Source organism: Zingiber officinale, chromosome 4A (assembly GCF_018446385.1).
Source record: "Zingiber officinale cultivar Zhangliang chromosome 4A, Zo_v1.1, whole genome shotgun sequence".
Taxonomy (NCBI): Eukaryota; Viridiplantae; Streptophyta; class Magnoliopsida; order Zingiberales; family Zingiberaceae; genus Zingiber; species Zingiber officinale.
Genome location: NC_055992.1, coordinates 114,223,304 through 114,295,392, shown reverse-complemented (window position 1 = coordinate 114,295,392; position 72,089 = coordinate 114,223,304).

Here is a 72,089-nt window from a genome sequence, read left to right as displayed (position 1 = left end):
GAGTGAAGCTAGGTGAAAGTCCTGGTGAGTGAAGCCAGGCAGTTGGAAAATCCTGGTGAGTGAAGCTAGGCAGATTGAAAATCCTAGTGAGTGAAGCTAGGTGAAAGTCCTGGTGAGTGAAGCCAGGCAAGGGAAAATCTAGATGGATCAAGGATGATCAGACATCTGGTGTTGGGAAGTCCAAGTAGGTCAAAGGATTGACTGGATACTTGGCATGAGGAAGTTCAGATGGGTCAAGGTTGACCAGACATCTGGTGGAAGTCCAAGTAGGTCAAGGGAGTGACCGGATACTTGGCACGAAGAGAAAAGTCCAAGTGGGTCAAAGGGATTGACGGGACACTTGGTGGGGAGTCCTAGCAGGTCAAGGGAGTGACCAGATGCTAGGCATGATGTACCAACAGGTCAAGGTTGACCGAAGGTTGGTTTGAGAGGATTGGGATTTGGTTTTGGGCAAAAACCAAGAGCTGGATCGATCAGTGGATCAATCCAAGAGCTGGATCGATCAGTGGATCGATCTAGACCTTTCCCAGCGAACAGAAAGCCTCTGGATCGATCGGTGGATCGATCCAGAAGTCCCAATCGATCAGCCGATCGATTGAGACGATGCTGGTTCGCGTGATAAGCGCTGGATCGATCCGTGGATCGATCCAGGCATTTTTCTCAGAGCACAGAGGCGCTCTGGATCGATCCGTGGATCGATCCAAAGCCTCCCCGATCGATTGGGAACTTTCTAATCGATCGGGATCCGACCGTTGCGTCGTATTTGAGCTGCAGGCGTGCGATGGCTGCAAAAATCACTTCACCGATTCATCTCAGATCTTCACCAGCTCCTCCATAGCTTTTCTCAAGCTCGAGATCGCCAATTCTTGAAGGTTCTTGGAGGTTCTTCCAAGTCAAGAGGCGGATCAAAGCAAGAAGAAGAAACTAGGGTTAGGGTTTTTGCACTCATTGTAAGCTTGTATTTCATTACCTTTCCCTTTCTTCTTGTATTGAGTCTTGTAGGGCTTCTCCACCCTTGGTAGTTACCATAAAGGAGAGTTTTATTAGTGGAGGGTGTGTGTGTAGGTGTGGATCCTTGGACTAGTCACCTCTTGTGAGGTGGATACCAAGTAAACCAACCGTGTTAGCGTTGTATGTTTTGTTTTTGTATTTTCCGCTGCACATCTTCGAAGAAACAAGCAACGACGAGAATCTAGCACACGACGAGCTATTCACCCCCCCCTCTAGCTACTTTTGGTCTTAACAAGTGGTATCAGAGCCAGGCCGTTCTTCACCGGAATCATCGCCGGAAGGGTCAAGCATAACAAGAAGAGCTAGAGGGTGAAGAAGTTGAAGCAAAATTGTCAAAGTCAAAGAAATTCAAAAGCTCAACTTCTACAATGGAATTCCGAGATGGACTCGGATTCGACACGAGGGTGGCTCCACCATACACTTCCACGAGCTTCGATTCTTGGAAATCAAGAATCGAAAATTTTCTTATGATGGAGATAGAGCAATAGTTTGCTCTTATGGAAGGCTTCAAGACTCCAACAAACTCAAAGGGCAAAGTTCTCAAGAGGAGCAAGTGGAGCCAAGAGCAAGTCCAAAGGTGCGAGGCAAATAACAAAGTGACCAAGCTTTTGGTCAATTTATTGCCAAGCACCATCCTTTGCAAAATTGGAGAATTTGAAGATGCAAAGGAATTGTGGAACAAATTGACCAAGCTCCATGAAGAGATCCCCTTCACTGTACAAGATCAAGAAAAATCCAAAGAGGGCGACTCATTGGAGCAAGATCAAGAGGAGGACTCCGAGGTTGAGAGATGCTCAACCTTCGAAGATGAAGTCCAAGAAGAAGCCTCATCTTCGAGGGAATGCAATGAAGAGAACAAGGAGGGAGCATACTCCTTGTTCCATGAACAAGAAGAAGAGGATGAAGAAGCCTCCACCTCTAGGATTGAGGGGGAGAGATCTTCTTTGACCCCGAAGCAAGAAGAAGCATCCACATCCGGGTCAAGAGAAGAAGAGGATGAAGAAGCTTCCACCTCCACAAGTCAAGCCAAATCAAATGGAGAAGCTTCTACATCCGGAGCTAGTGCCATCCCTACACAAGGAGGTAAAAATGTTTCAATTAAAAATAAAAATCATATAATATGTTTTGAGTGTAGGGAAAGTGGGCACTACAAGAGCAAGTGTCCAAACTTGGCCAAGAAGAAGGGTCAAGTGACACAAAAGGGCAAGATGAAGCCCAAGGAGACCATCCCCGGAACAAAGAAGAGCAAGGAGCACATTGTGTGCTTCTCTTGCAATCAAAAGGGGCATTACCGAAGTCAATGCCCTAAGGGGAAGAAGGTGGTCAAGGCTCATGGAGTAAGCTCTAGTCAAGGGGGAGCCTCTAAGGTAAAGAAGAAGGTAACATTTATTGAGCCTACCCCTTTACATTATGGTAAAAAGCATGATAGCTCTAAGCTTTATCATTTTAATGCTATTTACCATAAGAATAAGAAACATGAGAGCATTAAAGAAAAACATGTTGCTCTACATGCTAAGACTACCACACCTAAGGTTAGGAAGGTAGATAGACATCTAGGCAATAGCACTAAGGACCACAGGTATTTGCCTAAGAAAAATAAAAATGCTCAAGGACTTTATGAAAAACCAAAATCCAAGGATTTAATTAGGGAAAATCAAGTCTTGAGGTCAAGACTTGACAAATTGGAAAAGACCCTAAAAAGGATGGAAAATATCCTATTAGGGTAAAATGAGCATAACCTAGGTCTAGGGGTACAAAAGCCATCAAATGACCATAGAGGTTTGGGATACAAACCCAAAGCAAAAAAAGATGTGCTTAGTTATCATAGGGTTTCATATAGCTATGGAACCAACCCTAAGTCTAGAGGTCAAGTCAAAAATACTAGGGAGGTCATCCCTAAGAGTATTTTTGCCACCAATGTGACTAAGACTTCCAAGAAGTCCAAGAAAGTCACTAACAAGACCACGAGGGAAGATATCCCTAGAGTTGACCTAGAAATTGTGGCTAAGGCTTCTAAGAAGCCTAGCAAGGTCACTAAGAAGGTATCTAGGGAAGTTATCCCTAGTGAGTACCTAGAGCATCCAAGGAGCACCAATAGGTGTTGGGTTCCTAGGAGCATCTTCTCTACCCCATAGATGGGTTAGAGAGTGTCAACTCCGATTAGAAGGGTAGTTAACCCAACTTTGAGGAAATTGACACTCAAGGAGCATTTTCAAGGTTTTTGTTAACTTTTGAAAATGAAATGGAATTATTATTTACTCCTTGAAAGAGTAAAATGTGCCTAATGGTGGAAAAATTTATTTTATCTTAAAAACGGCATAAATTGGGAAAACCTAGAGAAATACCAAGTTGGGATTTTGGTATTCTCTTAGAAATTTAAGGCAATCCGTGCCTTGATTTATGTGATTACTCTTGAGGAAAAATGGGACATGCCAACATTTGAGGATATGCTTAATTTTAAGTAGCATAAACAAATCAAGAGAAATAGAAATATCAATTTAGGTTTTGGCATTTCTTTGAAACATTTAGGGCAATCTAGGTTTAACGTTTTAAGTTAACACAAGTGGTATATTTGGAGTTAGCTAAGTAGTTAAGGACACTTAGATAGGTAATCTAGGTATACTATTATTTATGCTAAATTTTGTCATGATTGTTTGCCCATCATATTTCATGACATCATATTTATCGTTGCATTCATGCCTTATCATGAAAATACCATGTCATGCCATACATACATCATGTAGTTATAAGAAAATTTTCTTTTGAAAATTACTTCCTTTTGATGTATGCCATAACATAATCATGCATTAAGTTTAATTCCTTGTAATTAAGGACAAATGGCATTTAACAACACTTATTAACAAGTGACATCCTAGGTGGATGTCTAGTATCTCTAAAATGCCTAGATAGATATGCATGATCCCTAGAATAGGGCAAAACCAAAATCTCACATCTCACAAAGACCTATAAGATGACTTGTATGTGTTTTGTCCACAATAGATACAAGTGAGATGTTAGGATGATGAACAAAACTCAACATGTTGATTTAGTACATTTCTTTGAGTTTTAAGTTCATCAAAACACATAGTTATGTGTCTTCCCATCATTGGGAAAGCTAATGTACAAGTCATGTGCATTAAGCCCAAGGAACATGGTGGGATATTGGTTTTGAAAATAATTTTAAAATAGTTTTGGAAAACCTTGGTGAAGGCTATCTTTTGATAGCAATTACCATTGAATAGTTAGACACAAACTTGAAGAAAACGTTAAAGTTTTAGCAAGTTTTCAAGCTTGTGTCAATCTTTGAAAATATGATGTATTTTCATAGAAAACTATTTTTCCATGATAAAGTATGCCCTAAATAATGTCTACACGAAATTTCATGATTTTTTAGATTTTTGTAGAATTTTCTAGAGGTTTCTGAAATTGCCTGAATTTGAAATTCAGCAACTATCAGAGCTCCGATCGATCCATGGATCGATTGGAGTGCCTGAATCGATCAGTGGATCGATTCAGAAAGCAATTCTCGCGAGCAGAAGCTCGCTGGATCGATCAACTGATCGATCCACACATCCTGAATCGATCAGTGGATCGATTCAAATAGGTTGAATCGATTGGAACCCAACTCCAATCGATCCAGGACGCTGATTTTTGCTGGGAAGGCCTGATTTCAGCATCTTTAAACCTGTTTTAGTCTAAATAACCATTCCAAACCCCTGAAAATACATTTATATACATAAAAAGGGTGTTTTCGTGTGAAAAACAAGGATGGATTAGTTAAGGAAGGCTAAGTTGAAGTTTAGGTTGAGGTTTGTTTCAAATTTTGAACATTTGAACCTCAAAACTTCTAAAATTTGGGTTTCCTAAAGTTTTAGGGATTCCAAGTCATTGTTGGTCAATGACAGAAGTTACCACCATGTCTTTAGGGGGAGGGACTCTTTAAAGACATGAAAATTATTTTTCATGAACCTTGGAAGGTGGTTAACCTTCCGTTAAGAACATGCTCAAGGTTGAGCGTTTGAACTTTAATGGGGAGTGGATATCCTCATTGTTCAAGTGGTTTCAAGTGGATAATGCTCAAGGATGGGCATTTGCCTACATTGGGGGAGAATGTAGGGTTAAGGATAATGAAGGGTATGAGACCTTCATTATCGTGTTGGTCACAATGAGTGAAGTTGTGAACAACAAAAAGTAACTCTTCAGGGGGAGAGTCATCGACAAAGATGGGTTGATGTGTGCCCAAAATTGGGGCAAGGGTTGATGTGTGCCCAAAATTGGGGCAAGGGTTGATGTGTGCCCAAAGATAGGTTGATGTGTGCCAATAGGGGGAGAATGAAAGGACTTGTAAAAGGGAGTAAGTTAGGCTTTCATTACCTAGAGGGAGTTTGCCCTCTTAGGGGGAGAATGAAGAGCTTAACTTATGTGTTCATTACCTACTGGCATGAAGAAGATTGAGGCTATGGGATTAGCCTAACTTACATGTGGTATTGTAAGTGAAATTATGGTATTGTCAAACATCAAAAAGGGGGAGATTGTTGGTGCAACATCCCTCAGGTCAAGGTTGACCTGGTTGACCAAGCTTGAGTCTTGGTTTGGGTTTCGATATTTGACAATGCAAGGTTGATTGAAGAAAAGTCAAGTAGGTCAAGGATGACCGGATACTTGACTGGAAAGTCCTGGTGAGTGAAGCCAGGCAGTTGGAAAGTCTTGGTGAGTGAAGCCAGGCAGTTGGAAAGTCCTGGTGAGTGAAGCCAGGCAGATGGAAAATCCTAGTGAGTGAAGCTAGGTGAAAGTCTTGGTGAGTGAAGCCAGGCAGATTGAAAATCCTAGTGAGTGAAGCTAGGTGAAAGTCCTGGTGAGTGAAGCCAGGCAAGGGAAAATCCAGATGGATCAAGGATGATCAGACATCTGGTGTTGGGAAGTCCAAGTAGGTCAAAGGATTGACTGGATACTTGGCATGAGGAAGTTCAGATGGGTCAAGGTTGACCAGACATCTGGTGGAAGTCCAAGTAGGTCAAGGGAGTGACCGGATACTTGGCACGAAGAGAAAAGTCCAAGTGGGTCAAAGGGATTGACTGGACACTTGGTGGGGAGTCCTAGCAGGTCAAGGGAGTGACCAGATGCTAGGCATGATGTACCAACAGGTCATGGTTGACCGAAGGTTGGTTTGAGAGGATTGGGATTTGGTTTTGGGCAACAACCAAGAGCTGGATCGATCAGTGGATCAATCCAAGAGCTGGATCGATCAATGGATCGATCTAGACCTTTCCCAGCGAACAGAAAGCCTCTGGATCGATCGGTGGATCGATCCAGAAGTCCCAATCGATCAGTCGATCGATTGAGACGATGCTGGTTCGCGCGATAAGCGCTGGATCGATCGTGGATCGATCCAGACGTTTTTCTCAGAGCACAGAGGCGCTCTGGATCGATTCGTGGATCGATCCAAAGCCTCCCCGATCGATTGGGAACTTTCTAATCGATCGGGATCCGACCGTTGCGTCGTATTTGAGCTGCAGGCTTGCGATGGCTGCAAAAATCACTTCACCGATTCATCTCAGATCTTCACCAGCTCCTCCACAGCTTTTTTCAAGCTCGAGATCGCCAGTTCTTGAAGGTTCTTGGAGGTTCTTCCAAGTCAAGAGGCGGATCAAAGCAAGAAGAAGAAACTAGGGTTAGGGTTTTTGCACTCATTGTAAGCTTGTAAGCTTGTATTTCATTACCTTTCCCTTTCTTCTTGTATTGAGTCTTGTAGGGCTTCTCCGCCCTTGGTAGTTACCATAAAGGAGAGTTTTATTAGTGGAGGGTGTGTGTGTAGGTGTAGATCCTTGGACTAGTCACCTCTTGTGAGGTGGATACCAAGTAAACCAACCGTGTTAGCGTTGTATGTTTTGTTTCTGTATTTTCCGCTGCACATCTTCGAAGAAACAAGCAACAACGAGCATCTAGCACACGACGAGCTATTCACCCCCCCTCTAGCTACTTTTGGTCCTAACAGTCTCCTCTATATCAGAGATCAAATTTACATCCAGAGTGGATTTGATGAGAATGTCATCTACATAGACCTCAACATTCCATCCTATATACTCTCGAAAGATCTTATCCATCATTCTTTGGTAAGTAGATCTTGCATTTCTCAATCCAAAAGGTATGACGGTGTAACAGAATATACCATCTGCCGTGATGAAGCTGACATTCTCCTGATCTTCCCGTGCCAGAGGGATCTGGTGGTATCCTTGGTAAGCATCGAGCATGTAAATCCTTTCGCAACCCGAGGTTGAGTCTACCATCTGATTAATTTAGGGCAGTGGGTAACAGTCTTTGGGGCTGACATGATTGAGGTCTTGAAAGTTGATGCAGGCTGTCCAATTATTATTAGGTTTGGACAACAGAACCACATTAAAGAGCCAGGATGGGAATTGCACTTCTCTAATGTTACCTTCTTTCCTGAGCTTGTCCACCTCAGCTCGGATGATCTTATTTTGCTCGGCCGAGAAGTTCCACTTCTTCTGCTTGACCTGTCGAGAATCAGGCAGAACATGTAGTTTGTGCTCAGCCACCTCGGGCTTGAATCCGGGTAGCTCTTCGGGGGACCAAGCGAAGGCATCCCTATTGCGAGTCAAACATTGGACCAGATCTTTCTTGACCTCAATAGGCAGGTTGCTTGATATACAAGTGAGTCTTTCCGGTCGTTCGGGATAGAGCTGGACCTCCTCCCAAAGGATGAGCTCCTCTGCTATAGGTAGAGACTTCTCTTGGATGACGTGGATACTGCCATCCTGGGTTCTCTGAACCTTGCGGGCCTCCACCTTCACCATGTCAATGTAATATCTGTGAGAGACCAATTGCTCACCTCTGACTTCCCCGACTTGGTCTCCCAGAGGGAACTTGATTTTTTGGTGAAAAGTGGAGACGTTCGCTCGGAACTCGTGCAGTGTCGGTCTCCCTAAGATGACGTTGTACGAGGATGGCTAATCCACCACTATGAAAGTACTCCTCCGTGTCCTCACCAGGGGCTCGCTACCCAAAGATATGACTAGCTTGATCTGGCCCATGGGTCTTACTTTATTTCCGGTGAAGCCGTATAATGAAGTGGCTATGGGTTGGAGTTTACTGACATCAATTTGCATACCCTTGAATGCATTCTTGAACAGCACGTTGACAGAGTTTCCGATATCAACGAAAACCCTAGCCACACGACTATTGGCTATGACGACTTTAATTATTAGGCATCATCATGAGGAAGCTCCAGCCCCTCCAGATCTTGTGGCACGAAATTGATTACGTGTTCGGCAGCTTGCTCTCAGCTACATCCTACAGCGTGTATTTCCAAGTGACGCTCGTGTGGTTTCCGAGCCCTAGCAGAATCTCCATCTATGGGTCGTTCAGAGATCATGTTTCCCGGGCTTCTCCTGGCTCCTGGTTGCGACCGGGCTGCTAACCTCCTTGTCCTACATTGTCGAGCAGGGGTTTACTTGACTGACCTGCCGCGGCCTGCTAGTCAGCCATCAACCTCTGAAGTTTAGGCATGAGCTCAAGTGGAGGTAGACCTAGCTCAACTGCACGCTTGTATGATCGTGAAGCAGTGGTCTATTTTTCGGAAGTCGTCGGTCTCTTGGCCTCCTTGAATAGTTTGTATTCCCTTGCCGTCATGGTCATGTTGATTTTTTCGGCGTCCTCCATTTTCACGCTCCAGAATAGGTGAAGGGAGTTCCCACAAATGGAACCAAATTGATCATGTCTAGAATCTGAGTCAGACGAATGTCGGATGAGTTGTTACTGTGTTGACAGAGAGGTGACGAAGACGCAGGCAGCACACGAACAACAGAAAAAGGACACCCCCCTCTTCATGCGACGAAAGGACGACGGTGGCGAAAACCGGTGATACTTGAGCTCTGCACACACTCAGACAAGTACACGGAACATTAGAAGTCAGAAACCAGGGAAAAAGTCCCCGAAGCATGCTCTCCGACGCTTAAGTCAGGTACTTTTCCCCAGAAGATCAGTGTACGAAGGAGAAAGAAAAATAGAAAATAAGTGTAAATGTACTAGAGAACATGCCTGCTAAAAGGAGAGGACCTCCTTTTTATATGACTGCGCGTACCTCTGGAGACTGACCAATGTCAGAGAATGTCGAGCATTAGGACTTATCTGGTGATAGAGGACGCGTGACACCTTTTTGTGGATTGGAAGAAAGTTCTATTCGCAGATGCCCGCAGACCATTGGAATATTTCCTGACATACAACAGTTATTCTTTGATAGACAATTATGATTTCCTGACCTTGTTGTCGTGTAGCATCTTCTGTCCCGCCCGAGTATGACTAGGGCAGCTCGGGATGATTTGTTGGGTATAACACCTGGCCTAAGTCTTGAGGGGTAGGGAGCTGTGGTGAGATCGTCCAAGAGCCGACCGGAAGTTGGCCGACCAAGAGTTGGCCTACTGAGAGGATCAGGTCTGGATATAACCGAGCCATGAGAACCCGACCAGTTAGATCCAGGTGGGCATTCCTCCAATTGCGCACCCTGATTCAAATCTGGGCTCCTGCTATGTAAGTACTCGATCTAGCATTATACGTCTGATGACACCGAACGATCCTATCCCTTCTTTCTCTAGCTGCTTACTGTCACGTCTCCTTGATTTCTAACGGTCATATCTCGTTGACTTCTGATTGTCCCGTCTTCTTAACTTTCGACGATCGGACATTATTATTATTATGCATTATATATATATATATATATATATATATATATATATATATATATATATATTATTAATTAAGTCAGGAATGACTTGTAAAGACATTAACGAATGTCTTGCGGTGAAAGTTTTAATTTGTCACGTGACATGTCAACTCGAGCATGAAGGTTGACCTACGCCTGCTGCAGGATTTGTAATTTTCTCCCCTCGCGTCACGCGTGACGCATCGAAACTTGTTCATGAGCTTGTCGACTAAGATTTGAACCCGTGGCATGACCAAATCAGTGGTTTCTAGAACGTTTTACTCGTGCTGTCATTAGTCAAAGAGAGGCCAACTTGAGTGAATTTTTGTGGTTTTGTTTATTCACTTATTTTAATTAATTGTTTAATTAATTAGTTTTAAACAATTAATTACTTAATTTTTCTCTTATTTTTTCAACCAATTCTCAAACAAAATATTTCATTTCCCAATTAATTTCTCACTCCAAACTTGATTAGTTCTTATGTGCTCATGTTCATGAATTTAACTCGCATCGTAGAGCCAATATTTTAGTTCCAACATCCAAGGTTGGTTAAAGATTTGTAAAATCAAAACATCTTTAAAAACAAGTTTGAATAATTATGAAGGTGAGATTTGGAGAGGTTTGAAAAATTAAATTAAATTAAAGATCATAATTAATTAAAATATTAAATAAAAATTATATAAAGATATTAAATGAAAAAAATAATAAATTAAAAATATGTAATTTATAATATAGAACTATAAAGTTGTATAGATATTTTTTTTTCTATTGTAGAGATAATATGTGGTATATTGGTAACTATAAAATTTTTTTTTGAGAGGTTTAACATATCCTAATTTTCCAACTAATTAATCTCAAGAGAGAATGTCCTTTTCCAAACCAATTCGATGACCATCTTACTTTTAATTATCTCATTGTAATTATAATTACAATCTCTCATGTGTTAGTTTGCTCGATTTCAATTTTAATCATAAGATATCCAGATTCCACGATTTATTTTTAAAGGAAAAAAATCTAATTGTAATTATGAAGTACAATTTGATGTGGGTTGGCGGCAAGCGGGATTCTCTAGTCCCGTTTGTCTTATTTTGTTCATAGGCGAGGGACAATGATAAGTAGATTTAATAATTCCCACCTGTTTAATAGGCAGAGTCTATTAAACTTCACTTATTACTACAGTAGATCAAGATCTTGATCTATTAAATACGGATCAGAAAATCTCTACTCGGTGGTGATTGACTTTCTATGTAAATTATATCCGTTAATGTGGGCATTCACATCTTAACTGACGTAGTTGTGTCTTTCCTTCTAGCCTGTGTCTTCCTCGATCGTACACTAAACCAGAAGCTAATGTCTCCACCGTGTTTGCGCCACTCGCAGTTCTCATCTTTTTAATCAATTAATTAATTTTAATTTATTAATTTGTTAATATCTTTTCATTATTTTAAGTTAATTTTTGAAAATTAATTTTTCATATGTACTGAACCAGACACTTTCATCTAATGATACGATCAACTTTGAATAATCTTGTATATTAATTTTTAATTCATTCAAAAAAATAATTTATGATGCTTTTATTCACAAAATAATTTTCCTTATCCTATTTCCCCTTATTGATTTCGGTGAAACTAATTGGATAAAAATCCAAAAGAACACCCATCATTTGATAAATAGTTAGATGGTGCTTCTTTTTGCAATTAATATCAAATGGACGTCCATTTAAGGTAAATTACCCAAAAAATTCTTTGAATTAAATTTTAAGGTTTATATTGTAACAAATTGATCTCGTCCGGAAGTTGAGTCGGATGAAGGTGGGTCGTGTTGTCGCTGGTGTTGATGGAAAGTCGCTGCGAAGCCTGGTCGATCTGGCACCCGCCGGGAGAGCTTACATGGGCGGATGACGGGGGATGATGACGGAGACGATGAAGTAAGGACCCTGTGCATACTCAGACGAGCCCACGGGTCGTTAGAGACAAAGAACCAGGGGAAAAGTTCCCGGGTCAGGCCCTCCGATGCTTAAGTCAGGTACTTTTTCCCCAGAAGCACAGAGAAAGGACGAAAAGTACAAGACGAGAGTGAAATGACGAGTGAGCGTACCTACGTAAGGACGAAGCCTCCCTTTTTATACTGCTGTGGATACTTCTGAAGTCTGACGAGTGTCAGGGAATGTCGGGTGTCAGACTTTGACGGTGATTGACACGGGGCATCCTCTTATAGGTCGAAGGAGGAATCTGGAGGTAATGAGCCTTAGACCGTTAGTATATTCCCTGACATGCTGTGATTATTCTCTGACGGGTGGTTATAATTCCCTGGCTTGCTTATCGTGTAGTGTATGCTTGCCTCGACCTGTTAACCCTGGACCGAGTCTTCGAACTTGTCGACCCCGACCTGTGGGCACCGACCTGTAGCTAACTTGTACTTGTCGTATCGCAAATCCAGATCTGCTCGTTCAACCTTGTCCTGCACACATTGTCTTATGAAATACTGACCTGCCTTGTGAACTACTTACCCACCTTACTTTGTATAGTGACCCGTACGCCTTAGTCTGGTTCTGATTATCCTGCCTCCATACCTGTACGCCTCAGTCCGATTCCACATATCCGGAATACCGCTCTGTATGTCTCCGTCCGATTTCGTCTGTCACGACCTGTATGCCTTGGACTATATTTCCCAACCTGTACATCCCGACCTGTGATTCTGACCCATACGCCTTAGTCTGGTTCCGATTATCCTGCCTCCAGACCTGTACGCCTTAGTCCGATTCCACATATCCAAAATCCTGCCCTGTATGTCTCCGTCTGATTTCGTTTGTCGCGCCTTGTATGTCTTGGATTGTATTTCCCGACCTGTACGCTTTGATCCAGATGTCCTGTGCCGTAAGACTATAAATCCTAACCTGTATCCTTGGCTAGCTCATCTCGACCTGTGCGCGTTGATCTAGATGTTCTGCGCCGCAAGGCTATAAAACCTGACCTATATCCTTGGTTTGCACATCTCGACCTGTACGCTTTGATCCAGATGTCCTGTGCCACAAGACTATAAATCCTGACATGTATCCTTGGCTAGCACATCTCGACCTGTGCACGTTGATCCATATATCCTGTGCCATAAGGCTATAAGTTCTGACCTGTATCGTTAGTTGACACTGTAAGACCGTTAGATTCGATAGAGGGGGGGGGGGGTGAATATCGATTCGAAAAAACAAGAGTTTAAACGCAGCGGAAAAGTAAACGAACACAGTTGTTTTTTACTTCGTTCGGAGCCTGTGACGACTCCTACTCGAAGGCCCGTGGTCCTTGACCACTTTCGTTGGGCAATCACTATCAATTCGAATATTTACAGAGTTAAGTACAAGAATTGACAGATAAAGAAAATACCGACAATAGAATTGAAACAAAACCAGCACTGAGTCGGAGAGCTTTTCGTAGCGTCGCAAGAGCACAGAGCAGCAGATCTTGGATTCTTAGTTGATATAAAGCTCCACCCTTGCCCCTTCTTTTATATGAAGCTCAGGGCGCCCCGGATCCCTTCCAGGCGCCCTGGTGAGACGTGGCAGGTCCAACCAATGAGCTCCACGTGGCGACCTAGATAAAATTTGCCTTCCGGGCGCCCGGACCTCCGGGCGCCCGGACCACCTTGTTCCAGAACTCCCTTTTCCTGCAAGACAAACGTTAGTCCGAGGCAAATATATATCCTGTAAAATGATTGTTAGCACAATTAAAACAGTAAGTAATAGCAAAGAGTATGACTTAGATTCCGTCTTTCCGAGAGGAATCTAGTCACGATCTCGACTTAGATATCCGAAATGGATCTAAGCCGGATCGACGCCTAATGTTCCCTTCCCGGAACGCGCCTCGATCACTACCCTCCAGGACTTACCTTACTTACCGCCAGACGTCCGGCCCCCTTCGACCCATCTCGACTTCTCGCCACTATCCGGCCACCGTCGACCTAGCTGGACTTCTCGCCAAGCGTCCGGTCAGCCTGTCGACCCGCTTGGACTTCTCGCCAGCTATCCGGTCAGCCCGTCGACCTAGCTGGACTTCTCGCCAAGCGTCCGGTCAGCCTGTCGACCCCCTTGGACTTCTCGCCAGCTATCCGGTCAGCCCGTCGACCTAGCTGGACTTCGTGCCAGACATTCTGGACTTTTCCTGCACACTTGATCAAAGTGTCAGACAACAACACAACTAACTTAACCTATTTGTCATTCATCAAAACCTGGGTTAGACCGTTAGTGCTACCCGCACCAACAATCTCCCCCTTTTTGATGGAATGACAACCTGGTTAAGTTAGTGAAAACATATGCAAGAAACAACATGCATTTATGTGGTTTTAAAGTTTGTTAGTTTGTATTTTCAAATTGGTTTAGCTAACTTAACCACCTAACCCTCCTCCCCTTTGGCATTCATCAAAAATGAACAAAGGTAAATAATCATAGTGCAGAGCTACTGTAACAGGTAATCAAATTTTGAAAGATAACTAAGTTTGGTTCAAAATTTGAAAGATAAAAGTGCAATTTTTAACACCAAGTTAAAAAATAGTCAAGTTGACTTGGGGTAGACAAGTTGAGTTTTGAAAAGTTAAAGTTAATCAAGTTTAACTTTTCAAGCGTGTAGAAATTTTCAAGACAGGTTTTTCAAATTTGCTTTTTATGTTTAAGTAACATTTAATTTTCAAAAAGGTAAATTTTTCAACTTCGATTTAAACTTTTCAAGAAATAAAATTTTTGCCAAAATTAATTTTTAAGGCTAATTTTGGAAATAGTTAATTTTTCAAATCAGGTTTGAAAATTAGGTGGGATTAAACTTAGTTAAATTTAACTTTTTTAAAACTGGTGTTTTAAAAATAAGTTAGTTTTAAAATAGATGTAAAAAGGTATTTTTCAAACACACAAAATTTTAATTAATTTCTCCCCCTTAACTTGATACTTAAGAGTTTGAAAATATTTGGTAAAAATATTCAAAGTAATTTTTTTTTTTTAAATGAGGTAGAATTTTCTAGAGAGATTTTAAAGAGAAGATTAAAAAAATAACGCTTAAGGAGATAATTAAAAAATAAATCCCCCCCTGAATTTGATATTCCTTTAATTTGATATTCCTTTAATTTATTAATCCTCCTTATTTATTAATTTTTCTAGGGGATTTAAAAGAAATTGAACCTCCCCCTGAATTGGTTACTCCCCTTAATTTAATATCTCCCCTTTAATACTAAGGTTTGGTTGTGTTAAATTTCAAAGCCCTAACACATTTGTCTAATTTAGTAATACATATATTATTATCTCTGTATCCTTGGTATAACTGTTTGTTTGAATTTGATTAATCAATTATTAATTAATTTTAGATTCAGGTGCTTAACTTTAGTTTAAGGTTAAATAAGATAAGATTTTATTAATTCATTATCAATAATTTATTGATTAGTTTTCACTTGATTTAATAATTTAATACTTAGTGAAATAATTTAAATTTCATATTACTTGATTGAGCTGGTCAATGAAAGTGTTAGTTATAATTATGATTATTAAAAAAAATTTTAAAGGGATTACTAAAACAGCATTTAAAAGGAATTTAAAATGATTTTTATAATATGTTTTATGTCAATTAACATATGTTTGATTCAGTTTTGATTTTAGATTTAAATTAATATTAGTGGTTAATTTAAATTTAAGTTTAATTTCAAGTTCTAAGTTAAAAATTTTAATTTTTATTTTAATTTCAATATTAAGTTTTAATTTAAGATTTAATTTTTAGTTAAGTCAAATTAAAAATTAATTTTAAGGTTAAAATGATGTTTAAGATTAAAAATGAGTTTAAAGTCAAAATAATAATTTTTAAAGTGAAAATAATCTATAGAAATAATTTATTATTACTATTTTTAAGTTAACAAAATTTCATTCAAAATGATACAAAATTTTTAGATAGTTTTAAAATGATTTTTAAAATATTTTTTAAATGATTTTTAAAAGTTTTTTTTTTAAATAATTTTTTAGTTAAAATAATTTTTAAGTTAAAATAACAATAATTTTTAAAAGGTTTTAAAAGAATTTTTTAAAAGAATTTTTAAAGTTTTTTTTTTAAATGATTTTTAAAAGAGTTTTTAAAATAATTTTAAAAAATGTTTTAAAATAATTAAAAAATTTTTTTTTTAAATGATTTTTTAAAAGAGTTTTTAAAATAATTTTTAAAATGTTTTAAAATAATTTTTTAAAAGAAATTTTTAAAGTTTAAAATGATTTTTAAAATAGTTTTTAAAATGTTTTAAAATAATTTTTAAAATAATTTTTTAAAGTTTAAAATGATTTTTAAAATAATTTTTAAAATAATTTTTTAAAGTTTAAAATGATTTTTAAAAGAGTTTTTAAAAAGTTTTAAAATAATTTTTTAAAGTTTAAAATGATTTTTAAAAGAGTTTTTAAAAAGTTTTAAAATAATTTTTTAAAGTTTAAAATGATTTTTAAAAGAGTTTTTAAAAAGTTTTAAAATAATTTTTTAAAGTTTAAAATGATTTTTAAAATAATTTTTAAAATAATTTTTTAAAGTTTAAAATGATTTTTAAAAGAGTTTTTAAAAAGTTTTAAAATAATTTTTTAAAGTTTAAAATGATTTTTAAAAGAGTTTTTAAAATGTTTTAAAATAATTTTTAAAATAATTTTTTAAAGTTTAAAATGATTTTTAAAAGAGTTTTTAAAATAATTTTTAAAATGTTTTAAAATAATTTTTAAAAGAATTTTTTAAAGACTTTTTAAAGAATTTTTAAAAAGTTTTTAAAGAATTTTAAAAAATAGTTTTTAAAGAATTTTAAAAATAGTTTTTTTTAAAGAAATTTAAAAATAGTTTTTAAAGAATTTTAAAAATAGTTTTTAAAGAATTTTACAAATAGTTTTTTAAAGAATTTTTCAAATAATTCTTAAAGAATTTTAAAAATAGTTTTTAAAGAATTTTTAAAATAGTTTTTAAAGAATTTTAAAAATAGTTTTTTTTAAGAATTTTTAAAATAGTTTTTAAAGAATTTTTAAAATAGTTTTTAAAGAATTTTTAAAATAATTTTTAAATATAGTTTTTAAAGAATTTTTAAAATAGTTTTTAAAGAATTTTTAAAATAGTTTTTAAAGAATTTTTAAAATAGTTTTTAAAGAATTTTTAAAATAGATTTTAAAGAATTTTGAAAATAATTTTTAAATATAGTTTTTAAAGAATTTTTAAAATAGTTTTTTAAAGAATTTTTAAAATAGATTTTAAAGAATTTTTAAAATAGTTTTTTAAAGAATTTTTAAAATAGTTTTTAAAAGAATTTTTAAAATAGTTTTTTGAAATAGTTTTTAAAGAATTTTTAAAATAGTTTTTTAAAGAATTTTTAAAAATAGTTTTTAAAGAATTTTTAAAATAGTTTTTAAAGAATTTTTAAAATTGATTTTAAAGAATTTTTAAAATCGTTTTAAAAGAATTTTTTAAAAATAGTTTTTAAAGAATTTTTAAAATAGTTGTTAAAGAATTTTTAAAATAGTTTAAAAAGAATTTTTAAAATAGTTTTTTAAGAATTTATAAAATGGTTTTTAAAGATAATTTAATTTGAATTTGAAATTCAATTTGAAATTTGAAATTTAATTTTAATTAATTTTAATTTAATTTGAAATTTGAAAATTAATTTTAATTTAAAAATTATTTAATTTAATCCTTATTCATCTCACCCGATCTAGATTATCAATCAGGGAATTCTATAATTTTGTGAGATGAATTAGATTTAATTACAGAGTTTGGTTTAACTTGTGTTAGATTCAGGTTTAGCTTTGGTCTCAACAAATAGGCATTCTTCGGATAAACTTCTAAGCTTGGTGAGTCACCTGGACATCATTAGAAGTAACCAACCCTTCGAGGTTTTCCGAATAGTCCTATCCACGGAGCTTAGTACCAAACCTTGGTCTACCTAGTTAGGATCCGTAAGGGGTAGCTTCGGTCAGTTCCACTTGGCCAAATGCACCAGATCGAAGCCATATCTTTCTAGACATGCGATGCCCAAGCTTCCCCAACGTACTATCATCCAAAACTTCACCAGTACTACTTGTCAAGTTAAACTTTTGTCCCTGTTTATTCTATTCCTAACTACCCTGCCAGGTAGGTTGGTTTTTGGGTACCCTACCGGGTAAGTTTGTTTCGGTTACCCTATTTTGGAGCCTTCTCCTAAATTGTTGATTTTTATTTTTAAGATTTCTTGTATAATTAGAGTTAGTTTTAGTTAAGTTTTAATGTTTAATTTGTAATTTAAATTTAAGTTTTTAATTTTGAATTAATTAAATTGGTCAAATTATCTTTCTTTAAAAGAGTATATTTAATATTTAAATTTTCTTTCAATTTTAATTTTATTGGGTTAATTGACTTATCTTTCTTTAGTAGCTTATTTTTAAAGTTTAGGTTTTTATTTAATTTTGAGTTAATTAAATTGTTTGAATTATATTTCTTTAAGGGTTTATCTTTTAACTTTTTATTAATTGTTAATTTTGAATTTTCTAGATTATTTTTGTTTAATATGTTATCTGTAACATTTAATTTTAAGTTTGTTAACTTCCGTTTTGATTTTATCAAAGTGTTTGATTTTATCCTTATATTTTCTTTACCTTTTAAGTTGATATAATTAGTGGAATTTATTAAATAAGTCTTATCATTAAAATTTAATTTTTTGTTAATTAAATTATCTTGGGTTTGGATAGAATTTTCTAGATTGATATTGTCTAGATTATTAAACAATTTATTAATTGTGTCTAGATTGATATTGACCTTGTCATCCTTTTTGTTTGAATTTTCAAATTTGTTTAGGTTTAAATTCGAATTTTTAGATTTATTAATTATTTTCAGATTTTCTGTATTTTCTAAATTAATTATTTTTGTTTTATCAGAAAATATCCTAGGGGTATTTTCTGTATTTTCTGAATTAATTATATTTATTTTATCAGAAAATGTCCTAGGGGTATTTTCGCAAGTATTGTCATGTACACTATTTTCACATATACTTTCAGATATATCTAAATTAACATGCACATATTTTAAACTACTACTAGCAAGGGTGTTTTGGTAAATATTACTAACCTTGAGCGCAACCCTTAATTCAGCAGGCTTCTCCGTTGGATCTGACTCGAGTCCGGATTCGACTTTAACTTGATCTTCTAGCTCCATTGGCGTCTCGTGAAGCTTGATCAACTGGGTCCACAGCTCATATGCATTCTTGTATTTTTCTAGTCTGCATATGATATTGTTAGGTAAAATATTACAAATAATTTTACTTACGTTTTTATTCAGTTCCGAGTTCTGAGAAGGTTTTTTCAATATTAGCATATACTCGATATATACGCTTCCTAAGAAGCATTCCATTCTTCGCCTCCAGTAGTTGAAATCTTCATCGTACGGTGGTGGTTCATTGGGGTTCCATCCTTCTTGAAAAGACATTGTTCTTGCACACAATGAAACAAAGACAAAATCCCAAGACTTGGTCTTGGATTAACAGTGCTGGAAAAAATAATATTTCACTATTTTTTTTTAAAAAAAATAATAAAATATTATTAAAATATTAATAAAAAATATTATCTCAAATTTTTGAAAATGTAATATTTTGTCGATACTAAATAATAGTGAAAAGATGACGATGTATTTTTCAAAAATAGTTTTGGAGGGAAAAAACGAAAGGCGTAAGGTTTTATTTTAAAGACAAACGATATTTAATTTTTCTTTCAAAAAGTCCCCCCTTTGCCTGATTGGTGGTTGCACCAAATCAGAGCGGTACCTGCTCTGATACCACTTGTAAGACCGTTAGATTCGATAGAGGGGGGGTGAATATCGATTCGAAAAAACAAGAGTTTAAACGCAGCGGAAAAGTAAACGAACACAGTTGTTTTTTACTTCGTTCGGAGCCTGTGACGACTCCTACTCGAAGGCCCGTGGTCCTTGACCACTTTCGTTGGACAATCACTATCAATTCGAATATTTACAGAGTTAAGTACAAGAATTGACAGATAAAGAAAATACCGACAATAGAATTGAAACAAAACCAGCACTGAGTCGGATAGCTTTTCGTAGCGTCGCAAGAGCACAGAGCAGCAGATCTTGGATTCTTAGTTGATAAAGCTCCACCCTTGCCCCTTCTTTTATATGAAGCTCAAGGCGCCCCGGATCCCTTCCAGGCGCCCTGGTGAGACGTGGCAGGTCCAACCAGTGAGCTCCACGTGGCGACGCGCAATCAGGATAAAGTTTGCCTCCGGGTGCCTGGATTCCTTCCGGGCGCCCGGACCCTGTTTTCCCGCAGAATCCGTCCTGCAAGACAAACGTTAGTCCAGAGGCAAATATATATCCTGTAAAACAGATTGTTAGCACAATTAAAGTTCAACAAAGTAATAGCAAAGAGTATGACTTAGATTCCGTCTTTCCGAGACCGGAATCTAGTCACGATCTCGACTTAGATATCCGAAATGGATCTAAGCCAGATCGACGCCTAATGTTCCCTTCCCGGGAACGCGTCCTCGCAGTCACTCCCCTCCAGTGACTTACCTTACTTACCTGCCAGACGTCCGGTCAGCCCTTCGACCCGTCTGGACTTCTCACCAGCTATCCGGTCAGCCCGTCGACCTAGCTGGACTTCTCGCCAAGCGTCCGGTCAGCCCGTCGACCCGCTTGGACTTCTCGCCAGCTATCCGGTCAACCCGTCGACCTAGCTGGACTTCTCGCCAAGCGTCCGGTCAGCCCGTCGACCCGCTTGGACTTCTTGCCAGCTATCCGGTCAGCCCGTCGACCTAGCTGGACTTCGTGCCAGACATCCGGTCAGCCCGTCGACCTGTCTGGACTTTTCCTGCACACTTGATCAAAGTGTCAAACAACAACACAACTAACTTAACCTATTTGTCATTCATCAAAACCTGGGTTAGACCGTTAGTGCTACCCGCACCAACAGACACATCTCGACCTGTACGCTTTGATCCAAATGTCCTGTGCCCCAAGGCTATAAATCCTAACTTGTATCCTTGGCTAGAACATCTCAACCTGTGCGCGTTGATCCAGATATCTTGTGCCATAAGGCTATATGTCCTGACCTGTCTCCTTGGCTGGCACATCCTGACCTGTACGCTTTTGCCCATGTGCTTTATACCACAAGGCTATAAATCCTGACCTGTGTCCTTGATTGACACATCCCGACTTGTACGCTTTGATCCAGATGACCTGTGTCACAAGGCTATAAATCCTGACCTGTATCCTTGGCTAGCACATCTTGACCTGTGCACATTGATCCAGATATCCTGTGCCATAAGACTATAAGTCCTGACCTATATCCTTGGTTGGCACATCTCGACCTGTGCGCATTGATCCAGATATCCTGTGCCATAAGGCTATAAGTCCTGACCTATATCCTTAGTTGGCACATCTCGACCTGTACGCTTTGATCCGATTATCCCGTGCCACAAGGCTAAAAGTACTGACCTGTATCCTGGCTTCCGAGTTCCTACTTGCCCTGTAGTCCTAACCCCAGAACGCCCCCTGTGTCTAACTTAGACCATCTTGTGACCAGGCCCTTTGAGCTCCATGTAGGTCGGACTTTTAACCACCATGTAGGCCTGACTTCTGACCGTCATGTGAGCTTGACTTCTGACTGTCGCGTAAGCTTGACTTTTGACCGCCGCGTAAGCTTGAATTTTGACTATCCCATGGACTTGACTTCTGACCACATCACATTCCTGACCCCACGATCGTGCACCGTATCACAAGTCTCCCCCTCAAATCTAGTCGAAGGAGGCTCCAAGTTTGATTAACTAGACCTACTCCGATCTCCTTGTTCTTCCCCCTTTCTGTACTAAATGCGGCACATTCCTTTATGCCTTGCCTCTTGGGGTTCCTTACCCCCTTTATTGCTCCATTAGCCTGGGGAATTGCATTTCCTTAATTACAATATCATTAATTCCCACTATTCCACTCCTTTAAATTGATGTAAGATTAGCACTCCCGGGTCATAGCCCCTTTGGCCAATACTATGAGTTTGTCTTCTTCTGACGAGGCTAAGCAATCACACCTTCTCTTTTGGTTAAATCAACTTACTCAACAACTTGCTCAGAAAGAAGCAGAGCTGACGGAGATGACCCAAGACAGGGACCTTCAAAGAATGCTTCGCTGGGATATTGAGACTCTCTTTTTATCAACCAACTCCCGGGTCAGGGCTGAGTTCCTGAAACGGAAGGCTCAATCAGACCTGGAACGTCGAAAACATTTCCGAATGTATCTGGAAGGTAAGCATGCTGATTCGATATCTCTTCTCTAGGAGGAAATCCGTATCAAGGATGACACTATCGGCGAACTGAAACGCACCCTCGAACTTATCAAAGAAGATCTAGCTTGAGCTTAAGCCCATCTAGCCAGGAAGGATTAGGCCTCTGGATCTGGATCTCGCAATGATAATGTGAACTGAACAAATGTTCTTTAATCTTTATTATATAATAATCCTTGCATTATCTGTTCTTCACGGTTGTGTGTCTATATTTCCTTGTTTCTCATAGTATAATGTTTCCTAAACACATCCTAAACGCATATCGCCCAGAAAATATTCTGCCTGTTGGCATCTCGTATTGACAATAGAGGTACGGCAAGGAAGTCGTTAGCTCAAGTCTAGTCGGAGGAGGCTCCAAGTCCAACTAACTAGACCCAATCCGCTCTCCTTGCTCTTCCATCTTGTTGAACTAAATGCGGCACAGTCCTCTATGCCTTGCCTCTTGGGGTTCCTTACCCACTTAATTACTCCATTAGCCTGGGGAATTATATCTCCTTAATTACAGTAGCATTAATTCTCCACTATTCTACTCCTTTAAAAGGCACCCGATTAACACGCCTTGATCATAGACCCTTTCTACCAATGTTATGAGTTCGTCTTCTTCTAACGAGACTGATCAGTCACCCCTTCACTCTCAATTAAATCAGCTTGCTCATCAGCTGGCTCAAAAAGAAGCAGAGCTAACTGAAATGACTCAAGACAGGGATCTTTAAATAATGCTTCACTGGGATACTGAAGCTTTCTTATCATCCGCTAAATCTCGAGTCAAGGCTGAAGTAGCCCTGAAACGGAAAGCTTACGCAAACTTGGAACGTTAACAACATTTCCTAATTCGTCTAGAAAATAGGCATGCTAATTCGATTTCTCGCATCCAGGAGGAAATCCATATTAAAGATGACATGATCACCCAACAACAGGACGTCATTAATCTTCTCAAGGCGGAATTAGAAAGAGTCCAAGCTTCTTCTGGACCCTCCCCTTTGGGAAGAACCCCTGAATGGAGGAATGACCCTTCTACCAGCAATGTCGGGCCCTCCGAGATATCAGCTATTGTTGGAGTGTATACTGAAAGCCTAAGCTTTGTAAACATTCATTATGAATAAAGAATCACATTTGGTCAAATTGTCTACATTTAGTTGTAGTTGTTCAATTAATTTATATTGTAGATAACATAGTATGTGGTGCCACATGCAGAAGATGATGTTATCAGTGCCTTATAAATTATAAACAGTAGCTCACGACCAAAATGGAAAGGAACAAACCATTAGAAGGTCGTAGTGTAATTAGGTATCAGTTTATCTTGACTGTATAATTACACTAGTACACTTAGAGTGTATTGAGTAGGACCATTTGAGGTCGTTTCTTTTATACTGACTTTATAAAGGAACAAAGACCTCAGTTATTATGGAAGTGTGTGCTCTTAATCCTAATATAATAACAAGCACATATATTTGATATTTATTTCTTTAATTTATCAATGGGTGAGATTTAGTTCGATGAATCAATAAGGCCGATAAGTTGGGAAATGATATCACTTATAGTGTGTGTTGTTGATTATAGAAGGAAACTGTGTCCTAGAGATACTAGGATGATAATCTCCTCAAGAGGAGCTTATAAAGATTGTCATGTTAAACCCTGCAGGTGGACTCAGTCCGACATGACGATAAGGTTGAGTGGTACTACTCTTGGACTAAGATATTAATTAAATGAGTTGTCAGTAACTCACTTAATTAGTGGACATTCGATATCTTAAACATAGAGAGACTAACACACTCATAATAAGAAGGAGCCCAAAAATGTAATTTGGGATTGGTGCGGTAGTTCAATAATAGTTCTCTAGTGGAATGAATTATTATTGATAAAATTAAGTTGTGTGTTCAGGGCGAATACGAGATGCTTAATTTTATCGGAAGACCAAAACCAATTCCTCCGCTCGGTCCCTATCGTAGCCTCTTATTTATAGAGTACTATACCCACCTATACCCACCTTCTATACCCACCTAAAGGTGGCCGGCCAAGCTAGCTTGGAATCAAGCTAGGGCCGGCCTAAGCATGGTGTAGGGTGGCCGGCCCTAGCTTGAACCCAAGCTAGAGGGGGTCAGTCATAATTAAATTAAAAAGAATTTTTATTATGTGGAAGATATAATTTATTAAAGAAAATAAAAATAAAAATATCTCTTTTAAAAAGGATCTACAAAAGATTAAAAAAGAAATTAGATCTCTTTCCTTATTTGTAGATTGGAGAGATATTTTATTTTCTCTTTGAAAATTATTCACATGTTGAAAAATTAAAATTATAGAAATTTCTTTTTATCAACCATAAAGGGATTTTTGAAGAGAAATTTTATTTTTAAAATTTCCGGAAACAAATTAGGAAGTTTTAATTTGTTGATCGAAACTTATCTAATTTGTTTTTTTGATGTGGCCGACTATTAAGATTTTAATTGAGAAATTGTATTTTATTTTTCTCAATTAAATCATGTCAAGGAAATTAAGAAAATTTTATTGTAATTAAATTTCCTAATTTACCAAGGCTAAGGAATATAAAAGAAGGGGTGAGGGTGCCTTCATGAGTTACAACCTCTATTATTTTTCTCCTTCTCTTATTCCTTGGTGTGGCCGGCCATCATCCTCTCCCTCTCTTCCTCTTTGTGGTGGCCGAAACTCTCTAAGGCTTGGAGCTCTTGTGGTGGCCGGATACTACTTGGAGAAGAAGAAGAAGAAGGAGAGAAAGCTTGCATCCCTTGGAGCTTGGTTGGTGTTTTTCTCCTTCCTTGGTGAAGCTTTCTTGTTTTGGCCGAACCTAGCTAGGAGGAGAAGAAGGTGCTTGGTGGTTTCTCATCTCGGAAGATCGTTGCCCACACAATGTCCGAGGTTAGAAGAGAAATACCGTAGAAGATCAAGAGGTCTTTCTTGAAGGTATAACTAGTAATTTTTCTTTCCGCATCATGCTAGTTATTTATGGAAATAATACCAAATACAAGAGGCTTACGGTTCTAGTATTTCGAATATATTTTTCGATGTTGTGTTCTTTTGTTTTATTTTTCCTTGTGATTTGATTGTTCTTTTCGGTTAACCTAAAGTTATTTTAGGAAATTAAATATTAACTTTCTATAAAAGGTTTTGTCTAGTCGGTGGTGGTTGCTCCCATATCCAAGAAGGTCATGTGCCTCGCCACGTCAGTACTGGGAACCAATTATGGAAATTAATATTTAATGGAATTAATAACTTAAGGTGATTTGGGTCGAACGTGTTAAGTTCCGCAGGAGATCCAAGTCAAAAGCTAAAAGAACAAATAGATTAAGTTTTGGATCAAACGTGTTAAGTTCCGCAGGCGATCCAAAATTTAATTTAAAAGAACACATGGTAGCTAGGAAAAGGTTCAGACCTTTGTATAAAATTTTTATACAGTGGAACCTCTAGGTTTTCCGAGTAGCAACCAACAATTAGTATCAGAGCTAGGGTTTTGCCTCTGTGTATTAGGTATTAGGTTAATTATGCACATGTCATACATAATTTAGGCAGGTTAATAGTAGGATGTGCTAACTTTGTGTACGTAGGATCCAACTATTATGGCTTTTAGTTATTATGTGTGTGATTGGACCCTTGGACATGTCAAGGGCATTTATATGTGTGTGCATGATTGTATTATAAAATACAGCAGGAGCTGTATTTAGTTTTATTAGGATTTTATTTTTGATCTAGATACATGTACATTCCTTTTATGGAATATAGGATCAAAAATGTAAAATTCTATTTATGTCGCGGATCGAATCTTGCAAAGCGTGGAACCTTCTAAGGACCAGAGGCACAGCGGAACTAGGGGCAAGATGGATGCGACAGCTAGACCCGGTGGCGGTGGCCAAATATGGCAGCAGCTTGGGATGACAACACACGGAGGACAACTATAGATAAAAGTCATAATAGTTAAAATTTAGATTTTCTATTTATTGCTTTTATATTGTGCTGTGTGTGCATGTTAGTATACATGTTTAGTAGGCTAGCCTAGTTAAAATTCCTCATTTATAAATAACTAAGTGGAAGAGGGATTTTTAAGTAAATCTCATGGTCTCCATTACTGGTTTGTAAGTGATGCAAACAAGCTTGCGCGTTGGCTCTGAGTGCCTTCCTCCATATCGGATGAGCTAGTTTGTGGATCACTAGATCAGACTTCCATTTTGGATGACTATAGGAAGTTAATTAAGAGCGTGTGATCTTCCCCATCGGAAGGGGCATAATCTTATTAATGGACTTAGTGTCAAGTAATGGTATACACTTAGACACATCTAATAGTATCCTCCCCATCAGAGTCACTGCTATTATTTGTGTGACTAAAGGATACCAACTATTAATTTTATTTGTCAAAAAGTTAGGTTGACAAGATAATAAAATTAATGGGTTAAAATCCTCCTTTTACAAATGCTGAATTTGTATACGACCACACTATCGTGGCATACAATATTCACAGTGTTTTGAGGTGTTGGTTAATTTAAAATAGTATTGTTTGAGGAATCAATATTATTCTAAATTTAGAGTTCTGACCAAAAGTTATTTGTGATTCTTAGGATGACTTTCAACCCACTGTCCATCATACTTCAACAGAATAGACTTACTGGACCTAATTACATAGATTGGAAAAGGAACCTGGACATTGTTCTTACTGCTGAAAGCTATAAATTTGTACTGACTGAGCCTTGCCCTGAAGCACCTATTGGTGAATCTACCCAAGAGGAGATTGAATATCATAGGAAATGGGTAAAAGCTGATGAGATGGCGCGGTGTTACATTTTGGCTTCAATGTCAAATGTATTGCAACATCAGCATCAAGATTTACCAATAGCTTATGATATTATGAATAATCTCAAGGAACTCTTTGGTCATCAGGATAGGGCTTCTAGGCAAGAAGCCATGAGAAAGATAATGACAGCCACCATGCAAGAGGGTACTCTTGTGAGGGATCATATCCTAAAGATGATGGCTTATCTGAACGAGATACAGATCCTTGGAGGAGAAATTGATGGGGAAACCCAGATCGATATGATCCGCCAAACGCTACCTAGAAGTTTTGTGCAGTTCCGCTTGAATTATAATATGAATAAAAGGATTTATTCATTAGCGGAACTACTGACAGAACTTCAAGCAGCAGAAGGATTATTTCGTCACAATTCTCAAATTCACTATGCTGAAAATGGTTCTACTTCTAAACCGAGAGGAAAGAAGAAGAAGAAACAAGCTGGCTCAGCAAAGAAAGTGAATAAATCTCAGAGTACAAGATTTAAAGCTGGAGTGAAGAAGCCGAAGGGCAAGTGCTTCATCTGCAAGCAGTCAGGACATTGGAAGGCGGATTGTCCTCGTAGGAACCAAAACAAAGGTATATCTCATTCTCTAGTTGTTGAAACATGTTTAGCGGTGTTATCTACCAGCACCTGGTGTGTAGATACGGAAGCCACTGATCATGTCTGCAATTCCTTGCAGGGGTTCCAGGAAACCCGACGACTATCTGAAGGAGAGATTACCGTCTACATGGGCAATGCTACTAAGGTGGCGGCTGTTGCAGTGGGAGATGTCTACTTAACTTTTAGTAGAAATAGAAATTTGGTTTTAAGAAATTGTCTTTATGTACCCAGTTTTAGAAAGAATTTAATTTCAGTTTCTAAACTGTTTTTAGATGGATATTCAGTTTCTTTCAGTAACGATGTAGTTATTAAAAGAAATAAAGTGATTATCTGTTCTGGTGCATTAGTTGGCAATTTGTATACTTTAAATCCAATTTCTTCCACAAAGCAATACATGGAAATTTATAACTCATCTTCTAACTCTAATAAAATAAAAGAACCTTCAGAAATGAACCAAGCATATCTTTGGCATCTAAGGCTTGGTTATATTAACTTAAGTAAGATTCAGAGGCTTATAGCCGATGGACTTTTGAGTTCATTAGAGTTGGAAAACTTTCCAACTTGTGAATCTTGGTTGGAAGGTAAAATGACTAAGAGGCTGTTCAAGGCCAAGGGGTATAGAGCCAAAAAAGTGTTAGAATTGGTTCATTCTGATTTGTGTGGTCCTATGTGTGTCCAGGCAAGAGGAGGTTTTGAATATTTTGTCTCTTTTATAGACGATTATTCAAGATACGGATACATTTACCTAATGCGCCGCAAGTCCGAGTGCTTTGATAAGTTCAAAGAATACAAGGCTGATGTGGAGAAACGATTAGGTAAAAGTATCAAGACACTACGGTCTGATCGTCGTGGCGAATACCTCTTAGAAGAGTTTAGGAATTACTTATCAGAGGTCGGGATTCAATCCCAATTGTCTGCACCTGGTACACCCCAACAGAATGGTGTCGCAGAATGAAGGAATAGGATTCTTATGGAGATGGTTAGATCGATGATGAGTTATTCAGAATTACCAAATTCGTTTTGGGGATATGCTCTGGAAACAATAGTGTACGTTTTGAACTTAGTACCTTCTAAATCAGTTTCTTCTACTCCCACAGAATTGTGGAATGGGAGAAAACCCAGTCTAAGACATATTCGTATTTGGGGTAGTCCAACACATGTGCTGAAACCAGATGCTGATAAGTTAGAATCTCGTACAGAAGTTCGCGTGTTTGTGGGATATCCCAAAGGAACGAAAGGAGGTTTATTTTATAGTCCTAAAGACCAGAAGGTCATTGTTAGCACCAATGCCCAGTTTTTAGAAGAAGACTATATAATGGATCACAAGCCCAGTAGTAAAGTTGTTTTAGAAGAACTAAGAGAGGACACGTCTACTTTAGTACCAACAGTACAAGATGAAGTACCACAAGAGACTGCAACACGTGTCACACAAGATACACAACCACAGACAGTGCCTCGTCGTAGTGGGAGGGTTGTGAGGCAACCTGAGAGATTCATGTTTTTGGGAGAGTCTTTGGACTTGATTCCGGGTAAACATGAACCTGATCCCCGAACATATGACGAATCACTCCAAGATATAGATGCAGCATCTTGGCAAAAGGCGATGAATTCTGAAATAGAGTCTATGTTCTCTAATAAGGTCTGGTTGCTTGTAAAACACCTGATGGTGTAAAAGTCATTGGATGCAAGTGGATCTACAAAAGGAAAAGAGGGACAGACGGGAAGGTAGAAACCTTCAAAGCTAGGCTTGTTGCGAAAGGGTACACTCAGAAAGAGGGAATCGATTATGAGGAAACTTTTTCACCGGTAGCCATGCTTAAGTCTATCCGGATATTTTTATCTATTGCTGCTCATATGGATTATGAGATTTGGCAAATGGATGTCAAGACAACTTTCCTTAATGGAAGTCTTGAAGAGAACATCCATATGAAGCAACCAGAAGGGTTCATTGAAAAAGGCAAAGAGCATCTACTGTGTAAGCTCAATCGGTCCATTTATGGACTGAAACAAGCTTCAAGGTCTTGGAACATCCGGTTTAATGAAGTAATCCAGTCATATGGATTTATTCAGAGTCCGGATGAGTCTTGTGTATACAAGAAGTGTAACGGAAACGTGGTAGTATTTCTTGTTCTATACGTAGATGATATTTTGTTAATTGGCAACAATGTCAAGTTATTATCAGACGTAAGGGTATGGTTGTCCAAACAATTTGATATGAAGGACTTAGGAGAGTGTGAACACATTCTTGGGATCAAAGTGATAAGGGATCGCAAGAAAAGAACGTTGTGTCTGTCCCAAGCTTCATATATAGATACAATCCTTGCTCGTTTTAGCATGCTGGATTCCAAGAAAGGTTTCTTACCTTTTAGGCTTGGAATAGCTCTATCAAAAGAGATGTCTCCAAAGACATCAAAGGAGATAGAAGACATGAAAGCAGTTCCTTATGCTTCGGCTATAGGAAGCCTTATGTATGCAATGCTATGTACAAGACCTGATATCTGCTTTGCCGTAGGCATGGTTAGTAGATATCAGAGTAACCCTGGACAAGGACATTGGACTGCGGTAAAGCATATATTAAAGTACCTGAGAAGGACTAGAGATTATATGCCAGTTTACCAAGCAGACGATTTACTCCCTGTGGGTTACACGGATTTAGATTTCCAATCAAATAGGGACAGTAGTAAGTCTACATCAGGTTATGTGTTTACTTTAGGAGGTGGAGCCATTTCATGGAGGAGAGTTAAGCAGAAATGCGTTTCGGACTCAACCATGGAAGCTGAGTATGTAGCAGCCTATGAGGCAGCTAAAGAATCAGTATGGCTTAGGAACTTTCTAATGGACTTAGATGTGATTCCTGGTTTGCCTAAAATCATCACAATTTATTGTGATAATAGCGGTGCAGTTGCAAACTAGAAGGAACCACGAGCTCATAAGACAAGTAAACATATAGAGCGCAAGTGCCACCTGATACGAGATATCGTGAAGCGAGGAGAAGTTGTCATCGCCAAGATTGCATCAGTGGATAACCTGGCAGATCCTTTCACTAAGGCCCTTCCGGCGAAAGTTTTCGATCGACATGTGGAGGGAATGGGAATCAGATGTATGGTAGAAGATATGGCAGCTTAGTCATTAGTATAAGTGGGAGATTGTTGGAGTGTATACTGAAAGCCTAAGCTTTGTAAACATTCATTATGAATAAAGAATCACATTTGGTCAAATTGTCTACATTTAGTTGTAGTTGTTCAATTAATTTATATTGTAGATAACATAGTATGTGGTGTCACATGCAGAAGATGATGTTATCAGTGCCTTATAAATTATAAATAGTAGCTCACGACCAAAATGGAAAGGAACAAACCATTAGAAGGTCGTTGTGTAATTAGGTATCAGTTTATCTTGATTGTATAATTACACTAGTACACTTAGAGTGTATTGAGTAGGACCATTTGAGGTCGTTTCTTTTATACTGACTTTATAAAAGAACAAAGACCTCAGTTATTATGGAAGTGTGTGCTCTTAATCCTAATATAATAACAAGCACATATATTTGATATTTATTTCTTTAATTTATCAATGGGTGAGATTTAGTTCGATGAATCAATAAGCCCGATTAGTTGGGAAATGATATCACTTATAGTGTGTGTTGTTGATTATAGAAGGAAACTGTGTCCTAGAGATACTAGGTTGATAATGTCCTCAAGAGGAGCTCATAAGGATTGTCATGTTAAACCCTGCAGGTGGACTCAGTCCGACATGACGATAAGGTTGAGTGGTACTACTCTTGGACTAAGATATTAATTAAATGAGTTGTCAGTAACTCACTTAATTAGTGGACATTCGATATCTTAAACATAGAGAGACTAACACACTCATAATAAGAAGGAGCCCAAAAATGTAATTTGGGATTGGTGCGGTAGTTCAATAATAGTTCTCTAGTGGAATGAATTATTATTGATAAAATTAAGTTGTGTGTGCGGGGCGAACACGGGATGCTTAATTTTATCGGGAGACCAAAACCAATTCCTCCTCTCGGTCCCTATCGTAGCCTCTTATTTATAGAGTACTATACCCACCTATACCCACCTTCTATACCCACCTAAGGTGGCCGGCCAAGCTAGCTTGGAATCAAGCTAGGGTCGACCTAAGCATGGTTTAGGGCGGTCGGCCCTAGCTTGAACCCAAGCTAGAGGGGGTCGGCCATAATTAAATTAAAAAGAATTTTAATTTTAATTTTTATTATGTGGAAGATATAATTTATTAAAGAGAATTAAAATTATAATATCTCTTTTAAGAAGGATCTACAAAAGATTAAAGAAAGAAATTAGATCTCTTTCCTTATTTGTAGATTGGAGAGATATTTTATTTTCTCTTTGAAAATTATTCACATGTTGAAAAATTAAAATTATAGAAATTTCTTTTTATTAACCATGAAGGGATTTTTGAAGAGAAATTTTATTTTTAAAATTTCCGGAAACAAATTAGGAAGTTTTAATTTGTTGATTGAAACTTATCTAATTTATTTTTTTGATGTGTCCGGCCATTAAGATTTTAATTGGGAAATTTTATTTTATTTTTCTCAATTAAATCATGTCAAGGAAATTAAGAAAATTTTATTGTAATTAAATTTCCTAATTTACCAAGGCTAAGGAATATAAAAGAAGGGGTGAGGGTGCCTTCATGAGTTACAACCTCTATTATTTTTCTCCTTCTCTTATTCCTTGGTGTGGCCGGCCATCATCCTCTCCCTCTCTTCCTCTTGGTGGTGGCCGAAACTCTCTAAGGCTTGGAGCTCTTGTGGCGGCCGGATACTACTTGGAGAAGAAGAAGAAGAAGGAGAGAAAGCTTGCATCCCTTGGAGCTTGGTTGGTGTTTTTCTTCTTCCTTGGTGAAGCTTTCTTGTTTTGGCCGAACCTAGCTAGGAGGAGAAGAAGGTGCTTGGTGGTTTCTCATCTCGGAAGATCGTTGCCCACACAACGTCCGAGGTTAGAAGAGGAATACGGTAGAAGATCAAGAGGTCTTTCTTGTAGGTTTAACTAGTAATTTTTCTTTCCGCGTCATGCTAGTTATTTATGGAAACAATACCAAATACAAGAGGCTTACGGTTCTAGTTTTCGAATATATTTTTCGATGTTGTGTTCTTTTGTTTTATTTTTCCTTGTGATTTGATTGTTCTTTTCGGTTAACTTAAAGTTATTTTCGAAAATTAAATATTAACTTTCTATAAAAGGTTTTGTCTAGTCGGTGGTGGTTGCTCCCATATCCAAGAAGGCCATGTGCCTCGCCACGTCAGTACTGGGAACCAATTATGGAAATTAATATTTAATGGAATTAATAACTTAAGGTGATTTGGGTCGAACGTGTTAAGTTCCGCAGGAGATCCAAGTCAAAACCTAAAAGAACAAATAGATTAAATTTTAGATCAAACGTGTTAAGTTCCGCAGGTGATCCAACATTTAATTTAAAAGAACACATGGTAGCTAGGAAAAGGTTCAGACCTTTGTACATGTTGGATCGAGATCACGCTAGAGGGGGGGTGAATAGCGTGCGTGGCTATTTCTTTCGATTCGTAAAACAAACGAGTAAAAACGCAGCGGAAATGAAAGAAACACAAGCAGATGAACACAGTGGATTTACTTGGTTGGAGCTTTGATCGACTCCTACTCGCAGGCCCGCGATCCTTGATCGCTTCCGGTGGGCAACAACTATAATTCGTAAAAGTTACAATCTGAATTACAATTAAAGCAGTAAGTAAACTAATACCGACAACAACAGATCGAAGAGTCTGAGCTTTGGGTTGTCGACGTCGAGTAGTAGCACTTCAAGGTCGTCTCGTATGCAGTACTTCACAAAAGAAAGCTTAGAAGATTGTTATATTCGAAGCTGCACCTCGACCCTTCTTTTATATGAAGTTCCGGGCGCCTGGATCCCTTCCGGGCGCCTGGAGTGTGACGTGGCCAACCAACCAGGATGCTCCACGTGGCGAGTCGCTAGGATAAAATTTGGTCCCGGCGCTGGACTGCTCGGCGCCGACCTCAGCGCCGGATCCATCTCGGCGCCTGACTTTTTCCAGCAGTTCCTCACCGCAAACAAAGGTTAGTCCGAGCAAAATCCCTGCAAGACAGTGTTAGAATTAGATAAAACATTGTAAAGAAGAATTGACAGTCTTGACTGTCTAATCCGACTTCCAAAATCCTAGGTCGACCCGACGCCTACTGTTCCCTCTACGGGGATCGCGTCCTCACCTACTCCACTCAGGAGATTTACCTGTTGCCAGTGCGATCCTCCAGATCGACTGGACTTTTGCTCAGTACTTGATGCTTCCGGACTTTCTGCTGGACATCCGCTTCCCGGCTAGTCCAGACTTTCACCTGGTTCGCGACACCAGGACTTTCCACCTAGGGTTACCACCCCCTAGGACTTTTGCCTGAAGCCATCGACCTGCCAAGACTTTCCGCATAGGGTTACCATCCCCTATGACCTAGGGTTACCACCCCCTAGGGTTTTTCCCTTTGCCTAACCGCAGCTAGGACTTTTCTCCACCTAGGGTTGCCGCCCCCTAGGACCTAGGGTTACCACCCCCTAGGGTTTTCACCTGCCTAACCGCAGTTAGGACTTTCCTGAAACACTCATTCAACATGTTAGAAAACAACAACCCTTAACTTTGAATCCTTTGCCATTATCAAAACTCAGGTTCGATCGTCGGATGCTTCCCGCACCAACAATCTCCCCCTTTTTGATTATGGCAACCCAAATTCAAAGTTAAGTAAAAACAAATGCATAAGTATGTTAAAAAGTTTTAAGTGAGCAAGCTTAAGTATATAAATTCAAATGAACGCCTAACTTAAGCTGACACTTACTTTTGTGAAGCTCCCCCTTAACACAGGGTTTCCTTTTTGAATAAAGTTTTACTTTTGAATTACCTACTCTCCCCCTTAATAAAACACTTTTTACTTTTGATTTTTACTTTTGATTTTGAATTAATGATTTTGAATTTCCTACTCTCCCCCTTTGCCATATATCAAAAAATAAGCTAGTTGGAAAGCATGTTTTAAGTTTTTTAGAAAAAGTAGTTTTAGACTTTGGAAAAATGCTTGTGAAACACTTAGCTATTAACTGAAAAATTTGTTAGTTATTTTTCTCCTAAGTTAAAAAGGCTAATTTATGGATGACTTGAAGGATGGCTTTAGCCTCTTTGTAAACTTAGTTGGTTTTAGAGGAAAAGAGAAAACAATATGTAACTAAGTTTGAAAGTTGCTATATAAGTCACTTAGCTAAGCCTTTTGCAAACATTAAATTTTGAAAATGTAGCTTAAGTGAAAAAGGGACTTAGCTTAATAATACTTATTTTTGAAAAAGAACTTGTTAATTTTTAAGTTGAAGAGAGAGAGTGGCTAAAATTTAAATTTAGGTTATTTATTCAATTGGTCCTTAAGTCCAAGCATAAGTCAAGTTATATAGCAATTAAATTATTTAATTGGTGTTGATCAGGTATCAGAGCCCTAAAGATCAAACATGCTTAACCTGAATATTTGCATTTCCTTTAGTTTGAGAGATACTTTTAGCTGAGATAATTTTAACTTTAAAGTTAAGTTAAAAATAACCTGAATTTTTGAAGATAAGTAAAAATTAGTTTTTAATTTTGAGGTCAAGTTAAAATTTTATTTTAAAGAAAAATTAATTTTAAAACCGACTCAAAATCACTCCCCCTTAATTAATGTCTTAATAAATTTTTGAGTTCAGGAGTCCAAGCTTGAGAGGTTAAAAAATTATTTTCCTAATTTTCCATCTCACTCATTCTAGATTAACAAGCATGTTTAGCATATGAGTGAGTGTGAGATGGAGTTTACTTTAATTTACAACATTGAAAATATCAGTTAGAATTTCAAATAAGTGACCATTATTTTGAAGATTTAAAACTTAATTAAGTTTAGAATTTCAAAGAATTTAATAACTTCTGAAAAGGGTTTTGAAATTAATTTTTCAGAGGAAATTTCAAATGATTTTTCAAATAGTTTTTTAAGCAGTTTTGAAATAATTTTGAAATTAATTTTTCAAATGATTTTTTAAAAGATTTTGAAATGATCATTTTTCAAATTAAGTTTTAAAGATTTTGAAAAGGTTTTTCAAATAATTTAAAAAAATTTTGAAATTAAGTTTTAAAGATTTTGAAATGATTTTGAAAAGATTTTTCAAATAATTTTTAAAAGAATTTTGAAATTAAGTTTTAAAATGATTTTGAAATGATTTTTCAAATAATTTTTAAAAGAATTTTGAAATTAAGTTTTAAAAATGATTTTGAAAAGATTTTGAAAAGATTTTTAAAATAATTTTGAAATAAGTTTTAAAATGATTTTGAAAAGATTTTTCAAATAATTTTTAAAAGAATTTTGAAATTAAGTTTTTCAAATATTTTTCAAAGGATTTTGAAAAGATTTTTAAAAGAATTTTGAAATAAGTTTTTCAAATATTTTTCAAAGGATTTTGAAATAAGTTTTTCAAATATTTTTCAAAGGATTTTGAAAAGATTTTTCAAATAATTTTTAAAAGAATTTTGAAATTAAGTTTTTCAAATATTTTTCAAAGGATTTTGAAAAGATTTTTAAAAGAATTTTGAAATAAGTTTTTCAAATATTTTTCAAAGGATTTTGAAATTAATTTTTGAATTTGGATTAATTATCAGTTTGTTTTTAATTACTTAGTCATCTCACCCGATCTGAATTTTTAATCAAGGAATCCTATAATTTTTGTGAGATGAATTGAGGTTCAATTTAAGGGTTTGGTTTAACTTTGTGTTAGATTCAGATTTAGTTTTGGGTTCAACAAGTAAGCATTCTTTGGATAAACTTCTGGGCTATGGTGAGTCACAAGGAACTCATTAAAGTAACCATGCATTCGAGGTTTTCCAAATAGTCCTACCCACTGAACTTAATACTAAACATTGATCTAACTAGTTAGGATCCATTTAAGGGTAGCTTCGGTCAGTTCCACTTGGCCAAATGCACCAGGTCGAAGCCATATCTTCCTAGACATGCGATGCCCAAGCTTCCCTAACGTACTATCATCCAAAAACTTCACCAGTACTGTGGGTCAAGTTAAACCTAGTCCGTTTTAATCTAACCTTAATTACTCTGCCGAGTAATCTACTCTTGTTTTACCCATTTCGGGTAGATTAGGTTCAGTTACCCTGTCGGGTAGTTCAGTTGGAGGTGCCAGCTAGTTTGGATCCTCCATCTATTTTTCTTTGATTTAAATTGAATTTTTGAATTTTGATTTACTTTCAAACTTTGAATTTGTAATTTGAATTTTGAATTTTAATTTAATTTCGAATTTAGAATTTGTAATTTGATTTTTGAATTTAATTTCGAATTTTGAATTTGTAATTTCATTTTTGAATTTTTGAATTTTATTTTAATTTCGAATTTTGAATTTATAATTTGAATTTAATTTCGAATTTATTGAATTTTGAATTAAGTTGGTTTGATTAATATCGTTTTTTTTTTGCTCCCCATGGATCATGGCCTCGATATTGTCTATCGAGGTAGTGTATTTGATCGTTCGGAACCCAGTATTGGCCAAGTCCAACTTGATTGATCAATTTGGACTTGGGGACCCATGCTTGGACTACCTTTATATTATTTCTATTAACTAATGATAAATACGATTTGTATTTCGTTTTGGTCTTAAATCCAAGTCCGGCTTTGTTGTAAACGGCTCGCTGTTTTCCAAGAATCAGATCCAGATTCTTGGAACCCAAGGTGAACCGTTCCAACGTATTCTTGAGTTTTTTAATTTGAGCTTTCATATTGGAATTTTCTTCCTCAAGTTGTTGGACTTGAGTTGAACTTCCAATTTGAACTGACTCAGTTAAAGAACTCGAGTCAGTCGCTTCCTTAAGGGTTGTTACCTCCTTTTGGAGCGACTTAACCCGAACGTTGGATTTAGCCAATTTTTTAAGCAAGTATGGAATTAAATTTTGCGAGTCATCTAAGTTAATACTAGACATTAAAGCACTTACTGTGGGTTTTGGTCCTTCGGAAACGGATGCGGATCCGTGGCTTCGCTCGGACTCGGTGTCTGATTCGCTCTCGGTCTCTGAATCGGACTCGAACTCGGACTCGGTGTCAATAATGTTCGCTAGTACTGGTAGAGCGAGAAGGCTCGGTTGCTCTTCAACGGATCCGGATTCATCTGATGACTCAGACCAGGTTGCTTTCAACATATGTTTCTCTATCTTACTTGTACCTACAACCATCATAATACCTTCCTCGGCCAAAGTAGTATCATTCTGCTCATCCAATTCAAATAAATCATTTAAATCATGCTTACTTGTGTTTGACATACCTTCGTGAAGCTCTATCAGATTCTCCCACAGCTCCTTGGCGCTTGAGAATGGGCCGGCACGATTCAGCTCCTTATTCGTTAAGCCGCACTGAAGTGTATACGTTGCTTTTGCGTTTGCTTCTACCTTTTTGATAAGGTTCGCGTCCCAGTTCTCGTACGGTAGTGGCTTGCCAACACCGTCAGTTGGCAGGTGAAGCCCGGTTTTGACGATCATCCAGACTTCAAAGTGAGTCTGGAGATACGCCTCCATCCGACCCTTCCAGTCTCCGAAATCATCTCCGGAGAAGAGCGGTGGGCGAGCAGTGTTGTAGCCTTCTTGATGGGCCATTTTAGAAACACAATCTCGCAAAATAAACACAATAAAGCTTGTTCCAAGACTTAGTCTTGGATTAGTAGTGCGGGAGAGAAATAAAGATAGTAATTCAGGAATTTCGAGAAAAAATAATAAAATATTATTAAAATAATATTAAAATAATATTACCATAAATTTTTGAAAACGTAATATTTTATCAATACTAATAAATCGTGAAAGGATGAAAATGTATTTTTCGAAAATAATTTTGGAGGGAAAAAACGAAAGGCGTAAGGTTTTATTTTTACCCTATAAACACGACAAAGCCACGAAAAAAATGCTTGAATGGTGGTTGTACCAGTTCAAAGTGACCCCGCTCTGATACCAATTGTTGGATCGAGATCACGCTAGAGGGGGGGGGGGGGTGAATAGCGTGCGGGGCTATTTCTTTCGATTCGTAAAACAAACGAGTAAAACGCAGCGGAATGAAAGAAAGAAAGCACACAGAGACAAGAGGATTTTTACTTCGTTCGGAGCCTTGATCGACTCCTACTCGAAGGCCCGCGATCCTTGATCGCTTCCGGTGGGCAACAACTATAATTCGTAAAAGTTACAATCTGAATTACAATTAAAGCAGTAAGTAAACTAATACCGACAACAACAGATCGAAGAGTCTGAGCTTTGGGTTGTCGACGTCGAGTAGTAGCACTTCAAGGTCGTCTCGTATGCAGTACTTCACAAAAGAAAGCTTAGAAGATTGTTATATTCGAAGCTGCACCTCGACCCTTCTTTTATATGAAGTTCCGGGCGCCTGGATCCCTTCCGGGCGCCTGGAGTGTGACGTGGCCAACCAACCAGGATGCTCCACGTGGCGTAGTCGCGCAGGGGATAAAATTTGGTCCCGGGCGCCTGGACCTGTTCCGGGCGCCCGGACCTCCGGGCGCCCGGATCCATCCCGGGCGCCCGGACAGCCTTTTTCCAGCAGGTTCCTCACCTGCAAACAAAGGTTAGTCCGAGCAAAATCCCCTGTAAGACAGTGTTAGAATTAGATAAAACATTGTAAAGAAGAATTGACAGTCTTCGGACTGTCCGAGTCTGACTTCGGATTTCCAACCGGAAATCTTAGGTCGACCCGACGCCTACTGTTCCCTCTACGGGGAACGCGTCCTCACCTACTCCACTCAGGAGATTTACCTGTTGCCAGTGCGATCCTCCAGATCGACTGGACTTTTGCTCAGCACTCGATGCTTCCGGACTTTCTGCTGGACATCCGCTTCCCGGCTAGTCCAGACTTTCACCTGGTTCGCGACACCAGGACTTTCCACCTAGGGTTACCACCCCCTAGGACTTTTGCCTGAAGTCATCGACCTGCCAAGATTTTCCGCATAGGGTTACCACCCCCTATGACCTAGGGTTACCACCCCCTAGGGTTTTTTCCTTTGCCTAACCGCAGCTAGGACTTTTCTCCACCTAGGGTTGCCGCCCCCTAGGACCTAGGGTTACCACCCCCTAGGGTTTTCACTTGCCTAACCGCAGTTAGGACTTTCCTGAAACACTCATTCTACATGTTAGAAAACAACAACCCTTAACTTTGAATCCTTTGCCATTATCAAAACTCAGGTTCGATCGTCGGATGCTTCCCGCACTAACAGTACAAAATTTTTGTACAGTGGAACCTCTAGGTTTTCCGAGTAGCAACCAACAGCTATCTCCTATGTTGCTTATGAGAGAAATAACATGTACTCACTTATAACCAGTATGGTGTTGAGGGGCGTGAGAGCAGAACTCACTTATAACTTGCACTGGGGTGAGAGTCTGGGACACCGACCTGGACGATCATTGGGTGTGAGACCATGCTCACTTATAACTTGCGCTGGTGCGATAGTCTAGGACACCGACCTGGACGGTTGTTGGGCGTGAGAGCATGCTCACTTATAACTCGCGCTAGGGCGAGAGTCTAGGACTCCGACCTGAACGGTCTTTGGGCGTGAGAGCATGTTCACTTATAACTCGCGCTGGGGCGAGAGTCTGGGACACCGATCTGGACGGTCGTTGGGCGTGAGAGCATGCTCACTTATAACTCGCATTGGGGCGAGATTCTGGGACATCGACCTAGACGGTCGTTGAGCGTGAGAGCATGCTCACATATAACTCGCGTTGTGGAGAGAGTCTAGGACACCGACCTCGACGGTCGTTGGGCGTGAGAGCATGCTCACTTATAACTCGCCCTGGGACGAGAGTCTGGGACACCGACCTGGATGGTCGTTAGGTGTGAGAGCATGCTCATTTATAACTCGCGTTGGGGCGAGAGTCTGGGACATCGACCCAGACAGTCGTTGGGCGTGAGAGCATGCTCACTTATAACTCGCGTTGGGACGAGAGTTTGGGACACCGACTTGGACGGTCGTTAAGCAACTTCTTAAGGGCGAACTCAGGAATCACATTAATGGCGATGGCCTGATCTGGAGGTTGTCCCCAAAATTCTTGCCCGGGTGTTATGTTGTAGCTCTTGCCAGTTGCACATTACTTGCGATATTTCTTGCGAATATCTCAAACAAATTTTAATTAGAGCACCTATTTTCCTATTTTCAGTCTTAAGGAGCGCCAAATTCAAATTTCTACGTCTTTTCATTTTCCCTCCTCTTTCCCGAGGTGGCTTCCTAATCATGACGTTTGGCTTTGCTTTTCCCGAAGTAACCGCACGATCATTTTTCCTCCTGTCGTATCGTCTTCCCGCGCTGAAATGCTGCCGTACCAAAATTCCCCTTCATGATTTCCTTGTCGCATCCATCATTAAGACCTTTTTAATGTCTTTCCTAGGGGCACGCCACGTGTCCCACTAGCTATACCGCCACTGTAGTTGATCAGAGCCTTTTAGCACGCGACCCTAGATCTGACGTCTCATAGCATCGTTCCTTCCACGCTCTCTTTCGATGCTTCCTACGGTTTTTGCTTTATAAACCCTAAAGGTTGTCCGCCATCACCTTCTCACCTTGCTATCTACTTTTGACTCTGTCGCTTCCTCTTGTTATGTCTCTTGAGTTTTTCCCATATCGTTCTGTCTCTTGAGTTCTTCCCAGATCGTCACTTGCAAGCTTTATCTCTTCGTCTTCATCCTCCTCATATTCTCTCATGGCTGAAGGTAACATGGCTCCCTGGTATTCATATTACATTTTTGACTTAGATAGCAACGACCTGGCCCAGATTCAAGAAGCTTGCACCTGCCTGTTGATTACCAACTGCATGCTCCCAGACTGAATAAGCACCCTTCTTCTCCTCCCAAAGGTTTTGTAACTTTTTTTAAGGACCAACTCTTGGGAGGTCTCCGCTTTCCTCTTTATCCCTTTTTTTCTTCTTTGAGTCAGTACTTTAAGGCCCCACTTTCGCAGTTTGCGCCGAACGCTATTCGTGCTATCTGCGGCATGGTCATCCTCTGTAGGGTGTACCAGATTCCTCTAATCGCTGAACTTTTCTATCATTTCTATTCGCTGAAAAGATCCGAGCCTAGTGTGTTCATGGTGCAGTCCAGAATTGGATGTAAATTCTTCTCCAATATGTCTTCCTCCAACAAAGGTTGGAAATCTCACTTTTTCTATATCCGGCTGCCCGAGTTGGTGGCCTGGCCGACCCAATGGCGTCCCGCTCTTCCTTCCCCCTTTGAGATGCACGACCATACCCATAATCCTACCTGTCATACAGCCTCCGAGAAAATACAGGGAGTCCAACTTCTCCTATCGGTGATACTGCGAGAAGGTTTTTGGCATTTTTTCGGACTCAGCCCGGTCTCCGCAGATATAGGAGCTCCATTTGCTAAGATTTTCCTTTCCTTCCGCTAGTCTTCGCTAACTGAGGTATTTTCTTCTTGCTTTGCAGAGGCTGCTATGTTCCGGGCCTACTCCAAGGGATCAACCCGAATGCCCAGTGACCTTCTGAAGGCGGTGGGTGAGGAGGTTGCACACGGTTTGGCTGCTCCTTCGGCTACTTCCTCTCATGAAATTGCGGAGGAACCTTCTGAGTCCTCCACCCCACTGCTTCTGTCAGCGGGCCCTTTTGAGGCTGGCCCTGCAACTTTGGAGCCCATTGAAGAGGAGCAGGCTCCCTCTCCTCCCCCAGACAAACGTCTGCGCTTGCAGCGCAAACGTAAGAGAGTTGCTCCTTTAGTCCAATCTCCTCCGCTTTCCCCGCCCGAGCGGACTTCTTCCAAACTCCCCTGAGTACAATCGTCGCTAGCCAGAGTTCCTGCACAGGAGTCTTCCCGGGCCACAGAAGTCCCTGCCCCTACTCCTATCCGGACATTAGCTCCTGGGAAAGCTGACCCCTCTACCCGAGACCAGCCCGGGAGCTCTGCGACTCCTTCTTCCCATCCTGCCGACCCTTCCTCATCGACAACACGCACCAGGGCACGACCCCAGAGGAGCGAGCTGGATTTTAGAGCTTCCTGTCGCTTGCCCTCCGCGGTCAAAGTAGATCCGGAGGGGACTCCAACAGAGGCGGGTGACATTCCTGTCCGTGGCTGAATTCAGATGCACGGTACCCTCGCCACCTCTTGGCGATCAGCCACCGAGCAATTCTAGGGAGGCTCTCATTGAGAAAGTTTAGATCTAGTTTCCCAGCATATTATATCGGTGAGTTTTCCTTTTCCTGACCTAATTCTGACATTGTTTCTAACCTACTTTTTAATGGGAAGGCCTGTTCCATCAACTTGTGCCTGACCCAGTTCACCGCTGCCATGCTGTGCGAAAACGAGTCACTGAAGGCTCGTCTGCAAGAGCTGGAGTTGCCACTTACTCCCCGCGATCCTTTTGACCATCTAGATTCATATATGCATTCGGTCGGGGAGTCTGCTAAGACTGCTCGGGACCTAGCTCAGGAGTCCACCGAAAAAATAAAAGAGCTGCAGGCGGCCCTACAGACCAGCGACTCCAAGTTGAATTCGGAGGGGCAACGTCTTCGTCAAATGGAGGCCGAGTTGAAGGAGAAGGATTCAAAATTGGCTGCTCTTTCTGTCGATCTAAAGGCACTCCAGGAGTCTCATAAAGCCTTGCAAAAAGACCTGGAAGTTGCCCAGGCCGACCTGGTCGCCAGTGCTGACCGGGAAAAAACATTCAAAGTGCAGCGAGATCAGGATCAGGCCACTATCAAGTCCCTTCAGGCAGATCTCCACAAAGCACAGACAGAGCTTCCGCCCTAAAGCAGGAGAAGGTGCTGGCCCTGGCATCTACAGAGAAAGTGAAGGTGGAACTGGTGGAGTACCGATCAGGCAAAGGCGAGCATCTCAAAGCTTACAAAACCTCCTACATTAAGTCTCCCGTGTTTCAGAAGAAGATAGGGAATTTCACCGACCGGATGCTCTGCTATGGGGGTGCGGGCGCAGTGTGCCAACTGTTTGAGCAAGGACTTCTTCGCTCCGCCCCCCCCCCCCCCCCAGCTAACTTCCTAAACAGGGAGCATCTGCTGGAAGAAGTTCCTGATGAAGTCTTCCCTTCTTTCGCGACCGACGATGATTTTCTGACTATCCAAGAACCTCCAAGTGATGTAACTCCCCCAGATCCCCAACCCTGATGTCAAACTTTTTAATGTGTAGTCCTTTGGAAACTGCTTTTGTTGGAAGGTTATTTAACTTTAGGAAATCTTCCGATCTAACACTTCCCGATTTGCCATTTTCCGATCTATCATTATCCGCAATCACTTAGGTTTCACTTAGGTTTAAGAACTCTCTTGTCTATTATCCCTTTCTTGAGCATTCTGTTTCTTGTTTCCCGATCGTGGACCTACCTGCTTCCTGCCTGGTGATCTATTTGTTCCCCGACCTACGATCTACAAATGACCTACGATCTGTTTGCTCCCTGACCTGCTATCTACTAATGACCTGCGATATGTTTGTTCCCTGACTTGAGATTTGTTTTGAGTTAAATGACGTTCTGCCTAGTCTCCCTGACCTGAACTCTGCCTACTCAATGTCCTGAGCTGGCTCCCGAGCGGGGTTCACCACTTGGTAAAAGCAAAACAAAAATAGTGTAGGAAAATCCCCAACGCTTCACATACAGTACCGTTCTTTCCTGAGCCACCTCATGATGACCCTCGTACTTCGCGTCATTTACTGTTTCCCACCTCTTTTTCTGCACTTCGTTTCCTGTGCTAATCGTGCGGCTCACTTTTGAGCGAATATTCTAAACTGCCTTTACTGGAAGCCGTTGGATGGCCATTTGACCGTTCTGCCCTCGTGGGTATCGGCTATAAATGGGTCGTCGTTGCTTTTTCAGGTGTAACGACCCAATTTTCCTCATTAGGAGTTCTAAAAGTTCTTTAAAATATTTAGAAATACTTTAGAAAAATTCTAGATATTTTTAGGAATTTATAGAGTATTTTTATGCAATTTTTGGAGTTCGTTTGGTATTTTTACCAAGAGGAAGAAGTTTAAAAAAAAAAAAAGAAGAAGAAAGAAAAATGTTGAAGTTGGGTTTTGAACCCAAGACCTCGGGCTTGACCCGAGTCTTAACCGAAGTCAGCCAACCAACTGAGCTAAGCAAGTTTTGTTTATTATATGGAACAAATGGTATTTAAAGAATTAAAGAATAGTTGGTAACAGAAAAATAATTAAAAGGGGGAAAAAGTGCGCAGCGGAGGATTCGAAACCGCAACCCTTGATTTGGTCCAAACATGGCTGACCAACTGTTCCGCGGTTATTTCGTGAATAGATAAGAACATGTAATATTGTTAAGTTATAAAAGGACAAGTTAAGAGGGGGGTTAAGTTATTTTCTTTTCTCTCCCGTAACCTAATTCCTTCGCCCTTTCCTCTCTCGCGCGCGCGACAGCGCTGTTCGGGCGACGGCGTCGGCGATCTTCGTGAGCGAAAACGAAGCCGAGGAAGCTAGGGCTTCTCCGACGAGCACCCCTCTCCGTGGAGTCTTCGTACCATCGGGCTCCTCTCGTCAAGAAGGAAGTCGGGAGCACGAAGAAGAGCCGGGATTGGGAGCTCACCCGAACCCTAGAAGCACTAGGAGGTTTCTCCTTTGGCTGTGAGTCAAGGAAACGAAAGTAAGTCGCTTACTCACCTGCGGTAAGAGTAGTTCCGGGATTTCCTTTACTTGTTGCCATGAATTGTGGTTTCGGATTCTTGTTTTGTCCTAGATTTCGAAGTATGTGGTAAGATTTCCTTTTTGTTTTGATCTGCTACCGTGAATCACTATGCTGATTGGGTTTGAGTTTGCTACCGTGAATCACAGTACTGCCGTGTTTGGGCCCTTTAACAAGCCAGGACAGCCCTTATATTTAGCATACGGTTTTGGGATTCCTTATTTCTGCCGTGTATTAACAGTGGTTTTTTTAGGGCTGCTATATTTTCAGTAGAGCAATATGTAAAAGTTCAAGTTGTGAATCAGTTTTGTAGAGGTTTATGTTTTAAGTTTTTAGCAGGTTTAATTTGGTGATTGTTGAGGTTTTGCGATTTGAACTGTGAAGCTTTGATTTCTTATGGTTTTGTAATCACTGGTTGATTTCGAATTGGAACGATGAAGTTCTGTTTCTCCTTTGTGCTTCTTAATGCCATGAGTAGTTAGGGTTCAGTTGGAGATGTTCTTCTTGTTAGTTCACTTCTTGTTATTATACTTGTAGTTTAACCACAAATTGCATACTTTAGTTGTCTGGTTTTATAAGTGGTGCTAGTTGAAACTAGGATTGTTATATGTAATTATACACGCTGAAATACATAGTATGTACTGATCTATATTAATTAACAATGATAGATATATCATATAGTTGCCAAGTATTTAAATTAATACTTATGAGTAACCACTTCAAGAATTTACCTTGTAAGAATCCTTATGAATTGAGAAGAGATCAGAGAAAGTAATAATCATATGGGTTAAATTATTTTATAGATCTTTTTGTGCCATTAATGGGCACGAACGGCCCTATGTTTAGTATTTTCTGTTTAGACCCTTTTGTACTATCTAGAGGGCACGAACAACCTTTAATCTAAGTACATAGTATTAGTTTTCTTTGCTATTTAACAAACATGATAAGCCTTGTTTATTAGCATTGCAGTTTAGTTTCTTCGCTACTTTAACAAGCATGAACGGCTACTCTCTAAGTGTATGCAGTTTTCCTTTTAAAGAATACAGATCTTTCTTTCTTTGATTTATTTCTGCTGTAGCATGTCTAAAGATTTCAGAATTGTTTTCCTTTGTTTTAAATCTGTTGTAGCATGTTTGAAGAAGTTAGATATGCTTTCTTTTGATTTGTCTCTGATATAGCATGCTTATAGAAGTCAGATTTTCTTTTCTTTGATTTAATTCTGTTGTAGCATGCCTATATCCTTTTTAAGAGTTTAAGAAAAATATAAGAAAGACAAAGAAAAGAAAGAAGAAGGCCAAGGCCTTAAGTAGATCCCAAAGTCAAGACTTTGGGGATTTTTGGCACACAAGGTGCTTAAGAAAATGCCGAGGCATTATATAGAAGTATTAAAAGATAACAAGTATTTTACTTTTATCAGTGGCACTGTACTGGACTCTCTGTCCTTGGGCTGGGCTCCCATAGTCGTCCCTAGGTTTAGATAACCTAGTAGTAACGGCTCGGCCGACGGTCGACGGTCGACGACCATAGGGTCGCCAAATGGGCCGCCAAATGGGCCGCCGAATGGGTCGGGTCGTTACAAAAGTAAAAGCACAGTTGCCGGGCCCAAGAAGAAGATGATTATTATTTTGAAGTATTATAAGTATAAGTTTTTGAATAAGTAAAACGAGTTTTTATATAAACATAAAGTGTTAAAGAATAAGTTAGAACAAATGAATCAAGTTTCACTTTGTTTTAGAATCAGCAAGTTTAGTTCCCTTTTATGTTAGCATGTTATTTAGATTAGCTTACTGTTCTTTGCTATTAGAAGAGCATGAGTAGTTTTACATGTTAGCATTCAGTTTTAGCATGTTTTTATTTCAGAATATTCACATGCATATCGAGTTTTTGTGAGTTAGATAGCGCTTACTAAGCATTTTGCTTATAGACTACACTTCCTCTTACTGCAGATACAGGAAAGGAAAAGATATAGAAAGGAAGGCGACAAGGAGATGTTCGAAGGATGTGTGATGCCAGGACTATGGAAGCCTTGGGACTAGGAAAGAAGTTTTAATTTTAGTTTCCGCATTTTAGTAATTAATAAACATTCGAGTTGTATTTTAAATTCATGTCATTTGAGATTTTCCTGTTTAGATTGCATGTAGGATGAGTTTAGTTTAGTAAGTAGATATTTGTGTGATTGATATTTATTATACTGCGTGGTTGATTGATATGTGTTCCAGCCGCTTGTGGCTGAGTATATATTGCATGTATTGTTGAGTAAGGTCACCGGAACAGGGGAGATTCTGTCGAAATTTTTCGGTAGGGTTTCCATGTGATTTTTAATCATACCGGTTAAGTAGAGTTAGTAGTTAAGTAACGGTCATCCTTAGAGGATAGTAGTAGTAAGAAGGGTGGTCGTTACATCAGGGAACTTCTTCGTCTGCTTCTTGCTTCTGCTCTTGCTTCCTTGCTTTCTCTGGCTCCTTGACTCCTTGTGCTCTTTGCCCCTGTCTCCTCCTCTTGTTCCTGGCTTCCATTTAACTTCTCCCTATGGCCCTTCCTAACATTCTCTACCCCCCTGGAGTCTCTACTTTCGATGGCATGAATCTGAATGATCTTCGCTTTAACTATGAAATCTCAAACGACATGCATATCATCATTCCCACCACACTGCATCGGGCTTCCGCTCCTCCCACAGGCTATGTCACCTTCTATAAGGAACAATTCATGGAAGGTCTTCGTTTCCCCATTCATCCTTTCTTCTCCAACATAAGCTGTTATTTCTGAATTTCTTTGGGCCAGCTGACCCCTAATTCTATAAAGATTTTGTGCGGCTTCATGGTCTTGTGCGAAGTTTATGAACTTTCCTGATATGCCCGTCTGTTCCACTACTTCTTCACTCCCCGTCAGCACAGTGAAGGCTTGTTCCGCTTCCAAGGCCGCACCCGAACCAGCTTTTTCTGTCCCATTCTCTCCTCTGATCCGGCTTGGAAGGATAAGTACTTTTTTCTTAAATTCCCTTCCGCTATGGAGTGGCCCACTCGCTGGCAACGGATCCTTCCCGTGATACCTGACTTGGGGAACTTCAGTAATGATCCCCTCTTCACAGACGCCTTGGCTCAGTTCAGGTGCTGGCAATTGGACTTAATAAGATTAATTTCCGAAGAGGTATTGTCTTTCTTCAGGCTTAGCCGTATCTCATCTTTTGAGCTGCCTCGCTCCTTGGGTGAGCTTTGCCTGACCCTGAATTATTTTGCTCCGTCTTTTGACGTGGTCACGATAATTTTGCTTTTCCCTTGCAGCCAACACCCTGCTTCGTGCTTCAGAAGTCCAACCTCTCCCCTTAGTGAGCAAGAAATAATGCGCAAGAGTCGAATCATACTGGATACGAGACTTCTCCCCCATTCTGCAGCTGCTCGGCTGGAAATGACTACCTCGACCATTCCTCAAACGATCGGCATCCCAATCTGCCCCTCGCACAACTTCTGGGCCTTCTATCCAATCGACCCCTCGACCCCCTTCAGGGGTGACGGACATACCTCCAGCCAGCCCTTCCTTCCGAGCGACTTCTCGGGCATCCTAGCAAGCCCGTCTGGCTGTCGATCCTACTAGAGCTGCCAGAACTGCCGCCCCTTTTACTCGACGACCCCGATCCCCGTCTGAAGAGTCGGACTCAGATGACCAGCCTTTGGCTTGTAGACCTCGTCAAAGGTATGTTGATCCTGACCTAAGCGCTGCCAGCCCGCTCAATGAATCAGTCCCTCCTACCCCGCACGTTCCAGATCCCCCTATGCCCGGCAACCGCCCTGGAACGACCACGGATCCTCCTGTCTCAGCTAACAGTCCTGTGGCTGCTATAGATCCTCCTGCAACACGTGTACAGGAGCAGGTTGCCCCTTCTTCCCGACCTACTCCTTACTCTGTGCCTGTCAACACTTCTTCACAAGTGCCAGGTGACACGGCAGGTCCTTCATCTACTCCCCTGCCTGATGGATCACGACCAGGGACATCTCACCCGGCCTCTCCTACTCCTCCTGAACCGACAACATCATCTCCACCCTCGATGAATCTCTCCTATCACCATTATTATTCCGCTAAACCTTCAGAGTAAGAGCTAATGCAATAACAGGATGCTCCCACTAGCCATCTTACTCTAAGAGGTGAACTGGCTATCGGCTGGGAGCAAAGCTTTCAGTTGATGGAGAAATTGTCCGTACCTGACAGGATGGATAGGTTCTCTGAGTTGTATGTCCAGGTGAGCTTTATCCATTCATGCTATAAAACCTTTTCCTTTCCTAAAATCTTTCTTTCTTGGCTCAGGCTAACGCGGAATCGATGGTGATAAATTGAACGCTCTACTTTAATTATCATCGTAATAAGGTGTTATCGGATAGAGTAGTTGAGCTGGAATTACAACTGAATAACCCCTCAACGGTCGGCTGTGCCCAAAGAGCTGAAATAGGGGCTTTAAAGAGGGCCAATACTCAGCACCAACAAACTTTGCGGGCAACCGACCAATAGCTCCAAGCCCTTCATGAAAAAAAAGCCAAGCTGAGAGTCTCCACAGGCAGACTATAGATCAGCTGACCCAGGAGCTGAAATCGAAAGAGGCCCTTCTACAAGAGCAGAGCCAGACTATGGAAGCCCAGGTCGCTGAACTGCTTGCCATGAAAGCTGAGTTGTCCCAGGCCCGTTCTGGCCTTTCTGTAGTTACATCCGCTTTGGAAATATATAAAGAAGGTGAAGATGAATGATGCCGGCAGAGCCGGGAGGCCTACCTCCATTCTCCAGAGTTCGACGTCTAGGTCAGGAACCGCTTCGTGGTCTCTGTATCCTCTGGTGCGACAGGGGCTCTGCGGCAACTATATGAACAAGGATATTTCAAATCTGCTCCTCCCGCGGACCTTTTGGACCACCACCGTATCTTGGATGAGATGCCTGATGAAATTTTTTCCGCTTTCAAATAGTTTGTACTTATACATTACATTGTGTGAATTGTTATATAAATTGAACTATTTTATAATGAATGTTTCATCTCATTTCTGATCATCTTCTTTTTCAATGATTTACAAAAGATAAGGATGTGACAATCCTGATCGGGCAAACAGTTTTACTGGCTAGTTACTGTCTTCCCGACCTGCCTTATTCTTCTTCAGCCCTACACTTATAGGAACCGGGTTTTACCGACAAGGGAGTTACCTAGGTACGGTAAGACCGAAGGTAGTTAGTGTAAGACTGTTAGATTCGATAGAGGGGGGGGGGGGTGAATATCGATTTGAAAATCTCGAGTTAAAACGCAGCGGAAAAGTAAGGAAGTAAAGAAATGAACACGGTTGATTTTTACTTCGTTCGGAGCCTGTGACGACTCCTACTCGAAGGCCCGTACTCCTTGAGTACTTTCGTTGGGCAATTCACTAGCAATTCGGATAATTACAATTTACGTACAAATATTGCTAATGAAAAGAAAGAAAACAAAGCTAACCGACAAACAATGAATTAAAAAGAGAGCCGGAGTGAGTCGTCGGAGCTTTGTGAACGTTGTTGGAGCGTAGATCAGCAGAGTGATTGGACTTAGAGTTCTCAGCAGACTGTTGTTTTGAAGCTCCTGCCTGGGGCTTCTTTTATATGCTGCTCCGGGCGCCTGGAATGTGACGTAACACTCCCAACCAGCATGCTCCAAGTGTCAACGTCGTCCTGGGGATAAAATTTGCCTCCGGGCGCCCGGAGCCATTCCAGGCGCCCGGACTTCCGGGCGCCCGGAGCCCTACCTGCAAAATAGTGTTAGTCCGAGGCAAATAAATCCTGCAGTACAGTTTGTTAGCACATTTTTACAGATACGCTAAGTAATAAAAATTAGCATCAAGAGTATGACTTAGATTCCGTCTTTCCGAGACCGGAATCTAGTCACGATCTCGACTTAGATATCCGAGATGGATCTAAGCCGGATCGACGCCTAATGTCCCCTTCTCGGGAACGCGTCCTCACAGTCACTCTCCTCCAGTGACTTACCTCACTTACCTGCCAGACGTCCGGTCAGCCCGTCGACCCGTCTGGACTTCTCGCCAAGCGTCCGGTCAGCCCGTCGACCCACTTGGACTTCTCGCCAGCTATCCGGTCAGCCCGTCGACCTAGCTGGACTTCTCGCCAAGCGTCCGGTCAGCCCGTCGACCCGCTTGGACTTCTCGCCAGCTATCCGGTCAGCCCGTCGACCTAGCTGGACTTTTCCTGCACACTTGATCAAAGTGTCAGCCAACAACACAACTAACTTAACCTATTTGTCATTCATCAAAACCTGGGTTAGACCGTTAGTGCTACCCGCACCAACAATCTCCCCCTTTTTGATGGAATGACAACCTGGTTAAGTTAGTGAAAGCATATGTACGAAACAACATGCATTTGTGTGGTTTTAAAGTCAGTTTGTGTTTTCAAATTGGTTTAGCTAACTTAACCACCTAACCCTTCTCCCCCTTTGGCATTCATCAAAAAGTAAGCAGGGGTGAACAAGCATAAAAAGTTTAGTTCAAAAAATTCAAAGATATTGATAAAAGTACAATTTTTTAACAGCAAGTTAAAAAAAATAGTCAAGTTGACTTGGGGGGAGTATAAAGATTTGAAAACTTTTAAGTTTAATTTTCAAACATAAGTGTATAAGGTCTAAATTTTAAGATTAAATTTTCAAAATAAGTTTCAACTTTGAAACGCTTTTCAAACATAAGTTTTCAACACCAAATTTCCAAAACTAAGTTTGAGACAATATATTTTTCAAAACTGATTTACTTTTCAACACTAAGTTTGTAAAGGATTCAATTTTCAAAATCAAGAAAAATGATTTTGAGAGATTTAGTTTATAAACTAATTTTTTGTAAAATTTAACCTTCAAATCAAATTGAAAAAAATTAAGTAAAATCAAATTTTTAGGACTAGATTCAGAACAATTTTTCAAAGTAAAGTTAAATTAAATTTAAGTCTTTACTTTTAGTTTTCAAAGGAGTTTGGTAAAAGTAAGATCATATTTATAGAATGTTTTTGTAAAATTTATTTTCCAAAACCAAATTTACAAAGTTAGATTAAAAACCATGGTTTAAAATACTTGAAAAGTTCAGTTTTCAAAAGACTAGGTAAAAAGGATAAAAGTTTGTGAATTTCACAATTTCAAACAAGTTGCTTTTAACCTTTGATTTTCAAAATTAAGTTTGAAATTCAATTTGGAAAACCAAAGTAGTTTTATTTCTCCCCCTGAATTTGATACTTAACTCTAACCAGCTGTCTAACCAATTAGGTACTAACTAACTATCAGAAGATAGTAGCTTTCACTTGGTTAGTCAGATAAAGTTAATTATAATCAGTCAGTGTTTGACTTGACTGATGAACTTTAATCTGATTAATATCTGAATTGTATTTAACGTCCAGACTTATGCTGATGCACTGAAATAAGCATCTTAAGTCTAGACAGTTGGCCTACGCATCTCACCCCTTTCTATGTTTGTCAAACACAAGCAAGGTAACCCTAGGGTGTTGGTGAGATGCTCAAAAACTAGTCCTATGGGTACATGCTTTCTAAGGATATAAAACTAGTCTAAGGCCAAAACTATTTTTGAAAGTCTAAAAATGGAAAGTTTGAAAAACAACCAAGTTTAGCCTATAAGTTGATAAAATCATTTTTGAAGTATTTTTGAAAGATCCTAGTCTATTAAGATAGAACATATGCAATGTAAGTTTGAAGTGCCACTAGATAAATCCAAAATATTTTACAAGTAGTGTAGCTACAGAAGTAGGTCATCACTAAAGCTACTGAGATGATGCAGGGGGTGGACCAGATCCCAAGGATCGAAGAAGTGCTATCAGCTCAATGTGTCGGGTGTCCCCGGCAGCTCGTTACTCGGCAACCTCTCGCCGTATGTCCCGATGAAAATCGGAGTTCTCCTGCTGGAGACTCGCCATGGCTCTCTCTAGTCCGGTCATACGGTCGGCTAGAGTGCGGGGAGCGTGTCGTGGTGCTCGAGCTGGGGGTGGTGGTGGAGCCGGTGCGGCTTCCTCCGGAAATAGTGCGAGCATGAACTCGTCCATCTGTGCGTCTGGATCGGGCTGGTGCTGTGCCCCCCTCCGCCAAGACATAGTCCCGTCATCTCTATCTATGTGGATGCCGGCTAGGGAAAAGTTCCGAGAGGATATAACATCGAACTCGGTCATATGGGCAACGTCTCCTCTAGTGACATCAATGTTCAACGAGGACATATAGGCTGTCAAAATGTGACCAAATGGTATATGGACTCGACTGTCAGTCACGAATCCGGCTGAGTAAATGATGGTGGAGAAGATATGTAGGCTAATGTCAATCTCTAACCTATGAATCAGGGCATAAAGTAAGAATGAATGGAATGGGCGCATCACAGCGATGTCCTGAGTAGTCAGTGGTAAAATGCAAAGAACTACAACCCTATAAAGAGCGTAGTCCTGGACTCTAAGTTCTACTGATCTAAACTGTGTCACAGGGATCTCTCTCTCCTCAAAAAATACTAATACATCGATCGAGAGTAATATGTGAGTAGGGATCGTCGAACGGAAGATCCCTCGGAGGATAGCACAAAAAGGAGCAAGTAGATGGACGCAACTCTAAAAACTCTCAGATAGTCGTAGGGGAAAATACGATATCAGTGCCTGCTGCCCTAGTGGTATAGGTGAAATCGTCTACTTTTACTAGGTTATTGCAAAATTCGGCACATAGACTTATGTTTATTGGACTGGTACATTCGACAAGGTTCCTTAAGTTATAATGGCCTATAACCTCTAAAGCAGAGGGACATGACCTAAGGAAGAACGCTCTATCTATGCAGGTAGTCCTAATGGCCATATAAATGGTGGACTCAAATTTAATCCTAAGTTCGTCTGTGGGAAACCTAGGGTCTGTACTAGCATTGGAGGGTCCAGCACCAGTATTTGTTCGTTTCCTACTGTATATAAAGAATATTAAACAAAATTTAGAAGACAAAAAAAAAAAATTTAGAGAGGGGAAGAATGTTTTACCGAGGAGCCATCGAAAAATAATTTAGATTTGACGACCTCGGTTGAATCGCAACAACGTCTTCACCGCAAGAAAATTTTGATTTAGAGTACTTTCGCACTGAGGTTCAAAGTGAACCTTGGCAAAAGTGAGAATGAGTGGGGCAGAGGTTGGGGGCGCCTGCTGCCCCTTATTTATAGGGGATTCCGGGCGTCCGGATTCCTTCCGGGCGCCCGGGGTTGATTTAGGGCGGGGCGCCCGGATCCCCTTTGGGCGCCCCGGAGGGGAATACCAGGGGCGGCCGCCCCTGGTTTTGGACTGACAATTTTTTTTATTTTTTTATTTTTTTTTATTATTTTTTTTTAGGTTTTGGAGTTAAGTTTTAAAATTAAAATTTTGAAATTAATTTAAGTTTTAAAATTAAAATTTTGAAATTAATTTAAGTTTTTAAAATTTTGAAATTAATTTAAGTTTTAAAATTGAAATTTTGAAATTAATTTAAGTTTTAAAATTTTGAAATTAATTTAAGTTTTAAAATTAAAATTTTGAAATTAATTTAAGTTTTAAAATTAAAAATTTGAAATTAATTAAAAATTGAAATTTTGAAATTAATTTAAGTTTTAAAATTGAAATTTTGAAATTAATTTAAGTTTTAAAATTTTGAAATTAATTTAAGTTTTAAAATTAAAATTTTGAAATTAATTTAAGTTTTAAAATTAAAATTTTGAAATTAATTTAAGTTTTAAAATTAAAATTTTGAAATTAATTAAAAATTGGAATTTTGAAATTAATTAAAAATTGGAATTTTGAAATTAATTTAAGTTTTAAAATTGAAATTTTGAAATTAATTTAAGTTTTAAAATTAAAATTTTGAAATTAATTTAAGTTTTAAAATTGAAATTTTGAAATTAATTTAAGTTTTAAAATTGAAATTAATTTAAGTTTTAAAATTGAAATTTTGAAATTAATTTAAGTTTTAAAATTAAAATTTTGAAATTAATTTAAGTTTTAAAATTAAAATTTTGAAATTAATTTAAGTTTTAAAATTAAAATTTTGAAATTAATTTAAGTTTTAAAATTGAAATTTTGAAATTAATTTAAGTTTTAAAATTTTGAAATTAATTTAAGTTTTAAAATTAAAATTTTGAAATTAATTTAAGTTTGAAAATTTGAAATTAATTTAAGTTTTAAAATTGAAATTTTGAAATTAATTTAAGTTTTAAAATTAAAATTTTGAAATTAATTTAAGTTTTAAAATTAAAATTTTGAAATTAATTTAAGTTTTAAAATTTTGAAATTAATTTTTAAGTTTTATTCATCTCACCCGATCTATATTATCAATCAAGGAATCCTATGATTTTGTGAGATGAAATTAGTTTGATTACAGAGTTTTGTTTTAACTTGTGTTAGATTCAGACTTAGCTTTGGTTTCCACAAATAGGCATTCTTCGGATAAACTTCTAAGCTTGGTGAGTCACAAGGATATCATTAAAAGTAACCAACCTTTCGAGGTTTTTCGAATAGTCCTATCCCCGGAACTTAGTACTAAATCTTGGTCTAACTGGTTAGGATTCGTTTAAGGGTAGCTTCGGTCAGTTCCACTTGGCCAAATGCACCAGATCGAAGCCATATCTTTCTAGACATGCGATGCCCAAGCTTCCCTAACGTACTATCATCCAAAAACTTCACCAGTACCATGAGTTAAGTTAAACTTGGTCTCTCTTTAACTAATCCTAATTACCCTGCCGGGTTAGTTTGTTTTGGGTTACCCTGTCGGGTAGGTTAGTTTTGGAGGTGCCAGCTATTCTGGAGTCTCCCCCTGAATTATTGGCCATTAATTTAGATTTTGGGTTTGTGTCGATTCTTTTTGTAGTTATAATCAACTTGGTGATAATCTAAATTTTGTTGAGTTTTGAATTTTGATTTTAATTTAGATTTATATTTTAGTTTTTGATCTGATTTATTCAAGTTTATATAATGTATTTTATCTTTAGGTATATAGAATTGATTAAGTCCTACTTGCGTGGTTAAGCACGCTTTCGGGACCCAAGCTTGTTTAGTTGCTTTGTGTTGGGTTAATAATGATTTAAAGGTTTTGTTTGAGTTTGACTTATATCCAAGTCCGGTTTTATTATAGCATGCCTTTTGGTTATTTAGAATTAAATCTAAATTTTTAGATCTTGTTGTGAATTTTTCCAACAATTCTTTTAACTTATTAATTTCATTTTTTAATGATAAATTCTCCTCCTCAAGTGTTCGATCTTGAGTTGGATTCGAACTTTTTAATTGTTCCTTGAGGTTTTGATTTTCCTCAAGAAGCGATTTATTTTTATTTTCCAATTTAACTAATTTTTTATTTAAACACGAGATAATTCTAAAGAATTTACGATTTAAGTTTAGGTATACCTCTTCGGAACCTTTGGAAACGAGTGCGGACTCGTGGCTCGATTCGGGTTCGGACCCATCTTCCGATTCCTCTGATTCGTCTTACGTTTCAGCTTCGCGAGTCATCAGCGCGAGGTGACTTTGCTGCTTCCGATTCGTCTGAGGAGGAATCGTCCCATGTTGCTTTGAGGGCTTTCTTCTTTGTTGACTTTGGTTTGTCAAGTTTCAATCTTGGGCATTCGTTCTTGTAGTGCCCCTTTTTGTTACATCCGAAACATGTGACATTTCTTGAGTCAGCTGGCGAACTGATCTTCTGAAGATCCTGTTTGCTGAAGCTTCTCTTTTTCCTGGTGAACATTTTCCTTACCAGGTTCACCAGGTGTTCTTCGTCCTCAGAGTCTTGATCGGAATCTTCTTCAGATTCGGGCTTGTTCTTCTTTTCTTTAGAGGAACCTGCAAATAAAACTACACCTTTCTCGATCCCGGCGTTAGTTTGCTCATGCAGTTCTAATTCACAAAAGAGTTCATCCAATTTTAATTTAGATAAATTTTTTGAAATTTTGTAGGCATCTACGATTGATGCCCACAAATTGTTTCGCGGAAAGGCATTTAACGCGTACCTGATTAAGTCTGGGTTCTCCATTTGGTGGCCTATCGCGTGGAGACCGTTGAGGATATCTTTGACCCTCGCGTGGAGCTGACTTGCCGTTTCTCCTTCCTGCATTTTTATATTAAAAATTTTATTTAACAGCAAATCTCTTTTTGTTACCTTCGCGTCGCTTGTTCCTTCGTGCAGCTCGATTAGTTTATCCCAAAGCTCCTTAGCGTTTTGATGCGGTCCGACCCGGTTCAGTTCTTCTCGTGTTAGTCCGCAGTGTAGAGTATTGATGGCTTTGTTTTCAATTGATGCCTTTTTCTTTATATCATTTGTCCAGTCTTCAGGGTCTACTATGTTCCCGGAGTTGTCTACTGGAATTTTGTAAGCCCTTGTGACGCTCATCCATTGGTCGTAGTCTGTCTTCATGTAGACCTCCATTCTCCTCTTCCAGTACGAAAAGTCATCCCCGTTGAATAGGGGAGGACGTACTGTGCTGAAGCCTTCTTGTTGAGACATCTTATCCTGCACACACTAAATTAACTGGAAAAAAAATCCCAAGACTTCGTCTTGGATTAGCAGTGCGGGAGAAATAGAAACTCTAAGTTGGTGTTGTACCAATTTAGATTTTAATTGCAACGAGAGAAAAAAATCTTCCAAAAAGATAATAATATCAGTTTTGAATTAAAAAAAATGATTTCACCCCCTGTCTGATTGGTGGTTGCACCAAATCAGAGCGGTACCTGCTATGATACCACTTGTAAGACCGTTAGATTCGATAGAGGGGGGGTGAATATCGATTCGAAAATCTCGAGTTAAAACGCAGCGGAAAAGTAAGGAAGTAAAGAAATGAACACGGTTGATTTTTACTTCGTTCGGAGCCTGTGACGACTCCTACTCGAAGGCCCGTACTCCTTGAGTACTTTCGTTGGGCAATTCACTAGCAATTCGGATAATTACAATTTACGTACAAATATTGCTAATGAAAAGAAAGAAAACAAAGCTAACCGACAAACAATGAATTAAAAAGAGAGCCGGAGTGAGTCGTCGGAGCTTTGTGAACGTTGTTGGAGCGCAGAGCAGCAGAGTGATTGGACTCAGAGTTCTCAGCAGACTTGTATATTGAAGCTCCTGCCTGGGGCTTCTTTTATATGCTGCTCCGGGCGCCTGGATCCCTTCCGGGCGCCTGGAATGTGACGTAACACTCCCAACCAGCATGCTCCAAGTGTCAACGTCGTCCTGGGATCCGGGCGCCCGGGCGCCCGGGCGCCCGGACCCTCACTGTTCCCTACCTGCAAAACAGTGTTAGTCCGAGGCAAATAAACCCTGCAGCACAGTTTGTTAGCACATTTTTACAGATACGCTAAGTAATAAAAATTAGCATCAAGAGTATGACTTAGATTCCGTCTTTCCGAGACCGGAATCTAGTCACGATCTCGACTTAGATATCCGAGATGGATCTAAGCCGGATCGACGCCTAATGTCCCCTTCCCGGGAACGCGTCCTCACAGTCACTCCCCTCCAGTGACTTACCTCACTTACCTGCCAGACGTCCGGTCAGCCCGTCGACCCGTCTGGACTTCTCGCCAAGCGTCCGGTCAGCCCGTCGACCCACTTGGACTTCTCGCCAGCTATCCGGTCAGCCCGTCGACCTAGCTGGACTTCTCGCCAAGCGTCCGGTCAGCCCGTCGACCCGCTTGGACTTCTCGCCAGCTATCCGGTCAGCCCGTCGACCTAGCTGGACTTTTCCTGCACACTTGATCAAAGTGTCAGCCAACAACACAACTAACTTAACCTATTTGTCATTCATCAAAACCTGGGTTAGACCGTTAGTGCTACCCGCACCAACAGTTAGCACTCCAAGGCCTCTCTAGATTTCTACCCCGGTCGTCCTGTAAGTAATACGCACCTGACGCCAACTTCTTGATAACTTTGTAAGGTCCATCCCATTAAGGTGCTAGCTTGGTTACGTCTCCCACGGGTTTTACTCGCTTCTAGACCAGGTCCCCTTCTCTGAAGAAATGAGGAGCCACCTTCTTATCATAATTTTACCTCATCCTCTGTCGATAGGCCATTAGCCGAGCTGCCATTCGCTCGTGAGTCTCGGTAATGAGATCTAGCTCTACTAGCCGTCGCTCAGAATTCTCCTCGTCATATAGCATTTTCCTAGTTGAAGGCACCCCGACCTCCACAGGTATCACTGCCTCGCTGCCGTAGACCAGGTGAAACGGAGTAAGGCCTGTGCTTTTTCGGGGTGTCGTCCGGTATTTCCAAAGAATACTTTGCAGCTTTTCTACCCAGTCTCCTCCCACATAGTCTAGCTTAATTTTCAATCCTCGTACAATTTCTCGGTTGATAACCTCGGTCTGCCCATTGTTTTATGGATATGCTACAGATGTGAACGCTTGAGTGATGCCGAACCCTCGACACTAGGCCTGAATCTTTCGACCTTGGAACTGCCTTCCATTATCTGATACCAGCTTATGGGGTATGCCGAATCTGCACAGAATATTCCTCCATAAAAATTGAATGACTGCGCTCTCGGTGATCTTGGCCAGAGCTTCAGCTTCCACCCACTTGGAAAAGTAGTCCACGACCACTAGTAAGAATCACCTTTGACCGGATGTCATAGGAAAGGGTCCAACAATGTCCATACCCCATTGATCGAAGGGGCAAGAAAATATAGATGTCTTCAACACTGAGGTAGGCATATGCGTCAGATTTTGATGTTTCTGGCAGGACAGGCAAGTGTTCACCAGCAGCTGAGCATCTCTTTGTAAAGTAGGATAAAAATATCCAGCCAACAGTACCCTACGAGCTAGTGTTCGACCTCCGGCATGACTGCCACAGCACCCCAAATGCATTTCTCTCAAGACTTGATCTGCCTCTTCTATGCTTATGTATTTGAGCAAAGGTCTGGAAAATGTCCGCTTATATAATTAATCTCCTATCAGAGTGTAGGTATGGGTCTTCTTCCTGACCAGTCGCGCTTGCTCTAGGTCTATTGGCAGGATGCCTTGTTAGAGATAACTAATCATTGGCGCCCTCCAATCAATAATCTCGTCCTGATTATTCTGCAAGTCTATTTGGATTATGAGAAAGGTTTGTGCCATTGACCTATCCAGTACCTAGGTGGTCAGAGAACTGGCCATTTTGGCTAACTCGTCAGCTCAACCATTTTCTGCTCTGGGAATCTTGCTAACCGTAACCTCCTTGAATTCTTCTTTCATCTTCTCATAAGCCTCTCGATATACTTGCAGCTTGTCGCAGTTGATCTCAAAGTTACCTGTTACTTGCTGAGTTACTAATTGGGAGTCTGAATAGATAATGACTCAGGTAGCCCCTACATGTCGGGCTGTTTGCAGGCCTGCCAATAGAGCTTCATACTCTGCTTCATTATTAGTGGCTCTGAAGTTCAGTCGCACGGCCAATTGTAAGATGTCTTCTTGAGGGGATATCAGAAGAACTCCGACACCACTCCCCTGACGTGTGGCTGATCCATCCACATATACTTTCCAGGTTTCCTCTGAGTCAGTCTGATGAACTTCGGTCAAGAAATCAGCCAGGGCTTGTGCTTTGATAGCTGTGCGAGGTTGATAGGTAATATTGTATTCTCCCAATTCGGTCGTCCATTTGATAAGCCGGCCAGCAACTTCAACATTGGTCAGAGCTTTACCCATAGTGCTATTGGTCAGGACCGTGATGGGATGCGTCAGAAAATAAGGCCTTAAACGCCGAGCCATAAGCACCAATCCATAGACCAACTTTTCCAAAGCTGTGTCTCAAGATTCAGCTCCATTTAATAGATGACTGAAAAAATACACTGGTCACTGTACATTGTCTTGTTCTTTCACTAATACTGCCCCCACGGGCTCAGGGGTGGCAGATAGGTAAACCCAGAGCGGCTCTCCGGTAATAGGCTTAAACAAAGAGGGCAAGGTCTCCAGATATCTCTTCAACTCCTCGAAAGCCTGTGTGCATTCCTCGTCCCACTAGAACTTGGATGCTTTTCGGAGTACTTTGAAGAAGGGTGTTGATCTGTCCGCTGATCGAGAGATGAATTGGGACAGAGTTGTTATCCTGCCCACCAATTTCTGAGCCTCCTTCAAGTTCTATGGAGCATTCATGTCCTGGAGTGCTCGGACCTTCTCCGGGTTGGCCTCGATTCCCCGCTCTATCACCAGATACCCCAAGAATTTTCCTCCTTTAGCCTCGAATAGACACTTCAAGGGATTTAATTTTAATCCATACTGTCGTAGGGTGTCGTAGGTCTCCTCCACATCTGCTATCAGATTTGCAGCCAAGGGAGACTTGATGAGTATGTCATCTATATAGACTTCTACATTACGTCCAGCCTGCTCTCGGAAGATCTTATCCATCATCCTTTGATAAGTGGCTCCAGCATTCCTGAGCCCGAAGGGCATGACAGTGTAGCAGAAGGTACCGTCTGTCATCATAAAACTAACCTTTTCTTGATCTTCCACGACCAAGGGAATTTGATGGTACCCCTGATAAGCGTCCAGCATGCAAATTCTTTCGCAGCCGGTAGTTGAGTCCACCAGCTGATCGATTTTGGGCAGGGGATAGAAATCTTAAGGGATGGCTTTATTGAGATTTTAGAAGTCTATGCAGACTCTCCACTTATTGTTGGGCTTTGCTACCAAAACAACATTGGAAAGCCAGGACGGGAATTATACTTCTTGGACATGTCCTGCTTTCCTGAGCTGGTCCACTTCAGCTCTGATAATTTTATTCTTGTCGGTCAAAAAATTTCTCTTCTTCTGCTTTACAGGCCAGGCATCTGGCAAGAGATGCAACTTGTGCTCTGCCACTTCAGGTCTGACCCCTGGTAATTCTTCGGTGGACCAAGCAAAGACATCTCTATTGCGGGTCAGACACTGGATCAATTCTTCTTTAAGCTTAGGAGGTAAGTCACCTGCTACCCGAGTAAGACTCTGTAGACGTTCAGGATATAGCTGAACTTCCTCCCAGGGGATAGGTTCTTTAGCTATAGGTAGGGGCTCTTCTTGGATGGCGTGCACAGCCCCGTCCTAAGTCCTTTGTGCTTTGTGAACTTCTACTTTGACCATGTCAATGTAGCATCGTTGAGAGACCCGCTGTTCTCCCCTAATCTCCTCGACCTGCTCTCCGACCGGGAATTTGATTTTTTGATGAAATGTAGAAACCACCGCCCGGAATTCATACAAGGTCGGTCGGCCCAAAATAACGTTGTAAGAGGAGGGCGAGCCAACTACGAGGAAGGTGCTTCTCCTAGTTCTCACTAGTAGCTCGCTTCCTAAGGATATGGCCAACTTGATCTGGCCAATGGGTCTTACTTTGTTACCGGTAAAACCATATAAAGAAGTGGCTACCAGTTGGAGCTCGCCGGCATCGATCTGCATCTCTTCAAAAGCATATCTGAATAATACGTTGACAGAGCTCCCAGTGTCAACGAAGACTCGCGCCACGCGGCTATTGGCTATAACAGCCTTGATGATGAGGGTGTCGTCATGGGGCAGCTTCAGTCCTTCCAAATCTTGCGGACCGAAGCTGCTGACCGGGCCAGCAGCCTGCTCCTGGCTGCATCCCACAGTATGGATTTGCAACCGGCGTTCATGGGATTTGCGTGTCCGACCTGAATCTCCATTGGTGGGACCTCCGGAGATCATACAATGTCTCGGATGGCCGCGTTGCCTTTATTTTCGGCCTCTCGAGCTTCTCCCGGCTCCCCAGTGTGCCCTTGTTGCGGCACGCTAGGGCCCCCTTGATCTGTTCGGGGTCTACCGGCTTGCCCCACCGCATTGCATCTTTCCTCCATCATTCTCTGGACTTGAGGCGCCAGCTCTGGAGGTGGCAAGCCCAGCTCAGCAGCGCGCTGGGAATCATGGGCAAATTGGAAGCAATCATTGGTGGGGTTCGTGTTGGTTAGTCCTAGGAAAACGTATCGGTTCTACTGTACAAAAATTTTTTTGTACAAGTGTCGAACCTTTCCTTAAATAACCTATTGTGTTCTTTAGAAATTAAATTAGGAATCGCAGACGGAACTTAACATCATTGATTCTAAATTTAACTTATCTGTTCTTAATGGTTTAGATTTGCATCGCAAGCGGAACTTAACACTATTGATTCAAATCCACCTATGTTATTAATTCCATTAAATATTAATTTCCAAAATTGTCTTCCAGGACTGCATGGCGAGGCACATGGCCTTCTTGGATATGGGAGCAACCACCACCGCCTAGACAAAACCTTTTAAGGAAAGCTAATATTTAATTTCCTTAAATAACTCTAAGTTAACCGAAAAGAACAATCGAATCACAATTTCGAAAAACAAAACAAAAAGAAACACATATTCGAAACAAATTTGAAAATCTAGAATCTAATGCCTCTTGTGTTTGGAATTCATACAAAAGAAATACAACTAGTATGATGCGGAAATTAATTACTAATTATATCTTCCTTTGTATGCAATGACCTCTTGATCTTCTACCGTATTCCTCTTCTTATCCCGGACGTTGTGTGGGCAACGATCTACCGAGATGAGAATCCACCTAAGCCACCTTCTTCTTCAAGCATGATTCGGCCACCACAAATATTCCAAAAATAGATGTGGTTCGGCCACCACCACCAAACTCCAAGGGATGCTTCCTTTCTCTCCTTCTTCTCCATGCTAAAATCCGGCATCTTCAAGCTCCATGAGATTACAAGGTCCGGCCAATGAAGAAGAAAGAAAAGGAAGAAGGAAAAATAATAGGGCCGGCCACCATCAAGGAAGAAAAGAGAGGAAGAAAAATAATAGAGTCGTTCACCATGAAGGCACCTCTACCCCCTCTTTTATAATCCTTGGTCTTAGCAAATAAGGAAATTTTAATAAAAACTTCCTTAATTCTTTTGCCATGAAAAAGAAAATTTATTTTAATTAAAAAACAATTTTCTTCTCATTAAAATAATGGCCGACCACTTATTTCCCCAAAACAAGGAGAGTTTTAATTAAAACAAGAATTAAAACTTCCTTATTTGCTTCCGGAAATTTATAAAAATTTCTTCAATAATTTTTCCCTTCATGGCGGGTTATAAAAAGGAAATTTTATAAATTAAAATCTTTCTTTTTAACATATGGATAATTTCCAAAAGGAAAGTTATCTCTAAAAATTAAAATCTCTTTTCAATCTATAAATAAGGAAAGATATCAAATCTTTTTTTAATCTTTTGTAGAAACTAATAAAAGAGAATATTTAATTTTTAGACTCTCTTTTAAATTATGATCATGGTTAAAAAGGAAAGTTTTTTCAAAATTAAAATCTCCTTTCAATCTACAAACAAGGAAAGATTTCAAATCTTTTCTTAATCTTTTGTAGAAAACTATAAAAGGAAAGATTTAAATTTTAAACTCTCTTTTAAAACCATGGAATCCACATAAAAAAATTTATAAATAAAATCCTTTTTAATATGATATGGCCGACCACCTAAGCTTGTGCTCCAAGCAATTGGCCGGCCACCTTAAGGCTCAACCTTTAGGCTTGGTCGGCCCTAAGCTTGAGCTTCAAGCTTAGCTTGGCCGGCCCCTATAGGTTGGGTAAAAAGGTGGGTATGTGGTGGGTATAAATCTCTATATACAAGAGGCTACGATAGGGACCGAGAGGAGGAATTGGTTTTGGTCTTCTGATGAAATTAAGCATCCCGTATTCGCCCCGAACACATAACTTAATTTCATCAATAATAATTCATTCCACTAAAGAACTATTATTGAAATACCGCAACAATCCCAAATTACATTTTGGGATCCTTCTTATTATAAGTGTGTTAGTCTCCCTGTGTTTAAGATGTCGAATGTTCACTAATTAAATGAGTTACTGACAACTCACTTAATTAATATCTTAGTCCAAGAGTAGTACCACTCAACCTTATCGTCATGTCGGACTAAGTCCACCTGCAGGGTTTAACATGACAATCCTTATGAGCTCCTCTTGGGGATATTATTAACCTAGATCACTAGGACACAGTTTCCTTCTATAATCAACAACACACACTATAAGTGATATCATTTTCCAACTTATCGGGCTTATTGATTTATCGAACTAAATCTCACCCATTGATAAATTAAAGAAATAAATATCAAATATATGTGCTTGTTATTATATTAGGATTAAGAGCACACACTTCCATAATAACTGAGGTCTTTGTTCCTTTATAAAGTCAGTATAAAAGAAACGACCTCTAATGGTCCTACTCAATACACTCTAAGTGTACTAGTGTAATTATATAGTTAAGGTAAACTAATACCTAATTACACTATGACCTTCCAATGGTTTGTTCCTTTCCATCTTGGTCATGAGCTACTGTTTATAATTTATAAGGTACTGATAACATGATCTTCTGTGTGTGACACCACACACCATGTTATCTACAATATAAATTAATTAAACATCTACATTTGGTATATATAAATATAGACACTTGACCAATATGATTCTTATAAATGTATATACAAAAGCTAGGCTTTTAGTATACACTCCAACAGTGCGTGTGGGACCGATGGTATGTACAGTAACGCGGTCCCCAAGGCCCAGGCCGGGGGACATGAATTGCAGCTACACGTGGACCCAGCCGAACATCCTGACAGGGGTGGAAGGTAGGTCTGGCTTCCCAAGTGCGTGGAGGGAGAGGCTGAGCTAGCGGTTGAGGTGCTCTTCTCTCCGGTCTATTGGTAGAAGGAAGTGGTTTGTCTGCCTTCCTTCGAGCTGCTTGTGCCTCCTTTATTTTGATGTAGCTAGCGACCTTCTCCAGCATCTTATCAAAATTCCTTACAGGATTTCTGATAAGGTCTCTAAAGAATTCTCCCTCGGTCAGCCCATGGGAGAAGGCACTCATAAGTATTTCAGATGTGGCCGAGGGAACGTCCTGGGCCACTTGATTAAAACGCTTGATGTAGCTTCTCAACGGCTCGGCAGACCCTTGCTTGAGAGCGAATAAGCAGTGATCAGTTTTTTGATATTTCTTGTTGCTGGCGAAGTGGCGCAAGAATGTGATCTTGAAGTCGGAGAAGCAAGTGATGGACCTATGTGACAGTCCATCAAACCACTTCTGGGCAGAGCCCGATAGAGTGTTCAGGAACACTTGACATTTAACGACCTCGGTGTAATGATGCAGTAGAGCCGCGTTTCGGAACTTACGGAGATGATCCTCAGGATCTTTACTGCCATCGTATTCCCTGATAGCCGGGGGTCGATATCCTTTGGGTAACCTCTCCTCTAATATTTTGGAAGAGAAAGACACTTTCTCCTCTTGCTCCATCCGACGCTCTTCGCGGGGGGCAGTAGCCTTCCCTTTCTTTGAATCTTTAGGCAATGAACTTTCAGCCATAGAAACTTGGGGCTGCTCCTTGTGGCTGTAGTACCCCGGCTCTGGTTGATAACACCCCTGGCTAGGCTCTCTATAAAAGGCAGGAGGAAATTCTAGAGGTTGCTTCCTCTTAGAGCCTCGATCAGAGGCGTGAGCTAGTTCCTTAGAAGCTTCAGGCAACTTTTTTGGCCTGGATGCAGTAGTCTGTTGCTTTTCAGAGGTCGCTCGCTTCTTAGCCTCTTTGAAGAGCTCATATTCTCCAGTGGTCATGGTTACGTTGATTCTGCCTGAGTCCTCCATCGTCACGTTCCGGAACAGGTAGTTGTGTTCCCACAGATGGCACCAAATTTGATCCCGTCCAGAAGCTGAGTCGGATGAAGGCGGGCCACACTATCGCTGGTGTTGACGGAAAGTCGCTACGAAGCCTGGTTGATCTGGCACCCGCCAGGAGAGCTTACACGGGCGGATGACGGAGACGATGAAGTAAGGACCCTGCGCACACTCAAACGAGCCCACGGGTTGTTAGAGACCAAGAACCAGGGAAAAAGTCCCCGGGTCAGACCCTCCGACGCTTAAGTCAGGTACTTTTCCCCAGAAGCATAGAGAAAGGATGAAAAGTAAGAGACGAGAGTGAAATAACGAGTGAGCATACCTACGTAAGGACGAAGCCTCCCTTTTTATACTGCTGTGGATGCTTTTGGAGTCTAGAAAGTATAAGGGAATGTCGGGTGTCAGGCTTTGTCTGACGGTGATTGACACGGGGCATCCTCTTATAGGTCGAAGGAGGAATCTAGAGGTAATGAGCCTTAGACTGTTAGCATATTCCCTGACACGCTGTGATTATTCTCTGACGGGTGGTTACGATTTCCTAGTTTGCTTGTCGTGTAGTGTATGCTTGCCTCGACCTGTTAACCCTGGACTGAGTCTTCGAACTTGCCGACCCTGGCCTGTGGGCACCGACCTGTAGCTAACTTGTACTTATCGTATTGTAAATCCAGATCTGCTCATTTAACCTTGTCTTGCACGCCTTGTCTTATGAACTACTTACCTGCCTTGTGAACTACTTACCCACCTTACTTTATATAGTGACCCGTATGCCTTAGTCTGGTTCCGATTTCCTGCCTCCAAACCTGTACGCCTCAGTCTAATTCCACATATCCGGAATACCGCCCTGTATGTCTCCATTCGATTTCGTCTGTCGCGACCTGTATGCCTTGGACTGTATTTCCAAACCTGTACATCCTGATCTGTGATTCTGACCCATACGCCTTAGTCTGGTTCCGATTATCCTGCCTCTAGACCTGTACGCCTTGGTCTGATTCCACATATCCGAAATCCAACCCTATATGTCTCTGTCCGATTTCGTCTGTCGCGACCTATATGCCTTTGATTGTATTTCCCGACTGGTACATCCCGACCTGTATGCTTTAATCGAGATGTCCTGTGCCGCAAGGCTATACATCCTGACCTATATCCTTGTCTTGCTCATCTCGACCTGTGCGCGTTGATCTAGATGTTCAGCACCACAAGGCTATAAAACCTGACCTGTATCCTTAATTGACACATCTCGACCTATACGCTTTGATCCAGATATCCTGTGCCGCAAGACTATAAATCCTGACCTGTATCCTCGGCTAGCACATCTCGACCTGTGTGCGTTGATCCAGATATCCTGTGCCATAAGGCTATAAGTCCTGACCTGTATAATTGGTTGACACATCTCGACCTGTACGCTTTGATCCAAATATCCAGTGCCACAAGGCTATAAATCCCGACCTGTATCCTTGGCTAGCACATCTCGACCTATGCGCGTTGATCCAGATTGTTGGAGTGTATACTGAAAGCCTAAGCTTTGTAAACATTCATTATGAATAAAGAATCACATTTGGTCAAATTGTCTACATTTAGTTGTAGTTGTTCAATTAATTTATATTGTAGATAACATAGTATGTGGTGTCACATGCAGAAGATGATGTTATCAGTACCTTATAAATTATAAACAGTAGCTCACGACCAAAATGGAAAGGAACAAACCATTAGAAGGTCGTAGTGTAATTAGGTATTAGTTTATCTTAACTATATAATTACACTAGTACACTTAGAGTGTATTGAGTAGGACCATTTGAGGTCGTTTCTTTTATACTGACTTTATAAAGGAACAAAGACCTCAGTTGTTATGGAAGTGTGTGCTCTTAATTCTAATAAAATAACAAGCACATATATTTGATATTTATTTCTTTAATTTATCAATGGGTGAGATTTAGTTCGATGAATCAATAAGCCCGATAAGTTGGGAAATGATATCACTTATAGTGTGTGTTGTTGATTATAGAAGGAAACTATGTCCTAGAGATACTAGGTTGATAATGTCCCCAAGAGGAGCTCATAAGGATTGTCATGTTAAACCTTGCAGGTAGACTTAGTCCGACATGACGATAAGGTTGAGTGGTACTACTCTTGGACTAAGATATTAATTAAATGAGTTGTTAGTAACTTACTTAATTAGTGGATATTTGATATCTTAAACACAAGGAGACTAACACACTCATAATAAGAAGGAGCCCAAAAATGTAATTTGGGATTGGTGCGGTAGTTCAATAATAGTTCTCTAGTGGAATGAATTATTATTGATAAAATTAAGTTGTGTGTTCAGGGCGAACACGGGATGCTTAATTTTATCGGGAGACCAAAACCAATTCCTCCTCTCGGTCCCTATCGTAGCCTCTTATTTATAGAGTACTATACCCACCTATATCCACCTTCTATACCCACCTAAAGGTGGCCGGCCAAGCTAGCTTGGAATCAAGCTAGGGCCGGCCTAAGCATGGTTTAGGGTGGCCGGCCCTAGCTTGAACCCAAGCTAGAGGGGGCCGGCCATAATTAAATTAAAAATAATTTTAATTTTAATTTTTATTATGTGGAAGATATAATTTATTAAAGAGAATTAAAATTAAAATATCTTTTTTAAAAATGATCTACAAAAGATTAAAGAAAGAGATTAGATCTCTTTCCTTATTTGTAGATTGAGAGATATTTTATTTTCTCTTTGAAAATTATTCACATGTTGAAAATTAAAATTATAGAAATTTTTTTTATCAACCATGAAGGGATTTTTGAAGAGAAATTTTATTTTTAAAATTTTCGAAAATAAATTAGGAAGTTTTAATTTGTTGATTGAAACTTGTCTAATTTGCTTCTTTTTGATGTGGCCGGCCATTAAGATTTTAATTGGGAAATTTTATTTTATTTTTCTCAATTAAATCATATCAAGGAAATTATATTGTAATTAAATTTCCTAATTTACCAAGGCTAAGGAATATAAAAGAAGGGATGAGGGTGCCTTCATGAGTTACAACCTCTATTATTTTTCTCCCTCTCTTATTCCTTGGTGTGGCCGACCATCATCCTCTCCCTCTCTTCCTCTTTGTGGTGGCCGAAACTCTCTAAGGCTTGGAGCACTTGTGGCGGCCGGATACTACTTGGAGAAGAAGAAGAAGAAGGAGAGAAAACTTGCATCCCTTGGAGCTTGGTTGGTGTTTTTCTTCTTCCTTGGTGAAGCTTTCTTGTTTTGGCCGAACCTAGCTAGGAGGAGAAGAAGGTGCTTGGTGGTTTCTCATCTCGGAAGATCGTTGCCCACACAACGTCCGAGGTTAGAAGAGGAATACGGTAGAAGATCAAGAGGTCTTTCTAGAAGGTATAACTAGTAGTTTTTTCCTTTTCCGCATCATACTAGTTATTTATGGAAATAATACCAAATACAAGAGGCTTACGTTCTAGTATTTCGAATATGTTTTTCGATGCTGTGTTCTTTTGTTTTATTTTTCCTTGTGATTTGATTGATCTTTTCGGTTAACCTAAAGTTATTTTAGGAAATTAAATATTAGCTTTCCATAAAAGGTTTTGTCTAGTCGGTGGTGGTTGCTCCCATATCCAAGAAGGCTGTGTGCCTCGCCACGTCAGTACTGGGAACCAATTATGGAAATTAATATTTAATGGAATTAATAACTTAAGGTGATTTGGGTCGAACGTGATAAGTTCCGCAGGAGACCCAAGTCAAAACCTAAAAGAACGAATAGATTAAGTTTTGGATCAAACGTGTTAAGTTCCGCAGGCGATCCAAAATTTAATTTAAAAGAACACATGGTAGCTAGGAAAAGGTTCAGACCTTTGTACAAAATTTTTGTACAGTGAAACCTCTAGGTTTTCCGAGTAGCAACCAACAATTGGTATTAGAGCTAGGGTTTTGCCTCTGTGTATTTGGTATTAGGTTAATTATGCACATGTCATATATAATTTAGGCAGGTTAATAGTAGGATGTGCTAACTTTGTGGATGCAGGATCCAACTATTATGGCTTTTAGTTATTATGTGTGTGATTGGACCCTTGGACATGTCAAGGGCATTTATATGTGTGTGCATGATAGTATTTAAATACAGCAGGAGATGTATTTAGTTTTATTAGGATTTTATTTTTGATCTAGATACATGTACATTCCTTTTATGGAATATAGGATCAAAATGTAAAATTCTATTTATGTCGCGGATCGAATCTTGCAACGCGTGGAACCTTCTAAGGACCAGAGGCGCAGCGGAACTAGGAGCAAGATGGATGCGACAGCTAGACCCGGTGGCGGTGGCCAAACAACACACGGAGGACAACTAGAGATAAAAGCCATAATAGTTGAAAATTAGATTTTCTATTTATTGCTTTTAAATTGTGCTGTGTGTGCATGTTAGTTTACAAGTTTAGTAGGCTAGCATAGTTAAAATTCCTCATTTATAAATAACTAAGTGGGAGAGAGATTTTTAAGTAAATCCCATGGTCTCCATTACTGGTTTGTAAGTGATGCAAACAAGCTTTCGCGTTGACTCTGAGTGCCTTCCTCCATAACGGATGAGCTTGTTTGTGGATCACTAGAACAGACTTCCATTTTTGGATGAATATAGGAAGTTAATTAAGAGCGTGTGATCTTCCCCAACGGAAGGGGCATAATCTTATTAATGGACTTAGTGTCAAGTAATAGTATACACTTAGACACATCTAATAGTATCCTCCCCATCGGAGTCACTGCTATTATTTATGTGACCAAATGATACCAACTATTAATTTTATTTGTCAAAAAGTTAGGTTGACAAGATAATAAAATTAATGGGTTAAAACCCTCATTTTACAAATGCTGAATTTGTATACGTCCACACTATCATGGCATACAATATTCACGGTGTTTTGAGCTATTGGTTAATTTAAAATAGTATTGTTTGAGAAATCAATATTATTCTAAATTTAGAGTTCTGACCAAAAGTTATTTGTGATTCTTAGGATGACTTTCAACCCACTGTCCATCATATTTCAACAGAATAGACTTACTGGACCTAATTACATAGATTGGAAAAGGAACCTGGACATTGTTCTTATTGCTGAAAGCTATAAATTTGTACTGACTGAGCCTTGCCCTGAAGCACCTACTGGTGAATCTACCCAAGAGGAGATTGAATATCATAGGAAATGGGTAAAAACAGATGAGATGGCGCGGTGTTACATTTTGGCTTCAATGTCAAATGTATTGCAATATCAGCATCAAGATTTACCAATAACTTATGATATTATGAACAATCTCAAGGAACTCTTTGGTCATCAGGATAGGGCTTCTAGGAAAGA